The sequence below is a fragment of the Mus musculus genome, chromosome 17 (genome assembly GCF_000001635.26).
Source record: "Mus musculus strain C57BL/6J chromosome 17, GRCm38.p6 C57BL/6J".
Lineage (NCBI taxonomy): Eukaryota > Metazoa > Chordata > Mammalia > Rodentia > Muridae > Mus > Mus musculus.
This window is the reverse complement of record NC_000083.6, coordinates 55,584,568-55,649,205: the sequence shown is the minus strand read 5'-3', so window position 1 is coordinate 55,649,205 and position 64,638 is coordinate 55,584,568. Positions and strand designations below refer to the sequence as shown.

The 64,638-nt window shown below is 38.0% G+C and overlaps 1 protein-coding gene across 2 annotated transcripts; it reads left to right on the top strand.

Moving 5' to 3' along the window:
- The first annotated feature begins 24,470 nt into the window (after window positions 1-24,470).
- Window positions 24,471-56,877, top strand: Vmn2r118 (vomeronasal 2, receptor 118). Of its 2 annotated transcripts, none has more exons than XM_017317550.2 (6): window positions 24,471-24,733; window positions 37,516-37,804; window positions 38,194-39,000; window positions 40,563-40,790; window positions 41,095-41,218; window positions 55,961-56,877. In XM_017317550.2, exons 1-6 carry the CDS (start codon window positions 24,534-24,536, stop codon window positions 56,863-56,865), a joined length of 2,553 nt encoding a protein of 850 aa, XP_017173039.1. In that variant the 5' UTR covers window positions 24,471-24,533; the 3' UTR covers window positions 56,866-56,877. The 2 variants fall into 2 exon arrangements, with proteins under 2 accessions (XP_017173039.1, NP_001098052.1); NM_001104582.1 differs by having other exon boundaries at window positions 24,534-24,733; window positions 37,516-37,813; window positions 55,961-56,865.
- The last annotated feature ends 7,761 nt before the right edge of the window (window positions 56,878-64,638 follow it).

Sequence of the window (64,638 nt, the reverse complement as noted above, 5' to 3'; positions counted from 1 at the left end):
AGAAAGTAGAGTCAGTCTCTCTCTCTCTCTCTCTCTCTCTCTCTCTCTCTCTCTCTCTCTCTCTCTCTCTCTCTCTCTCTCACACACACACACACACACACACACAATGGTGTCACAAACCTGGCCTGTGAGACAGCAAAGGAACTTGTGGAATGTGGGGTAACACTGTAAGGGGTCATTTAAATAGCACCCATGTTGTTGAAATTATTTAATCCCAATCCAGGGTTTCTACCTGGCCTTAGATCATTTAGTTTCTGGATAAAATACACACCACTTTTATATTTCCAATAAGCTTTACACAGAACAAGAGCTGAGTCTATCCTGTATGTGTTAGAATCTACTTTCCTATTGATAACCCTGAATTATTACTTTGTTTCATTTGGGCTGCTCTTAACTCCAATTGCTCTTAACTAGCCACGAGGGCCATGTTCTCTTGACTCCCTAACCATTGTCTCCTTCCTGCTCCTGTGCCTTCTTCTCCTGCATCTTGTCGCTCTGGTTCTCTGACCCCAAGCCTGGGAAACCTAATCCCTAACTGTGTCCCTTCTGTCCAGCTGTTAGCTGTTGCCATCTTTATTTATGAATCAGAAATAATTTGGAGACAAGGTCTACATGAGGACTATCTTTTCTCTGGGACCACCTGGGCCTGGGGGTCCACTTACCATTTCAATAGATAACAAAAGACCAAACCTCAACATATCCACTTTCCAATTTTTTATAATGAAGCTTTTTCCAAGATACTACTTTTTTCCCTCAATTTTTATTAGGTATTTACTTCATTTACATATCAAATGCTATCCCGAAAGTCCCCTATTCCCTCCCCCCACCCACTCCCACTTCTTGGCCCTGGTGTTTCCCCTGTATTGAGGCATATAAAGTTTGCAAGACCAAGGGGCCTCTCTTCCCAATGATGGCCAAGTAGGCCATCTTCTGCTACATATGCAGCTAGAGACATGAGCTCTGGGGGTACTGGGTAATTCATATTGTTGTTCCACCTATAGGGTTGCAGACCCCTTTAGCTCCTTGGGTACTTTCTGTAGCTCCTCCATTGAGGGCCCTGTGTTTCGTTCAATAGCTGACTGTGAGCATCCACTTCTGTGTTTGCCAGGCACTGGCATAGCTTCACAAGAGACAGCTATATCAGGGTCCAAGATGCTACTTGAATAAATGAATTCAAATTGAACTAAAGGCATTGAATCTTTTCACTGAGACTACTTTTCTGTTATCTCCTTCTCCACTCTGTTCCCCAGATCCTGCCTTCATTGACCACTGCAACAATGAGCCCTTAATAGAACATAGCCTTAACAGTTTTTCTTCCTTTTACATCATTACTGCTTCCTCCTCAGCCATGTTCCCTGGGCTTTCAAAGGTATGGTATTACTGTCTCACTGAGGGCTGAGACTCCAACAGTCATTTAGTATCTTGGGAAATGTTCTCTATTTACTGTAATTCTATGGAAAAAGCGGTTTCTCTGACCAAGGCTGAGTAGCATTTATCTGTGGATTCATATACAGCAATTTAGGAAGCAGTTTAATGCTTTATACTTCAAGTTTTCAGTTTACAACTTTGAGGTTCAGAAAGCAGTTTGATCCACAGATGCATTGTCTCTTTATGCTATTTAGGGCTTATTTTTAACAACTCTTTTATCCCCCAATATAGCAAAGTAGGTGAAATGTAAATACAGATGATATCATTGGGGCTAAACAGGTTCTTATTTGTCAACTGAATGGCACTCTCAGTTTCAATCCTGCAAAGGTATCACACCTGTCACCGAACATTGATGACTGCTGCTTTGGCAACTTGTTTGAAGGAACAGTTAAAGGGAGTTTATGGCTCTTTACAAAGGAGAGAAGATTTGAACCACTTACTGATGAACATACAGGCTTTGAAATTCACCTACCAATCCATTTCTGGGCACATTGTTATATATTGATAGGTGATCAGGCAGGACTCACCAATCATTCAAGGCCATAGCCAGTATCGAGCTTATTTTTCCTGTTCTGTGGAGGAAATGTCTTGATTCTTTCACATGAATATCCATATCCTGTGCACCTTTCTAGCCTGTGCCACCCATGTCCATGATTTACATGGACCCAGTTGACACCACCTTCAAATTCTATGAACAAACCACTCCCATATTTGTGAAGTCATCAATGAGACTAGAGGAATGGAGGAATAGTCCCTAAAGGTGCTAACAGATTTGGGGAGTCCTGGCGTCTTTACCAGGTGATGCTAGGGAAGTTGAAGTCCTTTGTTTCTTGGGGTTCTTAGTAAAATAATTTAAAACTGGACTCAACCCAAAGCTCAAGGAAAATTTTATTATGTACAAAGAATTATCAGGGGAGGCAAGCTGTAAATCTCTGTAGCTGTGTGGAAGAGAAGTGGAGAAAATTAAACCACATGACTTAAGCATCTAACAAGCCACATGTCAGGAAGACAACATTAGAGGAAATGTGAAGCAAAAATCTTGGGGAAAACATGCTTAGAAAAAGAGAAGAAAAATATTTTTCTATGTAATTTCAGAAAAATTGGGCATAATTAGAAAGCAGCATAGAATCTATAACAGACTGCACTATAAAGTGGGAATTTGGAGAAAGAATTCTAAGTATATTATGTCATAAAAAATAATTATTTTGGTCATCTCTTTAGCATAGCTCATGGTAGGCCCATGTTTCTTGGGTTAGGCCTAAAATCCTGAGGGTGGTTCATCATCTAGAAGACTCCCTGTCAGAAGTAGAATGTTATATCTCCATCCATGCTAGAGACACTATTCTCTTGACCAGGAGTTTTTTTTTTTTTCCTTAATGCGTCTTTATTGCTACTGTAGCATAGGGATATATGTTGTGATATGAAAGAAATTTTTGGATTAGTATCCGTCCATCCATATGTTTAACTTTTATTTATGTTCTCCTTTGACAATTTTATACGTTTGTGAAGTGCATTCTTACTTTCATGCTCACCCTTTTCTATCTTTCTCCCATTACTGTCAACCCCATCCTCTTTGTAAGTCCCTTTAACACTTTGTATTATTCCTTGTGGACTAAATCACTTTAACCAGAGTTCCCAAAGTGATGATGGTCTAAGGCTATCCATTGAAGCTTGGTCAGCTACCTGTGAGTACACAATGACAATGAAACCCAATCCTCTGCAAGCTACCATTAACCCACTGATGAGCAGAGTAGAACATGGCCTCTGAATACCTCACTGATTCTTCGTTATTCTATAATAGACTTAAAAACATGCAACCTTTCAGCAGAAACATATGTTGCCATATACAAACTTAATTCTTAAGACCTATGCAATTGATAGAATATAAAAATATCACACTAATGTAACTATTTGCTACATGTTATAGAGTTTCATTCATAGATATTTTTGACTGCATGTGCCAAGACCCATCTCTGTTACTATAACTTATATTGTTAGTCTGTTTAAAGGACTTCAGTCATGCTGTCTTAAAATTACCCTATTGAGTTCATCTAATTAGATGATAGTTTCAACCTCCATATTTCCAGATTTGGTTATTGTTAGGAGCGGGTGTAGCGGCAGTCCCAAAGGCGCCAGGGACTGTAGCTAAGTCGTATGACTTGCACCTGACTTGCTCATATAAGCCACAAACATCTTGAGAGCTGCGCAGGTGCACCAGGATACCGGTGAATCCAGTTTGATGGAGATATGCCCCTGCTGCCCTGATTAGCTGAAGCTGCGTGCCTGGTGAGGCGGCGTGGCCTGCTGTGCGTGGATGAGAGTATAAAAGGAGTGAGAGGCCCAGGGTTCGGGGGAGATATAAACAAGAAGAATCAGGACTGAATAAACTGCTGTTAGAAGGACTGGTGGTCGTGTCGTTCTTGCTGGTCGAGAGCGGACGCGACAGGTTATATTATCTGGTCCTGAATGTGAAAAAAATAGAATATTTTCTGGGGTGACACATATCTACCTATACTATAATTCTCTTTGGAGGAGGGCTTGAACATGTGAGATAATAATTTTATAGGCCCTAAGCAGAAGTGCCAAGTTTGCTTTCAGACATTCTCTCTGGCCTGCTTATTGACATTGTCTTGAAATGATCAAGTCATAGACACATGTGCTTAGGTTTTAATATTTATCATTTATATTATTTTTAGCTAACACTTAGAAAGTTTTATGTGGTGTTTTTGACTCCGTTCTTTAAAACTATCATGTTATGTATTTGCACCACTTCAAATAGCGTCCCCACAGTTAGTAGATAAACACAGGCTTAGAAGTAGATCTGACCAGAAGTATTAATTCACCTGTGGTCTTATTATCTGTTTTATTTTATTGAATTATGACCTATGAGACCTGGGTATGAAGGTGATGGCTCTCAGTAATATTTTCTAACTTGTGTTTTTCACCTCAATTAAAGACCTTATATGTATAGCCCCTGGACAAAAAAGTTGTTCACATTCTTCAATTTGAGAGAAATAACATGTGCTGAAAGAAGTTGTGTGACTTTAGAGTGATCATCAAATCTTGAAAAATAGTACATACCTACGTATGCCCAAAGGAATGGTAAAAGTACACTTAGGCTTGATAACTCAGGCTCTATCTCCACCCTATTCATGCTCTGCAAAGACTTGTTCCCTTCCCAATTCTTCTTTGATGATTGTTAACACTTTCTGCAAAGATAGGGATGGAATGGTTATTGCTTTTTCACACTTTTTCTTAGCCTTTAGTGTGCTAGCCATGGTGAATTGACATATAATTTCTCATATAACATCAGCATTGATATCTGCCAGGAAATCACACAGATGTGCTCTTCATCTTTCATGTTATCCCTCACTATCTCTTCATAGGAATGAGTAGTGATTTATTTAGAAACTTAATATTGGATATTACCTCCATAAAATTGGAAAATATGATTCTATTGACATTTATCTTGGTTCCATATTTCATGTCTGAATTTTTACTTCCTTGTATCTCTATTCCAGCCTGGTTTGTTATGGATTTCCACACACTGCCTGAAGATGATTGGGTAGTGGTGGCTGGTAAAGGAGCCTCACATCTAGTAAGTAGAGTTCAATGATAATGGTTAGCACATTTAATTTAGGAAGTAGATGATTCTAAGTGAATTTTCATCCAGTGTAAAACAGTAGAATTGAAAGGTTTAGACAGTAAGTTCAACATTCTTGAAATATGATTTTATAACATTGGATTCTATGCACCTTTTGTTAGTAAGAGTGGACAATTGTACAGTATATTTTACTTGTGCAGTTAATTGTATACTTTGGTTAGTTATTGAGTGTGATAAGAGTTTTGGAGCTCCAGGCCACATTGGGCAGGAACTTGGCAGAGGGTCCCACGGTCCCCAGAGGACTCTCCACACAGCAGGCACCCTAGAACGCCCAGGATCTTAGGATCACAGGTGAGTGGAACGCAACATCTGTTCCAAAACAATTGTGAGGGGCCTGTGACAGCAGGAGTAAGGACAAAGGAGCCCTGCCTGACCAGTGGCTTGGGTTCCTTCTGGTCAGTGCTGGTATACCTTGGTTTTGAACACACCAGACAGCCCCAAGGTCCCCAAAGGATATACTACTTTCAGGTGCTGTAACATGCCCAGGATCTTAGGATTCCAGGATCCCAGGATCCCAGGATCCAGGAGCTTGGTCACACCAGGATCTCAGGGTCTCAGAGGAAGCTTGAATGCCAAGAACTCTGACACACCCAGAATCTCAGATTCACAGGATCCCGGAATCACAGGATCACAGAGAAAGCTGGACTCGAGTCCTGAATCAACCGGGATTACAGGAAGGATGGGCTCAAGTCAGATATATTGAGGGCAGAAAGCACTTGAGCTAATCAGATGGCAGGAAGCAAACATGAGAACAGAAACAACAGAAACCAAGGTTACTTGGCATCATCAGGACCAAACTCACCCACCATAGCAAATCCTGGATACACAATCACACCAGAAAAGCAAGATATGGATCTAAAGTCACTTGTCATGATGATGATGAAGGACTATAAGAAGGAAATAACTCCCTTAAAGAAATACAGGAGAACACATCCAATCAGGTGAAAGAGTTGAACAAAAACATCCAGGATCTAAAAATGGAAGTAGAAACAATAAAAAAAAAATCACAAAGGGAGAAAACTCTGAAAATAGAAAACCTAGAAAAGAAGTCACGACCCATAGATGCAAGCATAATCAACAGAATACAAGAGATAGAAGAGAATCTCAGGTGCAGAAGATACCATAGAAAACATTGACACAACAATCAAAGAAAATGCGTAATGCAAAAAGATCCTAACCCAAAACATCCTGGAAACCCAGGACACAATGAGAAGATCAAACATAAGGATAATAAGTATAGATGAGAAGGAAGAGTTCCTTTTTTTTTGTTTCTCTTATTTTTTTATTACGTATTTTCCTCAATTACATTTCAAATGCTATCCCAAAAGCCTCCCACACCCTCCCTCCCCCAACTCCCCTACCCACTCATTCCCATTTTTTGGCCCTGGTGTTCCCCTGTACTGGGGCATATAAAGTTTGCCTGTCCAGTGGGCCTCTCTTTCCAGTGATGGCTGACTAGGCCATCTTTTGATACATATGCAGCTTCCAAATTAAAGGGCCAGTAAATATCTCCAACAAAATTATAGAAGAAAACTTCCCCAACCTAAAGAAAGCAATGCTCATGAACATACAAAAAGCCTACAGAACTCCAAATTGTTTGGACCATAAAAGAAATTGCTCCAGTCTCATAATAATCAAAACACAAAATGCACAAAACAATATTAAAAGCAGTAAGGGAAAAAGGTCAAGTAACATATAAAGGCAGACCTATCAGAATTACACCAGACTTCTACCCAGAGACAAAGCCAGAAGATCCTGGGCAGATGTCATACAGACCCTAAGAGAACACAAATGCCAGCCCAGGCTGCTACACCCAGCAAAACTCTCAATTACTATAGATGGAGAAACTAAGGTATTCATGACAAAACCAAATTCACACATCTTTCCACACATCCAGCCCTTCAAGGGATAATAAAGGGAAAACTTCAACACAATGAGGGAAACTAAGCTCGAGAAAAAGAGGGAAGGAATCTTTCAACAAACCTAAAGAAGATAGCCACATGAACAGAAGTCTAACAACAAAAATAACAGGAAGCAACAATGACTTTTCCTTAATATCTCTTAATATCAGTGGACTCAATTCCCCAATAAAAAGATATAGATTACAGACTGCCTACATAAATAGGACCCAACATTTTGCTTCATACAGGAAACCAACCTCAGGGACAAAAACAGGCACTGTCTTAAAGTAAATGGCTGGAAAACAATTTTTTCAAGCAAATGGTCCCAAGAAACAAGCTGGGGTAGCCATTCTAATATTGAATAAAATCAACTTTCAACCTAAAGTTATCAAAAAATAAATAAATAAGGAGGGACATTTCATACTCATCAAAGGTAAAATTTACCAAGATGAACTCTCAATTCTGAACATCAATGCTCCAAACGCAAGGGCATCCACATTCATTACAGAAACTTTAGTAAAGCTCAAAACACACATTGCACCTCACACAATAATAGTGGGAGACTTCCAACACACCACTCTCATCAATGGACAGATCCTGGAAACCGAAAATAAACAGACACAGTGAAACTAACAGAAGTTATGAAATAAATGGATTTAACAGATATCTACAGAACATTTTATCCTAAAACAAAAGGATATACCTTCTCAGCACCTCATGGTACTGCCTACAAATATGACCATATAATCGGTCAACAAATTGTTCTTAGCAGATACAAATATATTGAAATAATGCCATGCAGTCTATCAGATAACCACGGACTAAGGCTGATCTTCAGTACCAACATAAATAATAGCCCACATACGTGGGGAAGTTGAACAACACTCTACTCAATGATAACTTGGTCAAGGAAGAAATAAAGAAATTAAAGACTTTTTAGAGTTTAATGGAAATGAAGCCACAACATACCCAAACTTATGGGACACAATGAAAGCAATCCTAAGAGGAAAACCTATAGCTCTGAGTGCCTCCAAAAAGAAGCTGGAGTGAGCATACTCTAGAAGCTTGACAGTACACCTAAAAGCTCTAGAACAAAAGGAAGCAAAGTCACCAAGGAGGAGTAGACAGCAGGAAATAATCAAATCAGGCTGAAATCAACCAAGTGGAAACAAAAAGAACTATTCAAAGAATCAACCAAACCAGGAGCTGGTCCTTTGAGAAAATCAACAAGATAGATAAACCCCTAGCCAGACTAACTAGAGGGCACAGGGACAGTATCCTAATTAACAAAATCAGTAATGAAAAGGGAAATATAACAACAAAATCTGAGGAAATAAAAAAAAAATCATCAGATCATAAAAAAGCCTATACTCAACAAAACTGGAAAACCTGGATGAAATGGACAATTTTCTAGACAGATACCAGGTACAGAGGATAAATCAGGATCAGATTAATGAATTAAACAGTCCCAGATCCCTTAAAGAAATAGAAACAGTCATTGATAGTCTCCCAATCAAAAAAAAGCCCAGGACCAGATGGGTTTAGTGCTGAGTTCTATCAGACCTTCAAAGAAGACCTAATTGCAGATCTCCTCAACCTATTCCACAAAATAGAAACAGAAGATACTCTACCCAATTCATTCTATGAAGCCACAATTACTCTTATACCTAAACCACACAAAGACCCAACAAATAAAGAGAACTGCAGACTGCTTTCCCTTATAAATATCAATACAAAAATACTCAATAAAATTCTCACAAACCGAATGCAAGAACTCATCATAATGATCATCCATCATGATCAAGTAGGTTTCATCCCAGGGATGCAGGGATGGTTTAATATACGGAAATCCATCAACATAATCCACTATATAAACAAACTCAAGACAAAAACCACATGATGATCTTGTTAGATGCTGTGAAAGCATTTGACAAAATCCAACATCCATTCATGATAAAAGTCAAAGGAAGATCAGGAATTCAAGGCCCATACCTAAACATGATAAAAGCAATATACAGCAAACCAGTAGCCAACATCAAACTAAATGGAAAGAAGCTGGAAGCAATCCCACTAAAATCAGGGACTAGGCAAGGCTGCCCACTTTCTCTCTAGCTATTCAATATAGTACTTGAAGTCTTAGCCAGAGCAATTCGACAACAAAAGGAGATCAAGGGGATACAAATTGTAAAGGAAGAAGTGAAATTATGACTATTTGTAGATGATATGATAATATGTATATATATATGTGATCTTAAAAATTCCACCAGGGAACTCCTAAACCTGATAAACAGCTTTAGTGCAGTAGCTGGATATAAAATTTACTCAAACAAATCAGTGGCCTTTCTCTACACAAAGGATAAACAGGCCGAGAAAGAAATTAGGGAAACAACACCCTTCACAATAGTCACAAATAATATAAAATACCTTGCTGTGACTCTAACTAAGGAAGTGAAAGATCTGCAGGATAAGAACTTCAAGTCTCTGAAGAAAGAAATTGAAGAAGATCTCAGAAGATAGAAAGATCTCCCATGCTCATGGATTGGCAGGATTAATATAGTCAAAATGGCTATATTGCTGAAAGCAATCTACAGATTCAGTGCAATGCCCATCAAAATTCCAAGTCAATTCTTCACAGAGTTAGAAAGTGCAATTTGCAAATTTATCTGGAATAACAAATATTCTAGATACCAAAAAGTATTCTCAACAATAAAAGAAACTGTGGTGGAATCACCATACCTGAATTCAAGCTGTACTGCAGAGCAATAGTGGTAAAATCTGCATGATACTGATACAGAGAAAGATAGGTAGACCGATGGAATAGAATTGAAGACCCAGAAATGAACCCACACACCTATGGTCACTTGATCTTTGACAAGGGAGCTAAAACCATCCAGTGGAAAAAAAGACAGCATTTTCAACAAATGGTACTGGCACAACTGGTGTTTATCATGTAGAAGAATTCTAATTGATTCATTCTTATCTCCATGTACTAAGCTCAAGTCTAAGTGGATCAAGGAACTCCACATAAAAACAGAGACAATGAAACTTATAGAAGAGAAAGTGGGGAAAAGCCTCAAAGATATGGGCACAAGGGAAAAATTCCTGAGCAGAACAGCAACAGCTTGTGCTTTAAGATCAAGAATCCACAAATGGGACCTCATAAAATTGCAAAGCTTCTGTAAAGCAACAAACTCTGTCAATCAGACAAAAAGGCCACCAACAGATTGGGAAAGATCTTTACCAATCCTAAATCTGATAGGGGACTAATATCCAATATATATAAAGAACTCAAGAAGATAGACCCCAGAAAATCATATAACCCTATTAAAAATGAGGTACAGAGCTAAACAAAGAATTCTCAACTGAGGAATACCAAATGGCTAAGAATCACCTGAAAAAGTGTTCAACATCCTTATTCATCAGGGAAATGAAAATCAAAACCACCATGAGATTCCACCTCACACTAGTCACAATGGTTAAGATAAAAAATTCAGGTGACAGCAGATGCTGGGGAGGCTGTGGAGAAAGGGGGACACTTCTCCATTGTTGGTGGGATTGCAAACTGGTACAAGCACTCTGGAAATCAGTCTGCCAGTTCTTCAAAACATTGGACATAGTACTACTGGAAGATCCAGCAATTCCTCTCCTGGGCATATACCCAGAAGATGATCCTATTTGTAATAAGGACACATGCTCTACTATGTTCATAGCAGCCATATTTTTATTAGCCAGAAGCTGGAAAGAACCCAGATGTCCCTCAACAGAGGAATGGATACAGAAAATGTGGTACATTTACACAATGGAGTCCTACTCAGCAATTAAACACTACGAATTAATGAAATTCTTAGGCAAATGGATGCATCTGGATGATGTCATCCTGAGTGAGGTAACCCAATCACAAAAGAACACACATGGTATGCACTCACTGATAAGCAGATATTAGCCCAGAAACTTAGAATATCCAAGATACAATTTGCAAAACACATGAAACTCAAGAAGGAAGACCAAAGTGTGGATACTTTGCTCCTTCTTAGAATGGAGAACAAAATACTTATGGAAGGAGTTACAGAGACAAAGTTCGGAGCTAGGACAAAAGGAAAGACCATCCAGAGATTGTCCCACCCAGGGATCCATCCCATATACAACCACCAAACCCAGACACTATTGCATATGCCAGAAAGATTTTGCTGATATGACCCTGATATAGCTGTCTCTTGTGAGGCTATCCCAGTGCCTGGCAAGTACAGAAGTGGATGCTCATAGTCATCTATTGGATGGAACACATGGGTCCCAATGGAGGAGCTAGAGAAAGTACCCAAGGAGCTGAAGGGGTCTGCAAGCCTATAGGTGGAACAACAATATGAACTAACCAGTACCCCCAGAGCTTGTGTCTCTAGCTGCATATGTAGCAGAGGATGGCCTAGTCGGCCATCATTGGGAAGAGAAGCTCCTTGGTCTTGCAAACTTTATATGCCCAAGTACAGGGAAATGCCAGGGCCAAGAAGCGGGAGTGGGTGGGTAGGGGTGCAGGGCGGGAGTATAGTATAGGGGACTTTTGGGATAGCATTTGAAATGTAAATGAAGAAAATATTTAATAAAAATTGAAAAAAATCAAGACTAGAAACCCACTATAAATCCAGATATTCAATAAACCATGATAAAAATTTTAGAACAGAATATCTGAAATCACATAAAAATATGATACATCCTAAATAAAATAGATGTGGTAGAAGTTAATTCTAAGGAATTATTTTATTTCTTTAATTATAAATATAGACTTGTCTGTCATGACAATGGCTTCCAAAAACTCTGAAAAAAGACCATGAGACCAAACATTTTAAATCTTGAAGTTAAGACCACTGCTGAAATATACATTAAATGTATAGGTAAAATATCTGAGGAAATTGCTAATAACTCCTCAAATCTTGAAGTAGCGTGGAAGGGCTGTTAAAATCCCAAAGAAATGTGAGAAGTGTAAACAACCTATTCAGGCCCCGTTCGGTTATGAAGCTGAGTGAGTGGAACCAAAGAGGAAGGTCAACCTGCACACTAAGGAAGATGATAAGGGCTACTTCTATCAGAGCAGAATCAACGCACACAAGAAAAACATGGAATGATGTATTTTATATCATGCCTATTGCTATCAAGGAAATGTAAAAACTTAAATTATTATTTAAGCATATACTAATGAAATTCTCAAAAATGAAGCCATACTAAGGATATAGAAACAGACACTCATAAGGACTCAAGAGAGAATTTAAAATAATAAAAACAGGGAAAGATGAATATAAATAATGGAATATCAAATATTATCCACTTAATAAATCAAAAACACACGAAGAGAAATAGGGGGAATTGAAGCAAGGGCTCAAGTGTATTTTTTAATTGCTATTATTTATTTCTAAAATGCCCTTTGTTTAAAGAATGATACAGAATAATTCATTCTTCTGTTCCTTCAAGAAATATGTACAAAAGTTTAACATTTTTCTCACATTTTTATTAGATATTTTATTTACATTTCAAATGTTATACCCTTTCCTAGTTTCCCCTCTGAAAATCCCCTCCCCCTTACCCCTCTGCCTGCTCCCCAACCCATCCACTCCCATTCCTGGCCCTGGCATTCCCCTATACTGGGACATAGAACCTTCATAGGACCTAGGGCCTCTCCTCCCATTGATGACCGACTAATGTGGGAAGCCACATGTGCCGTTGCAGAGTGGCACTGGCTACTGCTGGCCACCATGCATAAGTTTGGACAAACAACCAATGTGTACATATGCAGTAAAGTTTTTTGCAAAGACACTGCCTGGCCCGGGCATGATAATGAGGCTTTGGGAGTATAACCAATCAGATGTGAGACATGCAAATGAGGTATGATAATGAGGCTCTGTGAGGTACAGAGAGAGAGAGAGTAGCCAATCAGATGAGGAACATGCAAATGAGGCTTAGTGCATAACCAATCCGGGTGTGAGACACGCCTCTCCTAGGCCTATATAAGCAGCACCAGTTCTGGGCTCGGGGTCTCTTTGCCTCTGCAATCAAGCTCTCCCAATAAACGTGTGCAGAAGGATCCTGTTGCAGCGTCGTTCTTGCTGGTCCAGTCCAGAGCGCGCAAGAGACTAGGCTATCCTCAGCTACATATGCAGCAAAAGGCATGAGTTCCACCATGTGTTTTCTTTGATTGGTGGTTTAGACCCATGGAACTCTGGGAGTACTGGTAAGTTCACATTGATATTCATCTTATGGGGCTGCAAACCCCTTCAGCTCCTTGACTACTTTCTTTAGCCTCTTCATTGGGAACCTGTGCTCAATCCAATGGATGACTGTGAGCATTCACTTCTGTATTGGCAAGGCACTGGCAGAGCCTCATGGGAGACAGCTATATCAGGCTCCTATCAGCAAGCTTTTGTTGGCATCTGCCATAGTGTCTGGGTTTGGTGGTTGTTTAAGGGATGGATCCCTAAGTGGGGCAGTTTCTGGATGGTCCTTCCTTCAGTCTCTGCTCTGAACTTTGTCTCTGTAACTCCTTCCATGAGTATTTTGTTCTGCCTTCTAAGAAGGATTCTGAGCTTCAGGGCTAATATCCACTTATCAGTGAGTGCATATCATGAGGTCTTTTGTGATTGGGTTACCTCACTTAGGATGATATCCTCCAGATGCATCCATTTGTCTAAAAATGTCATAAATTCATTGTTTTTGTAGTACTATGTAGTACTCCACTGTATAAATATACCACATTTTCTGTGTCCATTCCTATGTTGAGGGACATCTGGGTTCTTTCCAGCTTCTGACTATTATAAATAAAGCTGCTATGAACATAGTGAAGCATGTGTCCTTGTTACAAGTTGGAGCATTTTCTGGGAATATGCCCAGTAGCAGTTTTGCTGGATCTTCCGGTAGGACTATGTCCAATTTTCAGAGGAACCGCCAAACTGATTTGCAGAGGGGTTGTACCAGCTTGGAATCCCACCAGCAATGGAGGAGTGTTTCTCTTTCTCCACTTCCTTGCCAGCATCTACTGTCACCTGAGTTTTTGATCTTAGTCATTCTGACTGGTGTGAGGTGGAATCTCAGGGTTGTTTTGATTTGCATTTCCCTGATGACTAAGAACATTTTTTTAGGTGCATCTCACCCATGTGGTAATTCCTCAGTTGAGAATTATTTAGCTCTGTACCCCCTTTTTAATAGGGTTATTTGGTTTTATTGAGTCTAACTTCTTGAGTTCTTTATATATATATTAGAAATTAGTCCCCTATCAGATTTAGGATTGGTAAAGAGCTTTTCCCAATTTGTTGGCTGCCATTTTGTCTTATTGACAGTATCATTTGCCTTACAAAAGCATTGCAGTTTTATGAGGTCCAATTTGTTGATACTTGATCTTATACCACAAGTCATTGCTGTTCTGTTCAAGAATCTTTCCCCTGTGCCTATATCTTCCAGGGTCTTCCCCACTTTCTCCTCTAAAAGTTTCATTATCTCTGGTTTTATGTGGAGTTCCTTGATCCACTTAGACTTGAGCTTTGTACAAGGAGATAAGAATGAATCAACCCTTCCTTTACTTTGTTTCAGCTCCTTTGTGAAAGATCAAATGACCATAGGTATACGAGTACATTTATGGGTCTTCAGTTGCGATCCATCAATCTACCTTTCTATCTTTGAACCAGTACCATGCAGTTTTTATCACAATTGCTCTGTAGGCTTGAGGATCAGGATTGTGATTCCACCAGATGTTCTTTTATTGTTGAGAATACTTTTTGGTATCTAGAATATTTGTTATTCCAGATGAATTTGCAAATTGCACTTTCTAACTCTGTGAAGAATTGAATTGGAATTTTGATGGGCATTGCATTGAATCAGTAGATTGCTTTCAGCAATATAGCCATTTTGACTATATTAATCCTGCCAAAACATGAGCATGGGAGATCATCTGCAAATAGTGATAATTTCACTTCTTCCTTTACAATTTGTGTCCCCTTGATCTCCTTTTGTTGTCAAATTGCTCTGGCTAGGACTTCAAGTACTATATTGAATAGCTAGAGAGAAAGTGGGCAGCCTTGCTTAGTCCCTGATTTCAGTGGGATTACTTCCAGCTTCTTTCCATTTAGTTTGATTTTGGCTACTGGTTTGCTGTATATTGCTTTTAGTATGTTTAGGTATGGGCCTTGAATTCCTGATCTTCCCTTGACTTTTATCATGAATGGTTGTTGGATTTTGTCAAATACTTTCACAGCATCTAAGGAGATCATCATGTGGTTTTTGTCTTGAGTTTGTTTATATAATGGATTATGTTGATGGATTTCCATATATTAAACCATCCCTGCATCCCTGGGATGAAACCTACTTGATCATGATGGATGATCATTTTGAGGTGTTCTTGGATTCAGTTTGCGAGGATTTTACTGAGTATTTTTGCATCGATATTCATAGGGGAAATTGGTCTGCAGTTCTCTTTATTTGTTGGGTCTTTGTGTGGTTTAGGTATCAGAGTAATTGTAGCTTCATAAAATAAATTGGGTAGAGCACCTTCTGTTTCTATTTTGTGGAATAGTTTGAGGATAATTGGAATTAGGTCTTCTTTGAAGGTTTGATAGAATTCTGCACTAAACCCATCTGGTTCTCCGCTTTTTTTTTTTTTTTTTGGTTGGGAGATATTAATGAGTGTTTCTATTTCTTTAGGGGAAATGGGAATGTTTAGATCATTAGTCTGATCTTGCTTTAACTTTGGTACCTGGTATCTGCCTAGGAAATTGTCCATTTCATCCAGGTTTTCCAGTTTTAATGAGTATAGCTTTTTGTAGTAGGATCTGATGATGTTTTGGATTTCCTCAGGTTCTGTTGTTATGTCTCCTTTTTCATTTTTGATTTTGTTAATTAGGATACTTGTGCCCTCTTGTTGATTTTTTTTCAAAGAACCAGCTACTGGTTTGGTTAATTCTTTGTATAGTTCTTTTTGTTTCCACTTGGTTGATTTCAGCCCTGAGTTTGATTATTTCTTGCTGTCTATTCCTCTTGGGTGAATTTGCTACCTTTTGTTCTAGATCGTCTAGATGTGCTGTCAAGCTGCTAGTACATGCTCTCTCTAGTTTCTTTTTGGAGGCACTCAGAGGTATGAGTTTTCCTCTTAGGAATGCTTTCATTATGTCTATACGTTTTGGTAAGCTGTGGTTTCATTTTCATTAAACTCTAAAAAGTCTTTAATTTCTTTCTTTATTTCTTCCTTCACCAAGTTATCATTGAGTAAAGTGTTGTTCAGCTTCCACATGAATATTGGCTTTCTATTATTTATGTTATTGAAGATCAGCCCTAGTCTGTGGTGATCAGGTAGGATGCATGGGATAATTTCAATACTTTTGTATCTGTTGAGGCCTGTTTTGTGACCAATTATATGGTCAGTTTTGGATGAGGTACCATGAAGTGCTGAGAAGAAGGTGTATCCTTTTGTTTTAGGATAAAATGTTCTGTAGATATCTGTTGAATTCATTTGTTTCATAACTTCTGTTAGTTTCACTGTGTCCCTGTTTAGTTTCTGTTTCCATGATCTGTTCATTGATGAGAGTGGTGTGTTGAAGTCTCCCACTATTATCGTGTGAGGTGCAATGTGTGCTTTGAGCTTTACTAAAGTTTCTTTAATGAATGTGGCTGCCCTTGCATTTGGAGTATAGGTATTCAGAATTGAGAGTTCCTCTTGGAAGATTTTACCTTTGATGAGTGTGAATTGCCCCTCCTGTCTTTTTTGATAACTTTGGGTTGGAAGTCAATTTTATTCGATATTAGAATGGCTACTCCAGCTTGTTTCTTTGGTCCATTTGCTTGGAAAATTGTTTTCTAGCCTCTTACTCTGAGGTAGTGTCTGTCCTTTTCCCTGTGGTGGGTTTCCTGTAAGCAACAAAATGTTGGGTCCTGTTTGTGTAGCCAGCCTATTAGTCTATGTCTTTTTACTGGGGGATTGAGTCCATTGATGTTAAGAGAAATTAAAGAAAAGTAATTGTTGCTTCCTGCTATTTTTGTTGTTAAAATTGGGATTCTGTTCTTGTAGCTGTTCTTTTATAGGTTTGTTGAAGGATTACTTTCTTGCTTTTTCTAGGGTGTAGTTTTTGTCCTTGTGTTAGTGTTTTCCCTTTTTTATCCTTTGAAGGACTGGATTTATGGAAAGATATTGTGTGAATTTGGTTTTGTCATGGAATACTTTGGTTTTTCCATCTATGGTAATTGAGAGTTTGGCTGGGTATAGTAACCTGCGCTGGTATTTGTGTGTTCTCTCAGGGTCTGTATAACATTTGTCCAGGATTTTCTGGCTTTCATAGTCTCTGGTGAGAAGTCTGGTGTAATTCTAATAGGCCTGCCTTTATATGTTACTTGACCTTTTCCCCTTACTGCTTTCAACATTGTTTCTTTAGTGTATTTGTTTTTCTGATTATTATGTGTCGGGAGGAATTTCTTTTCTGGTCCAGTCTATTTGGAGTTCTGTAGGCTTCTTGTATGTTCATGGGCATCTCTTTCTTTAGGTTTGGGAAGTTTTCTTTTATAATTTTGTTGAAGATATTTACTTACCCTTTAAGTTGAAAATATTCATTCTCATCTACTCCAATTATCTGTAGGTTTAGTCTTGTCATTATCATGAAATCCTGGATTTCATGGATGTTTTGAGTTAGGATCTTTTTGCATTTTGCATTTTCTTTGATTGCTGTGCCCATGTTCTCTATGGAATCTTCTGCACCTGAGATTCTCCCTTCCATTTCTTGTATTCTGTTGCTGATGCTTGCATGTATGGTTCCTGATTTCTTTCCTAGGGTTTCTATCTCCAGAGTTGTTTCCTTTTGTGTTTTCTTTATTGTTTCTATAATTTTTAAATCTTGGATGGTTTTGTTCAATTCTATCTCATGTTTAGCAGTGTTTTCCTGTAATTCTTTAAGGGATTTTTGTGCTTCCTCTCTAAGGCCTTCTACCTGTTTAGCCGTATTCTCCTGTACATCTTTAAGTGAGTTATTAATTTCCTTCTTAAAATTCTCTACCAGCATCATCAGATATGATTTTAAGTCTGAATCTTGCTATTCGTGTGTATTGGGGTATCCAGGACTTGCAGTGGTGGGAATGCAGGGTTCTGATGATGGTGAGTGGTCTTGATTTCTGTTAGTAAGATTGTTACATTTACCTTTAGCCATCTGGTAATCTCTGGTGTTATTTGTTGTAGCTATCTCTGGCTGGAACTTGTTCCTTCTGTTATTCTGTTAGCCTCTGTCAGCACTCCTGGAGTGAACCTCTTTTCTGAGTCTCAGTGGTCATAGTACTCCCTGGAGGCCAACTTTCCTCTGGTGGGGAAAGTGTGTCTGGAGCTCAGTTCTGCTTCCTGGTTGAAGATGAAGGCCCAGAAGTGGCCCTGTCCCAGATGCTATGTTGCTTCTGCCAATTTATTTGCTTTTTCTTTAAAGTTTTCTACTTGCTTGATTATATTTTCTTGTATTTTTAAAGGGATTTATTCATTTCTTCTTTAGAAGTCTCTATCATGTTTAGAAGATTTGGTTTAATGTTGTGTTCTTGTGTTTTGGTTTTGCTAGGATATCTAGGGCTTGCTATTGTAGGGTAGCTATACACTGAAGGTGTCATATTATCCTCGCTATTATTGTGTCCTTTTGAGAGCCTTTGACCATTTGGATGGCTTTGGTCCCAGGTTTTTCCTGTTATAGTAGGTATTGGGAGGAGGTAACCTTGGTTGTCCTGATGTGGCAGGCCTCTAATGAGTATCCTTCTGCCGTATGGTTCTGGAACTACAGGTCTTTATGGGTCAGGAGCTGCAGGCCAGATGAAGGTATGTCAGGAGAATAGAGGTCCACCTGGCCTAGCAAGCTGGTCATAGTTTTTGCCTTGTCCCAGAGGACTCAGTGAGTAGTGAAGATGGGTGGGGGAAGAGAAGCTAACAGGTTTGTTTAGGGATCTGCATGTCTGATGATCGAGGTCAGAGAGGTCTGGGGAGAATTAGGGTGCAGAAGGGATAGCAGGCTTCTCAGACAAGCTTGATTTGCCCCTGAGGACTCAGCAAGCAAGGAAGATCAGTGGTGGATAGGGAAGTTTGACTTTATGGTTCAGGATCCTCAGGTCTGAGTATAGATTTTTGAAATATTCACTTATGATCTCACATTTCTTTGGTGCTTTTAGTAGTTCCTAGCCATTCACTTATTCTTCTGTTAATTTGGAAAATATCTCTCTATATTTCCTTTACAACAACAACAACAACAACTACTACTACTATTATTAATTTTCTTTCTTTCTTTTTGTTATTTGGGTCTGTTGTTCCTGTCTCTTTTTAAAGGCCTAGCAATTAGACACATTTAGTATTTTGTAATGTTTTCTTTGTTTCTCTCTGATTAATTTTAGCACTGCTTTTTATTATTTCTCAACATTCTCTGGATTTGGATTAGCTTGTTATTATTTCTCCATTTTTTGGACTTAAGTTAATTCATTTTTTTGTCTCTTTCTGAGTTTTTGATGTAGGCAATTAGGTCCCTAGACTTCCCTCGAAATGCTAAGATAGCCATAATTGTTATATTGATTTTATTTTCAGTTTGTTTATTTTATTTTGGTAAAATATTCATTATTGTTGGGCTGTTTTTATTTTTATACAATTTCAGGATTTTTTTCTTTATTTCTTCTTTGACCCATTTATCATTTAGTAGTGAGTTGTTTAAACTCCACAAATATTGTTCTTACAATATTTGCTTGATGGTCACTTAAAATTTAGTTCATTATGATCATGTAGGAAACTTGGAGACATTAGAACTCTTCTAAATTTTGTATAATTTGTTTTGTTTGCCATATGTCCTGTAAGCTATGTAGAGCCTAATGTGTCATCTCTGATGAAACTGTGTACAAAATGAATGAAAGCACTTAAATGAAGTCGTGTCCATTTGAAATAGCTTGAAAATAACAATGTAGAGTGCATCTACATGTAGATTAACAAGGACCATTGTGACAAGACTCCAAAAACTCAGGCAAAATTAGATAGACATAATAGATACTGCTAAATTAATTTAAATATTTTGTACATTGCAATGGAAATGAACAGCAGAGTCACTAGAAAGTCCCTAGAATAGGACAGAATAATTACAAGAAATTCATTTGACAAGAGATTGATATTTGGATGAGAAAGAATTGAAAAATTAAACACTTGAATTCACAGGCAAGTTGTCAGATGATTTGAAAAGCTAATGACTACACAATTCTCTAAAGAAGTTATACAAATGGCCAATAAATGTGTGAAAACATATTTAAGATCCTTAGCTAATTGGAAAATGCTAATGCTTTCTACACTGAGATTTCATATTACTAAGCAGAACAGCTGTTTTGAGAGAGAGTACTACAACAAATGATTTTAATGATGCACAGAATGTAAAAAGCCATAGGTTTTCTGGTGAGAATATGGAGTGTTTATATCACAGTGAAATCTACTTATATCTAAAAGTACAACTAGCAGCCAACTGGCCAATCTAATCAGTAACTGGGAAACATATCCAAGATATTAAAATTGACATCCTACAGACCTTCATGTAAATAAGAGTATGAATCAAACCATCCAAAAGACATGGATTCATCTTTAGTGCTCATTGTCAGGTAAATGCATAATGGATTTATAGCATATGTATGCATGAATATTTTATTCAGCCATAAAAAAGACTAAAATATGTCGTTTTCAGGAAGGTCGATAACACCAATTGTCTTTTAAAAAAATAAAGAAGGCTTATCAGGAAAATATTTACTCCAATTTGCAGATTGTAATATTTTCCACTATATATACATGCCATTGACAAAAGTAGGGTGTATATGGGAAGGAATATTCTAAACAGACTTGGGAATAGAAAACATATGAAGAAATAGTGGGTAAAAGAATAACTACCACATTTTCTCTTGTAGGTTAACATATATGGACTACTTGTGTGTATTCATATGTGCCTGTGTGTATGATTGTGTGTGTGTGTTCACATGTGCTTGTGTCTGTTAAGACATGGAAATAGAAGTTAGAAATGTGATTTTTTTTGGTAAGTACTTAAAACCAATGAAAAGATGAATGAATGTGGAAAACATATGCTTGTACAACTGTGTACAGTAGGAAATATGCAAAAGAACCCTTTTGGTATCTACTTTCTTTTAAAATGAAAAAATTAAATTACTATCTCAAAAGTAAGGAGAAAAAGTTAAAGAAATATTCAAAATTAATAAAAATCTCTAAGTTAAACATTTCTAAATATATGTAATACGAGTAACATTTTATAGAATGAGTATGTTGTCTGTATGTATTTATGTATATATAAATATATATATATATAAAAATAATTGATAAGTAAAGGTATCACAACTTTGAAACAGTAAGAGGGGTGAATATATAAAAGGGTTTCAAGGGAGGAGAGGGAAATGTAATTAGATTATACTCTCAAATATAATCAGATTATAATTTCAAAAAATAAAAAGTACTTTTAATATATGTAATTTTTCTTTCCTTATTACATGGGACAATTTGAATAGTATTGTTGAGAGTTCTTTGATGATCTAGTAGAATTTTGTCTAGTTAAGTGCATATTTGTGTTATAAAATTGGGGCTCAGAGCTACACAAAGAATTCTCACCTGAGGAATACCGAATGGCTGAGAAGCACCTGAAAAAATGTTCAACATCCTTAATCATCAGCAAAATGCAAATCAAAACAACCCTGAGATTCCACCTCACACCAGTCAGAATGGCCAAGATCAAAAATTCAGGTGACAGCAGATGGTGGCAGGGATGTGGAGAAAGAGGAACACTCCTCCATTGTTGGTGGGATTGCAAGCTTGTACAACCACTCTGGAAATCAGTCTTGTGATTCTTCAGAAAATTGGACATGGTACTACCGGAGGATCCCGCAATACCTCTCCTGGGCATATATCCAGAAAATGTTGCAACTGGTAAGAAGGACACATGCTCTACTATGTTCCTAGCAGCCTTATTTATAATAGCCAGAAGCTGGAAAGAACCTAGATGCCCCTCAACAGAGGAATGGATATAGAAAATGTGGTACATTTGCACAATGGAGCACTACTCAGCTATTAAAAAGAATGAATTTATGAAATTCCTAGGCAAATGGATGGACCTGGAGGGCATCATCCTGAGTGAGATAACCAAATCACAAAGGAACTCACACAATATGTACTCACTGATAAGTGGATATTAGCCCAGAAACTTAGAATACCCAAGATATAAGATGCAATTTGCTAAACACATGAAACTCAAGAAGAACGAAGACCAAAGTGTGGACACTTTGCCCCTTCTTAGAATTGGGAACAAAACACCCATGGAAGAAGTTACAGAGACACAGTTTGGAGCTGAGACGAAAGGATGGACCATCTAGAGACTGCCATACCTGGGGATCCATCCCATAATCAGCTTCCAAACGCTGACACCATTGCATACACTAGCAAGATTTTGCTGAAAGGACCCAGATATAGCTGTCTCTTGTGAGACTATGCTGGGGCCTAGCAAACACAGAAGTGGATGCTCACAGTCAGCTATTGGATGGATCACAGGGCCCCCAATGGAGGAGTTAGATAATGTAACCAAGGAGCTAAAGGGATCTGCAACCCTATAGGTGGAACAACAATATGAACTACCTGGTACCCCGGACTCATGCCTCTAGCTGCATGTGTAGCAGAAGATGGCCTAGTCGACCATCAGTGGAAAGAGAGGCCCATTGGTCGTGCAAACTTTATCTGCCTCAGTACAGGGGAACGCCAGTGCCAAGAAGTGGAAGTGGGTGAGTGGGGGAGCGGGTGGGGGACTTTGGGGATAACATTGGAAACGTAAATGAAATAAATACCTATTTAAAAAAAGAGTAGAAAAAAAGTAGAGATGATGACAGTTAGTGAGAAATGTTAGCTGAATTATGTAAAATATAAAATAATAGGGATTTTAATAAGGGAAAGCAGCGGTAGCATAGGTTTTTATTTACTATTATTGAAAATAGATTCTTTTGTCATACAGTACATTTATACAATTACAGTACAGTCATACAGTATAGTCATATAATTACAGTTTCCCCTCCCTACATTCCTCCTTGTTCCCTTCAACTTCTCTTCTCCCTCAAATTCATACTCCTCCCCCTGTTTCCTTTTTAGATAAGAGTAACTCTACAAGAGACAAACTGCAGCTAGGACTAAACAGGATACAAAAACTCATGACAAACAACCTTATGTTAAGGTTGGACAACACAGTCCAGGAGTAGGAAAACCATAACAAAAACATGCAAAGCAGGTAGAGACACACCTATTCTTACTCTTAGGAGTCACAGAAAAAAATGCACCACAATAATACTCCTAACATAGGAAAATGACCTAGTGCAAACCCTTGTGGGCCCTGTGCTTGTAGTTTCCATCCTTCTCTGTGAGCCCTGCTTAGTTAATTTTGTGGGCCTGTTTTCTTGGTGTGCTCTATCCCCCATGGAACCTATAGTCTTGGCTCTCCCACATTCATTGGATTCCCTGTTCAGTGTCTTTGGTGAAAGCAAATACTTTCTTTGAAAACAATAGTGGCAGTTTCAGAAAGTATACACTGTACTACACGTTCTGCACATTAGAATTCCAAATTCCTCCTTGGATGATGAATTTCTTCTTTTTTTAAACTCTGATTCTGTCTATCATAGGCATGTCTTTCTGCTTCTGTCTACTCACCTGAGGTTCTCCGAAGGAGATAAAATATAGAAGTGATTTCTAGAAAGAAATTGCTATAAATAACATAAACATTGAAGGAACTTAATGCTGTAGGTGAAGATATACATCAACAAAAACAGTAGGAATTGAGGAATGAGGGAGAATCCATGTTTTAGAGCTCCACATGAAGCTGTATGTATAATGATGGAGTACAAAAGACCAGATAATATTTGGTCATCATAATTTGACAAATGCATAGAATCGGCATGATAGTTGTTTCTCTCACTATTGGAAAGCACATTGAATGCTTGGCGATTCTGCACAAGGGTGTTGTTTTGAGTAGTTTAAATATGACACAGTGAATGCTCTGGAGTGGTCTGGTCTGGGTTTGCAATTTTACTCATACTTCTCTTAGAGAAGGAAGCATATCATGGCTCACGTGTCTGGAGATTTCTAGAGATTTCGATGCTTTTGTGAAATCTGCTCATTAATGAAATTGAATGTGGTCATACAAATGGCTTGTTAAGAAGGGTATTTTGCTCAAAAGGATCTCTCCTCTGAGGAACTCAAGCCAGGGCCTTGAATGAAATCATAGCACCCAAGGCAGCTGAAGATTTTTCTCATAACATGTTTTGAAAACTGTTTGTCACCTGGATGTCAAAAGCAGCTGTAGAACCTGAGGCCAGGGTATTTTCTATCCCTCTTGAGAGTTTGGTACAAACTGGAGAGAAAGAAACTGAGGGTTATTTGTGCCCTCTTCAGCCACAAGCATGATAAAAGCAGATATACATGCATAATTATACATATGACATGTTTGTTTGAGTAACATTGTTGGTTCTTGCACAACTCAGGCTTCAGAGTGACTGATACATGGATGATGTTCACTTCAATTTTTATAGTTTTGCTCCTGAAGCTCCCTCTTCTTCTGTGCAATTCAGCTGAGAACATGTGCTTCTGGAGAGTAAAACTCAATGAAAACTGCGATGGTGACTTGCCCCAGGACTGTGCTTTTCTCCTTTACACACAAGTGGACCCTGCACCAAAAGACTTTTTAAAGTATCTCTTTAAATCGTGGTGAGTTCCCCTTGCAATTCTTTGTTTTCTACCTCATGATTCTCATAGACACAGTGTCAGAGACTCTCTACATGGGTCAACCAACTTTTTCTTCTGAGCCAGAACTGTAGAACTTTGCCATAGTGTATTTGAGGATTTTTCTGAACACTAATTTTACATTCTTTAATGGCTCAGTCTCTATTTGTGTCTCTTTGTATTAGCTCTCTCTTACAATTATCTCAACTTAGAGACATAGTACTTTCAAAATAGATTCATTAAAGATCCTTGGTTCTTGAAACTTTCCACTTCATGGAGTCCAATCATCTTTGCAGAGATTCAGTTGAAACCAATGCAGTGAGCAAAGTACTAGGCGGTTGTAGAAAAGGGCTCATGTAAGTGTCTATTACTGCAACTCTTGCTGGTATACAGAGCCTAAATTCCATGCAAGAGGTCTGCTATATTCTTCTAGGGTCAATGTTTTACAAAGACCAAAACTACTCCTTCTATAGTTTGCACACCATCATTTTAAATGCATCACTTTTGGACCTGATATTAAGTACAGAAATAAAACCTCAGAAAGATAAGATATTTTTAGACTTTCTCTTTGTGAGGTACCTCACTATGAGGTATGATCTGTCCACAATTAGATGGGTAATTGTAACAGATTGTCTTTTCTCTTGATAGAAAACTAGATGGCACTGAAAACTTGGCTGATTTCTTTGCCTGACAAATCCTAGAAGGATGGGGTTAGTAATGAGGCAAATCGTTGACAGCAGCAATAAAGCATCTCACATTAGTTCCGCTTTACTCTTGTTGAGAATGCTTGCATCTTTTTTTTTTTTCCTGGTTTAAAGACATAGGGTCTTTATTATGAGCTCTCGAGCAAGGCCTCTTACCATCCCTGTCACAGTGGACCAGAGTGGGACACCCAAGTCTAGAGGTACAGGCTATTTATTGTAGTTACAGCAAGCTTGGGGAATTTTCATACAGGTCAGCAAGTTAATATTTTTAAATCTGCGTTTCTGGCTTAATCTGCAGGAATCAAACTCAGGGGAAAAAACTACCTGACAAACAGGATGGCTAAGTCATCTTTCTCTGCAGGATTTCTTAAGTTATCTCTATGTATCTTGACCCTGCTATTGTAGCCTGAGTGGCTGTTGCTAAGACGGTGGGTTGTCCTAGGATGCTTGCTCGAGAGGACTCAGTGGTTTTCTTCCTGGAATTGGAGTTTAGCTCCTGGTCTCACACAAAATGGAGTTTCTTCAAAAGCAGAGTTGGTTGGGCTTTACAATGTCCCCTTTCCTCTGGCTACTTAGGAGGCCCAATCATGGGGCTCCCAATGGGGTTAGGGGAATATTTTCAAGCTGTTCCTCTCCTCATTCAAGTGTTAGTTCTATACATTGGAATCTAAGTATGATGAGCTGTATTGTCTCTGAGAATGCTTGCATCTTAACATTGGTTTGCATGGTGTCTTGTGCTTACTTAAATTTTCTGACAGTGTTGTCACATTTACATATATTTTCAAACCTCACATATTTTTATGACCATGTGCATTATACTCACTTTAATACTGATTGTCGACAGCTAAAATTTATTCTGTCTTGAATTCATGTGTGTATTATTTGGACTTTCAGTTGTGGAAACTTCTAGTATCCATCTTTTGGTGGCTGTAAAAATTTCACATTAATGACATTCATTTTCAGTTTTAACAATATTATGCACAGCTTTTAGGAACTAATGCAGTATAGTTATGGAGAACCTTGTTTCCAACCATCAGTAAGCCATAGTAACATTGACTTTGGGCTCTCCTCTGCTATTCTTCATTCAGTTCTCTTTACATCAGGATAAAGAATCCCTCAGCTCTCATTTCTCTTCAGAACTGGGCACTGAAAAGGTTTTTTTGTGGTTGGAGAGCATGATTGGATTATGTGCCTTCCAAACCCAAGATGGCATATCCCCGCTGTGTGCTAGATTTATAAAGATTTCCTAGCTGTTTTTAAAAATCCTAAGATCATGAGAGGTAAATAAACTTAGAATAATGATAATATTCTCAAATATTTAAAACTATATTTGAGTTTCTACCAGCTAAAATGGGAAGTAAGTTGTAGTACTTGTAGTGATACCAAAACCAAAGCAAACAAACAAAAAATAAGATATATAAGCAGAAATGCCTTAGGCCCCCAAAAGTTTCAAAGTATCAGTTATGGACATTTTAGAATTTAAAATATCTACAAAGTTCTTACAAAGCCAGATAGTTCAAACTTAATCTTTCTGCTGTCTATTCTGTTATACAGCAATGTGTCACAATTTAGAAATCAGTATTTTTTTTGTATTGTGTATAGCTGCTATACATGGCCAGCATAGTAATATATCCCACTAATATTTGAATATCTTATTTTTTCTAATAGAATCTATTGTTGTGTTAAATAGTTAATGACAAAATTGAAAAACCTTTTTCAGATTTTGGAATATAATACATGTGGTTTTGTAGTCTGAGGAAGACATAAATATGAATTACTAAAATACATTTGTACCTGTCTACTCTTTGTTTTATTTGATATTGACATAGCATTGTCTTGTGTATTAAGTGTGTATAGTGATGTTATCACATATATATTTATATGAAGCAAGTAAGATAATTATTGAAACAATTATCATTTAGCTGTTCAAATTAGTTTTGAAATATGATTATTCACAAACACAAGCTATGGAAATAATCTTATGGAAAAATTTTCTGTCTTTTGAAGAATATATTTATATATATTTACATATACATGAAAGTATCATCTTCCATTTTCTACTATATGTACTACATATATTTATTTTTGAACTCTCAAATATATTGTAGTTAATTAGTAAGATATTGATATTATATTGTTCATACTGATGTATTATTTGTAATTCAGAACTGTTTTCACAAGCAGTTTAATCTTTTTATGATAATCACATAAATAAAACTATATAATTAAGTAATTGTCTTGCAGCTTTCATCTTAAGTTTTCATTATTTTCAATCAAATTGAGAAACACTGATTACTCTTCAATGATGATTTTAAGCATTCTTGCCTAAGCAAAACCTCTTCCTTAGACTTTACATAATTATACTTGAATATATTACTACAGTTTATAAAAATCTCTATTTTGGTTTGCTTTATTCCTATGAATTGACCAAATCTTTGACAACCACCTAATGTGTTATATTTATTTGACTATCATGCTCCTCTTTAGTGATATTTTCCATTCAGTTTTGTGAAAAGTAGCATTATCTGGACCTTTCAGGCTTTTGTGGTTTTCCTGATATTTAATTGCCTATTTACTTGTTTGAAATTTTCTAGGGAAGAGAATAAGAGCATTTGCAGAAGACAAGTGTCGTGGTTAGTGTTCTCTTGGGACAAAGAAAGACCACATTGGCAACTCTTAATAATAAAAATATACAATTAAGGTTGCTTTTCAGTTCAGAGGTTTAGACTATTATCATCATGGTGGAAAGCACGGTGGAATGTAGGCAAACATGGAGAGGTAGCAAAGATTTCTACATCTATACCGACAGGCATCAGGAAGAGACAGTGACACTGGGTCTGGCTAGAACTTGTGAAACCTCCAAGCATATCACCCATGACTCTCTTAATCCAACAAAGCCACACCTATTTAAACAAGGTCACACTTCCTAAGGTTGCCAACCCCTGAGGACCTATGGAGGCTATTTCATTCAAATCATCACTAGAAGCTTGTACATTTAGAGTTATAGATAGCCATGCACCAGCAACAATGCTTATGACATGTTTTTACATAGAGATTTATATCCACTACTTCCCTGCTGTTTGTTTTAATGCACAATTCAAAAAAGCTATATACCCTAATGTGAAATGATATAATATTTAAATATATTCTAATTGAGATAGAATTATGTCACTTACTCTGGCCCTTTCCTGCATCCAGATCATCTTGTCATTTTATAAGTCGATATACTCTTTTTCTTTGACTATTATTGCTATATTATTATTATATACATATATATGCACACACATATGAACACAACATGTTGTGTTTATATATGTTATTTGTGTGCATATAGCTTAATGGCTGGCCACTCTGCATTGGAACAGCAGTAAGAAACTCATCCTGTGATGAGTTGCTTCACGGAGTGGCAATATAATTTCAGTCAAATTATCTGTCACCTTTTGAATCTGGATAAATTAGGACTAACTTACCCAGTATTTTTTAGAATGATGGACAAGTTAATTTCCTCCATGGGTACCAGTAGAAAAGTTGATGATGATTTTATAAATATTTTTCTACATGTAAATTAATTCATCTTTCTTTTTTCTTCTTTTAAGACAAAAACATTTATAAATGACAGGAATATTAGCATTTTCATACCAATCCAACAAATCCATAGATTTCCATGAGAATGAATTAATAATTAATTACTGTTAATATTTAAAATATGGCTATTTAAATATTTGAATTATTTAAAGTGTTTAAACTGATTATGTTCTTATTTATTTTTTTCTGACACTACCTTTTTAATGTATAAGAACAGTAATTTGTGTTGTAATTTTTATCTTGCAAGTTTATATTTTGGTGAGATCCTAATGATTTGTGTCTATAGCATGGTATGGTAAGGCAATTTAAGTGATTTATGGCTAATACGCATGTTGTCAATGTCCACCCTTGTCTAATTGCGCTGGCTAGCATGATAATACTGTGGTGTGAACACTGTTTTCTTTTATCTGATCTCACAGGAAACAATTTCAACCTTCCTTTCTTTAGCATAATGTCAGCTATGAGTTTGTGATATATGGCCTACAGCATGTTGAGATACTTTCCCTTTGGGGATAATTCATAGAAGCATTTTTTAATTATGAAAAGGTCTTTAATTTTATAAGTTTAATGATTTTTGCATATATTGATATGATTAAAACATGTTTGTCTTTTATTGTGTTAAAATAGCATATTGCTTTTGCTATTTGTATTGAGCTATCCTTTCTTCCCTAAGATATACTAACAGCTATTCAATGGGACTTAAGGACTGTTCAGTAGAAGATATTCTTTAGGTATTATTATATAGCTTTAGTAGCATGTGAATCTCAACTTTGAAATACAGGGTTTAAATATTCTCTTTTATTACATTTTAAAGGATTTTCAAGATGATAAGGTTAATTCTTTAAATATTTGGAACGACTCAGTAGTGAACTCACCAACTCCTGTTCTATTTTATAATAGAAAGTTATAATTATCAGCCCAATGTCTGTTTTCCAGTCAGTTCAGATTTTATTACTTCATATTTGAAATCTATAAAATGTAACATCTTCTAGATTTTATAATTTGTTGATATATTATCTATGTAATTTATAATACTGTTAAGATCTTTTATTTCTGTGATATCTGTTATTTATCCTGTTCAATGTTTTTTTTAAATTTGAGAAACATCTTTTATCCTTTTAAAAAATCTTTTATTTATTTATTTATTTATTATTTAAGCTTTTAAGAAAGATGGTTTTAATTTTTAAAAGTAATTTATGTTTGACTTTATAATTGTATCATTTACCTCTTCCTTTTCTTCTCTCCTAACCTTTCATGTAGCCCTATTCTCTTTAAAATTTATGGATCTCTCTCTCTCTCTCTTTCCCTTTGTGATTACTTTATTGTTTCTATTCCATTTTTAGATCCTTGATGGTTTTGTTCAATTCCTTCACCTGTTTGGTTGTGTTTTCCTGTAGTTCTTTAAGGGATTTTTGTGTTTTTTTACTTTAATAGCTTCTAGCTATTTAACTGTGTTTTTCTGTATTTCTTTAAAGGAGTTACCTGTGTCCTTTTTTTCCCCCAAACATATGTGGAACATACGTGCTCCCCACTTTTTTATTGGATATTTTCTTTATATACATTTCAAATGCATTCCTGAAAGTTCCCTATACCCTCCCACCGCCTTTTTTTCCTACCTACCCACTCCCGCTTCTTGGCCCTGGCATTCCCATGTACTGGGGCATATAAAGTTTGCAATACCAAGGGGCCTCTCTTCTCAGTGATGGCAGACTAGGCCAATTTCTGCTACATATGCAGCTAGAGACACGAGCTCTGGGGGTACCGGTTAGTTCATATTGTTGTTCCACCTATAGGCTTGCAGACCCCTTCAGCTCCTTGGGTGCTTTCTCTAGCTTCTCCAGTGGGGGCCCTGTGCTCCATCTTATAGATGACTGTGAGCATCCACTTCTGTACTTGCCAGGCACTGGCAGAGCCTCATATGAGACAGCTATAACAGGGTCCCTTCAGCAAAATCTTTCTGGCATATGCTATAGTGTCTGGGTTTGGTGGCTGATTATGGGATGGATCCCTTGGTGGGGTAGTCTCTGGATAGTCCATCCTTTCCTCTTAGCTCCAAACTTTGTCTCTGTAACTCCTTTTATGGGTATTTTGTTCCCTATTCTAAGGAGGAATGGAGTATCCACCCATTGGTCTACCTTATTCTTGATTTCTTGTGTTTTGCAAACTGTATCTTGGGTATTATATGGTTCTGGGCTAATATACACTTATCAGTGAGTGCATATCTAATGACTTCTTTTCTGATTGGGTTACCTCACTAAGGATGATATCCTCCAGATACATCCATTAGTCCTAGAATTTCATAAATCCATTGTTTTAAATTGCTGAGTAGTACTCCATTGTGTAAATGTACCACATTTTCTTTATCCATTCTACTGTTGAGGGGCATCTGGGTTCTTTCCAGCTTCTGGCTATTATAAATAAGGCTGCTATGAACATAGTGGAGCATGTGTCCTTCTTACCAGTTGGGGCATCTTCTGGATATATGCCCAGGAGAGGTATTGCTGGATCCTCCGGTAGTACTATGTCCAATTTTCTGAGGAACCGCCAGACGGATTTCCAGAGTGGTTGTACAAGCCTGCAATCCCACCAACAATGGAGGAGTGTTCCTCTTTCTCCACATCCACGCCAGCATCTGCTGTCACCTGAATTTTTGATCTTAGCCATTCTGACTGGTGTGAGGTGGAATCTCAGGGTTGTTTTGATTTGCATTTCTCTGATGATTAAGGATGTTGAACATTTTTTCAGGTGCTTCTCAGCCATTCGGTATTCCTCAGTTGAGAATTCTTTGTTTAGCTCTAAACTCCATTTTTTAATGGGGTTATTTGAATTTCTGGAGTCCAGCTTCTTGAGCTCTTTGTATATATTGGATATTAGTCTCCTATCAGATTTAGGATTGGTAAAAATCCTTTCCCAATTTGTTGGTGGCCTTTTTGTCTTATTGACAGTATCTTTCGCCCTACAAAAGCTTTGCAATTTTATGAGGTCCCATTTGTTGATTCTTGATCTTACAGCACAAGCCATTGCTGTTCTGTTTAGGAATTTTCCCCTGTGCCCATATCTTCGAGGCTTTCCCCCATTTTCTCCTCTATTAATTTCAGCGTCTCTGGTCTCACGAGGAGGTCTTTGATCCACTTAGACTTGAGCTTTGTAGAAGGAGATAAGAATGGATCAATTTGCATTCTTCTACAGGATAAACGCGAGTTGTGCCAGCACCATTTGTTGAAAATGCTGTCTTTTTTCCACCAGATAGTTTTAGCTCCCTTGTCAAAGATCAAGTGACCATAGGTGTGTGGATTAATTTCTGGGTCTTCAATTCTATCCCATTGATCTACCTATCAGTCACTGTACCTGTACCATGCAGTTTTTTTAAAATCACAATTGCTCTGTAGTATACCTTAATATCAGGCATGGTGATTCAACCAGAGGCTCTTTTATTATTGAGAATAGTTTTTGCTATCCTAGGTTTTTTGTTATTCCAGATGAATTTGCAAATTGCCCTTTATATTTCAATGAAGAATTGAGTTGGAATTTTGATGGGGATTATATTGAATCTGTAGATTGCTTTTGGCAAGATAGCCATTTTTTACTATATTAATCCTGTCAATCCATGAGCATGGGAGATCTTTCCATCTTCTGAGATCTTCTTCAATTTCTTTCTTCAGAAACTTGAAGTTCTTATCATACAGATCTTTCACTTCCTTAGTTAGAGTCACACCAAGATATTTTATATTATTTGTGACTATTGTGAAGGGTGTTGTTTCCCTAATTTCTTTCTCAGTCCATTTATCATTTGTGTAGAGAAAGGCCATTGATTCATTTGAGTTAATTTTATATCCAGCTACCGCACTGAAGTTATGTATCAGGTTTAGGTGTTCTCTGGTGGAAGTTTTGGGGTCACTTATATATACTATCATATCATCTGCAAATAGTGATATTTTGACTTCTTCCTTTCCAATTTGTATCCCCTTAATGTCCCTTTGGTGTCGAATAGCTCCGGCTCGAACTTCAAGTACTATATTGAATAGGTAGGGAGAAAGTGTGCAGTCTTGTCTAGTCCCTGATTTTAGTGGGATTGTTTCGAATTTCTCTCCATTTAGTTTTATGTTGGCTACTGGTTTGCTGTATATTGCTTTTATTATGTTTAGGTATGGGCCTTGAATTCCTGATCTTTCTAAAACTTTGATCATGAATGGGTGTTGGATTTTGTCAAATGCTTTTTCTGCATCTAACGAGATGATCATGTGGTTTTTGTCTTTGAGTTTGTTTATATAGTGGATTATGTTGATGGATTTCCGTATATTAAACCATCTCTGCATCCCTGAGATGAATCCTACTTGGTCATGATGGATGATCATTTTGATGTGTTCTTGGATTCGGTCTTTGAGGATTTAATTGAGTATTTTTGCATCGATATTAATAAGGGAAATTGGTCTGAAGTTCTCTTTCTTTGTTGGTTCTTTGTGTGGTTTAGGTATAAGAGTAATTGTGGCTTCATAGAATGAATTGGGTAGAGTACCTTCTGTTTCTATTTTGTGAAATAGTTTGAGAAGAGTTGGAATTATGTCTTCTTTGAAGGTATGATAGAACTCTGTACTAAACCCATCTGGTCCTGGGCTTTTTTTGGTTGGGAGACTATTGATGACTGCTTCTATTTCTTTAGTGGAAATGGGACTCTTTAGATTGTTAATCTGATCCTGATTTAACTTTGGTACCTGGTATCTGTCTAGGAAGTTGTCCATTTCATCCAGGTTTTCTAGTTTTGTTGAATACAGCCTTTTGTAGTAGGATCTAATGATGTTTTGGATTTCCTCAGGTTTTGTTGTTATGTCTCCTTTTTCATTTTTGATTTTGTTAACTAGGATACTGTCCATGTGCCCTCTAGTTAATCTGGCTAAGGCTTTATCTATCTTGTTGATTTTCTCAAAGAACCAGCTCCTGGTTTGGTTGATTCTTTGAATAGTTCTTGTTTCCACTTGGTTGATTTCAGCCCTGAGTTTGATTATTTCCTGCCATCTACTCCTCTTGAGTGAATTTACTTCCTTTTGTTCTAGAGCTTCTAGATGTGTCATCAAGCTGCTAGTGTATGCTCTCTCTAGTTTCTTTTTAGAGGCACCCAGGGCTATCAGTTTTCATCTTAGGACTGCCTTCATTGTGTCCCTTAAGTTTGGGTATGTTGTGGCTTCATTTTCATTAAGCTCTAAAAAGTCTTTAATTTCTTTATTTCATCCTTGACCAAGGAGTCACTGAGTAGAGTTTTGTTCAGTTTCTACCTGAATGTTGGCTTTCTATTATTTATGTTGTTATTGACGATCAGCCTTAGTCTGTGGTGATCAGATAGGATGCATGGGATAATTTCAATATTTTTGTACCTGTTGAGGCCTGTTTTGTGACCAGTTATACAGTCAATTTTGGAGGAGGTACCATATGGCACTGAGAAGAAGGTATATCCTTTTGTTTTAGGATAAAATGTTCTGTAGATATCAATTAAATCCATTTGTTTCATAACTTCTGTTAGTGTCTATGTGTCTCTGTTTAGTTTCTGTTTCCAGGATCTGTCCATTGGTGAGAGTGGGGTGTTGCAGTCTTCCACTATTATTGTGTGAGGTGCAATGTGTGCTTTGAGCTTTACTAAAGTTTCTTTAATGAATGTGGCTTCCCTTGTATTTGGAGCATAGATATTTAGAATTGAGAGTTCATCTTGGTAGATTTTACTTTTGATGAGTATGAAGTGAGTCTCCTTGTCTTTTTTGATTACTTTGTGTTGGAAATCAATTTTATTCGATATTAGAATGGCTACTCCAGTTGTTTCTTCAGTCCATTTGCTTGGAAAATTGTTTTCCAGCCTTTCACTCGGAGGTAGTGTCTGTCCTTTTCCCTGTGGTGGGTTTCCTGTAAGCAACAAAATGTTGGGTCCTGTTTGTGTAGCCAGTCCATTAATCTATGTCTTTTCACTGGGGGATTGAGTCCATTGATGTTAAGAGAAATTAAAGAAAAGTAATTGTTGCTTCCTGCTATTTTTGTTGTTAAAATTGGGATTCTGTTCTTGTAGCTGTTCTTTTATAGGTTTGTTGAAGGATTACTTTCTTGCTTTTTCTAGGGTGTAGTTTCTGTCCTTGTGTTGGTGTTTTTCCTTTTTTTATCCTTTGAAGGGCTGGATTCGTGGAAAGATATTGTGTGAATTTGGTTTTATCATGGAATACTTTGGTTTCTCCATCTATGGTAATTGAGAGTTTGGCTGGGTATAGTAGCCTGGGCTGGCATTTATGTTCTCTTAGTGTCTGTATAACATCTGTCCAGGATCTTCTGGCTTTCATAGTCTCTGGTGAAAAATCTGGTGTAATTCTGATAGGCTTTCCTTTATATGTTACTTGACCTTTTTCCCTTACTGCTTTTAATATTCTATCTTTATTTAGTGCATTTGTTGTTCTGATTATTATGTGTCGGGAGGAATTTCTTTTCTGGTCCAGTCTATTTGGAGTTCTGTAGGCTTCTTGTATGTTCATGGGCATGTCTTTTTTTAGGTTTGGGAAGTTTTCTTCTATAGTTTTGTTGAAAATATTTGCTGGCCCTTTAAGGTGAGAATCTTCATTCTCATCTACTCCTATTATCTGTAGGTTTGGTCTTCTCATTGTGTCCTGGATTTCCTGGATGTTTTGAGTTAGAATCTTTTTGCATTTTGCATTTTCTTTGATTGTTGTGCCCATGTTCTCTATGGAATCTTCTGCACCTGAGATTCTCTCTTCCATCTCTTGTATTCTGTTGTTGATGCTCACATCTATCGTTCCAGATTTCTTTCCTAGGGTTTCCATCTCCAGAGTTGTCTCACTTTGGGTTTTCTTTATTGTTTCTCCTTCCCTTTTTAGGTCCTGGATGGTTTTGTTCAATTCCCTCACCTGTTTGGTTGTGTTTTCCTGTATTTCTTTAAGGACTTCTACCTCGTTTGCAGTGTTCTCCTGTATTTCTTTAAGTGAGTTATTAAAGCCCTTCTTGATGTTCTCTACCAGCATCATGAGATATGATTTTAAATCCGAGTCTTGCTTTTCTGGGGTGTTGGGGTATCCAGGACTGGCTGAGTTGGGAGTGCTGGGTTCTGATGATGTTGAGTGGTCTTGGTTTCTGTTAGTAAGATTCTTATGTTTGCCTTTTGCCATCTGGTAATCTATAGAGTTAGTTGTTATAGTTGTCTCTGGTTGGAACTTGTTCCTCCTGTGATTCTGTTAGCCTCTGTCAGCAGACCTGGGAGTCTAGATCTCTCCTGAGTCTCAGTGGTCAGAGTACTCTTAGCACCAAGCTTTCCTCTTGTAGGAAAGGTGCACAGATATCTGGCGTTTGGACCCGCCTCCTGGCTGAAGATAAAGGCCCAAAACAGGGCTTGCCCCAGAAGCTGTGTCGCTTCTGCCTGTCCCAGAAGCTGTGTTGCTTCTGTAGTCCGCACTCTCACCTGCGCAGACTACTCTCTGAGGGATCTGGGACCCAAGATGACTCCCCCACCTGCCTTATGTCCTTCTTAAATTTCTCTATCATCGTCATGTGAAATGATTTTAGATCCTAATCTTGCTTTTCTGGTGTGATGGTATATCTATGTCTTGCTATGGTGGGAGAATTGGGTTCTGATGATGCTAAGTAACCTTGGTTTCTGTTGCTTATGTTTGTATGCTTGCCTCTCTCCATCTGAATATCTCTAGTGCTACCTCACCTCGCTATATCTGACTGGAGCCTGTAGAATTATAGCACCATACACTGCCCATGAGCTCAAACATTCACCTGCCTCTTGTTTCCCTTGTGCTAGAACTATTGTAATGTGTCATTATGCCTGTCTTATCTTAAATAATGAAAATTTATATTTTACAATGGACCAAAAATAATGAAGTATTGTGAACTAGTTTGATAAGTATCATTAGCTGAGATATTTATCATTCAACATTCTATGGATGCAATTAGAAATGATTAGAAGAACAAGAATAAATACACAAGAAGGGCAAAGTAGGATGGTAATTTGCCCTCTATAAGAATGAGTTTAAAAGATCTTTGTGGCCAACTGTTGCAACCTTATATAAACTATATTCATCACCTACATCACTGCCTTTGGTGCAGTGAGCTGTGAGAGAAGCCAACAAACTTCATAGTTATTCAAGTGTTTTTCTTGATAATGGCAATTCTACAATTAAGTTAGGAGTAGTCTGATAAGAGAGCCATTTCAGGTTCACAGAGGCATATACATCTTTTGCTTGTTCCTTATAGAACATGAATGATATCAACTGGATTTTATGAAAAAACCTAATTTAAGGACTGCTTATGAATTTGAAGATTCTTATGGATCTGTAATGATCTCAAGTTTACTGGACTTTCAAAAACAGTAAAGGCCTTCAAATAGGAATTTAAGTGGAATAACATTAAGTTTACAACATTTAATCAATTTAATCAGAAAATATGCCTGTTGGGTACTACACTCATAATTATCATAATTTCCTATTTCAGTTTGCCTTCCAAAATACACCAGTATCTTCTGTCACTGTATTTTGCAATGGAGGAGATAAACAGTAACCCCTACCTTTTACCCAATGTGTCTCTGGGAATTGAGTATTTTAAAGGCAAATGCAATGGTTATTTATCATTATTTACTAATCTAAATATAATGACAAAGTATTATCACACTTTTCCTAATTACATCTGTGATCCCGGTGCATGTGAAATAGCACTTACAGGTCCACTGTGGATATCATCTGCACAAGTGGCAACAATTCTTCAGCTCAAGTTCATCCCACAGGTAAGACAGGTTTTGTCTGTTTGTTTGTTTTTGTGGAAGCATTTGGAAACTGCCTGTTAACTTCCATTATCAAAGAGATTGTGTATTGTAGGTTTATACTCCTTGCTCTATGTTTTTCAAAGGGTTAATAATCAGAGCCTTGATGTAGTTTCAAGAATTATTTATAATAGAAAAAAGAGAGAGAGAGCTATAGGAAATAGAAATGTCTAGAAGGCTTAAGTTGAACTCTACATTTCCAGAGGATTATGGGTAGTTAAGTAATACTTTAGACATGAACTGCAAATATTTTTCTTCCCACCACTTCCAACGCCTAAATACAATTAACAACTTAGACTGACCTTGACAGCAACCCTCTTCCTCATGTGGCTTTCTTGTTCTGCTTCCTTTAGATTACCTATGGACCATTCTACCCTCTCCTGAGTGACCAGAGCAAGTTTCCTAATCTGCATCAGATTGCCCCCAAAAACAGATTCCTGCCTGAAGCCATAGTATCCTTGCTGTTCCATTTCAGCTGGATATGGGTAGGACTAGTCATCCAAGATGATGACCAAGGTATTCAATTTCTCTTAGATATAAAAGAAGAAATGCAAAGAAATGGAGTCTGTTTAGCCTTTGTGAATGTGATTCCACAGAACATGCATTTATTTACAACAAGGGCTGAGAAATATTACAATCAAATAATTACATCTTCAGCAAATGTTGTTATACTTTATGGAGAACTGAATACTGCTTTAGAAGTGAGCTTTAAACATTGGAAATATTTAGGCACACAGAAAATCTGGTTCACCACCTCACAATGGGATGCCATCACAAGGGAGAAAGACTTCAGCCTTACTTCATTTTATGGGACTCTCACTATTTCACAATATCATGGAGATGTTTCAACTTTAAATAATTTTTTTCAGGGAGCGAATCTTTCTAAGGACACACATTATTTTTCTTCTGAAAGACTTGGGTGGATGTACTTTAACTGTTCAATATTAAAATCTAACTGTAAAACACCAAACCAGTGCACATCCAGCAACTTATTGGAATGGTTACCACGGCACAGTTTTGACATGGCCATGAATGATGAGAGTTACAATATATACAATGCTATATATGCTGTGGCTCATGCTCTCCATGAAATGGTCCTTCAAAAAATAGATTTTCAGCAACTGGAAAATGTGACCCAACTAATGCAGGAGTGCGTGCAGGTAAAGGTCTTCCATTAGCAGCTATTGGAACTCTCAAAATGACCCATGTTTTAAAAATATTTTTTATTGAAACAATTATACTATTCTCCTACTCTGTCCTCTGCTAGACAATAAGTTCATTTCTTGAGTCTATAACCTCTTTTATTTCTTTATTATTGTTATACATGTGTATATTCAAATGCATAAATACAATTTATTCAGTCTATTCTTGTTGTTTGAATATATATGGTATAATAAGACAAACAATGTACTTTTTATTAATCATTTTATTGGTTTATATTTCAAATGATATTCCCCCCTTCCAAGTTACCTCTCCAACTCCCCCATCTCATTCTCCCTCTCCTTCTCCCCCTCCCCCTTTGCCTTTATGAGGGTGTTTCTCCACCCATTCATTCACTCCTGCCTCACTGCCCTAGCATCCTCTTATGCTGGGTCATAAAGCCTCCACAGGACCAAGGGCCTCATCTCCCATTATCAGATAAGGCCATCCTCTGCTTCATATGTATCTGGAGCCATAGATTCCTCCATGTATACTCTTTGGTTTATGGTTTAGTTCCCGGGAGCTCAGGGGGTTCCATTTAATTGATATTGTTCTTCGTATGGGATTGCAATCCCCTTCTGTTCCTTCAGTCCTTCCCATAGCTCTTACACTGGGGTCTCCAAGCTCAATCCAGTGGTTGGCATGTGTGTTGTTCAGGAGCTGGTACAACATCTCAGAAATAGCTATACCAGGTTCCTGTCCGCAAGTGCTTCTTCATCATTAATAGTGCAGGGGTTTGATCTGTAGATGAGATGAGTCCCTAGATGAGTCAGTCTCTGGATGGCCTTTCCTTCAGTCTCTGTTACATTTTTTTGTTCATGTCTTTTCTTTAGACAGGAACATTTTTGGGTTAAAAATTTTGAGATGGATGGGTGACCCTATCCCTCAACTGAGGGCAATGCCTATTTTCTGGAGGTGATCTGTACAGGTTGTATTTCCCCTTTGTTGGGTATTTCTGCTAAAGTCATCCCAGTTGGGTCCTGGGAGCCTCTTGCTTCTTTGGAGTCAGGGACTTTCTAGAGTCTACCCCTAGTTCCCCAACCCCACTGCCACATGTTTCTATTCAACTTCCTGACCCTATGTACTTCTCTGCTGTCTCTTCCAATACCTGATCCTGTCTTCACTTTTCCCCTCCCTCTCCCCTCTCCCTCCCAAGTCCCTCCTACTTTCTGAAGAAAGAAATCTAAGAAAACCTCAGAAGATGGAAAGATCTCCCATGCTCATGGATTGGCAGGATTCACATAGTAAAAATGGCCATCTTACCAAAATCAATCTACTGACTCAGTGCAATACCCATCAAAATTCCAACACAGCTCAGCATGTAAAAGAAGGCTAATTTGATCTACTCTTATCTCCTCATAATTGCATTTTAAAAATTGCCTATATGACTTCATTTACTTGATAAGATACCCCAACAATGTTGGATGGTGAGAGAAATCTCAAAACTAAAAGGCTCTCCCTGTAATACATTTTCTGATTTAGTGAATTTATATTTGTTTTTACTAATGCTTCATCTCTTTAGATCCATGCATTCTTGGAAAACATGCAGTTTTTGAATCCTATTGGAGATGTAGTGATCATTAATCAGCAAGCAAAAACAGATGCAGAGTATGAGATCTATATGATTTGGAATTTTCCACAAGGGCTTGGAGTGAAGGTGAAAATAGGACGATTTTATTCATATTTCCTACATGATCAAAAATTGTACTTATATGAGGACATGATCCAATGGGCCTCAGGATATAGCCAGGTGAGTTTGGCCCAACTTAATGTTTTACAAGTAGATACAAACCATTGTAATATTGTTGTATACATTTTTTCTCACAGTAATTATAAGCTCCTCTTCTGAATTCTTGAATACTTTGAAAGACTGACATTTTTTTCATTGTCTACTTTTTGTAGAATTGAATGTATATGATAAGCAATTGCACTAAATTCAATTTGTTCATTAAATTTGTTTCACAATATTCTGCCAGTTGCATAATATGTACTGAACAGTATGGTTAAAAAGCTAGTATGTACTATCTGATAACAATGCATATGGTGCTCCACAGATACCACCTTCTGTATGCAGTGTGAGCTGTGCTCCTGGATTTAAGAAATTCTACCTAGAAGAAAAACCATCCTGCTGTTTTGATTGTTCTCCTTGCCCTGAAAATGAGATTTCAAATGCCACAGGTAATTGCAAACTGTAGGGGAAAAGCCTATAGAATCTTTGTCTCTTCCCCCAACTTCCTCCACATCAAGACCTTGAAAGTAACTGGAAGGTAAATGAAGTGTTGGGAGTGACCCTGTTTGAATGTTAACTGCCTTGTTAGCCATGTTTAGTTGAGATTTCTGTGGGAAAAAGTTGAGGCTTCTGTGGGAAAGTACTACCCCCAGTTAAGAACAAATAGCTATAGATCTTGTGGACAGGTACCTCACATTCTGTTCTGTTTCTCCTGCTGAACTTTTTACCTAGGCAATATCCTGCTTTTGGGAACAGGTGCGTTATCCCAGAAACAAAGCAATTCTGTGTCATCCCCCTCCCCATACCCTGCTTCTGTGGGCATAAAACCTGCCTGAGAATAATAAAAATCTGACAGCTTGATCAATCAGACTTGCTGTTTGACCTTGTGTTTCTCGCCCTTCATTCTCTCCACAGGTGGTTCCCCAGACCCTGTTCGACTGTCCCGTGGGCGGGACAATGAAGAGACAAAATACCTATTACTTAACATAATATATCATTTCATATAATCAGTACTATTTTAAAAATATTATAATGTGTAGTATCCTTCATGTGTGTGGAACACAGATGTCTTGAGATGAATGTGTTGTTTCAACTGAATGTGCAACTGTATATATGTTCACAAGTATGGGCGTAACATTTGATATTCCCTGTCTCTCTTACTTATTCCAGTGTTTTCAGAGTCCCCAAGAGAGACAGAACTGTTAGAAAGAGTAAAATGTGAAAGGGAATTTTTACTCTATTGCATGCTAAGATTTGGGTAGTCTAACCATGGTTGGTCTCATAGTCAGGAGGCAGAGGATGTATAGTTACTTGATTCATGAGTCTGGGTGCCTCAAAGGTCATAGGTATTCTAAGCAAAACAGTACCCTTTATTTCATATGGCAAGTCCACACAATATGAATTCTGATGTCTTCTAAAATGGGAGCAGCAATCTCAGTAGTCACAAGCAAAAAAATGACCTGGATACAAATGGTGTTCAAGGCAGATGAGTTTGACATTTTCTGCAACACCTCTGTGAGAGAGTGCAGATGTGTGCTATGACCCCTTGGGATACTCAGGAATATATATATATATATATATATATATATATATATATATATATATATATATATATATTATACTTGTAGTTGGAACTATTGTCTTCAATCTTTTACTATAAACAGTTTCTTAACTAAGCTGCCTCACTGGCCCTTCTCTATTTTCTAATCCAAGTATTTTCAGTCATTATACAAGTACTGCATGGATTATTCTCCATTTGAAGAAGTATGCCTTAACGTATTATATTTCTTGGGAATTTTACTCATGTTAGCATGCACAAATATGTTTAATATTCTCTTTGCATGATGCACACAGTTGAGATTGATTGTTGAATCTCCTATATCTTAGTTCCTCACAAGAATTCTTATGGGCAGATCATTCTCAGAGATGCTGCTTTCAACTTAAGCAACATGCACTTTGTACTCCCAAGTGTATCCCACCACAGCATACTATCAAAGAACAGGTTGTAGTTTCTGTTGCCCACTAGTTCACAGGTGAGTTAGGAGGGGTTTTATATAGAAATGTGTACATGTGTGCTGTAAGGTCTTCACAGAAAAGTCCCTGATCATATTGTCAATGCTGAAGACCACTTCTGAGGGACGTCCTTTCCAGTTCTGAGCAGTTTCTTCACTTTGTCGGGAAGTTAGCTTCGCTTTCAATGTATATAGCTGACATGTAAGGTAGCATTCTCTTCTCAGTTGTAGGATGATATCCTGTGCTTTTCTCACTTTGGATTTTTCATTCTCCAAAACCAAAACTAACAACCCGTTGTTATCTTGGTAATAGTTCAGCACTGTAGAAGTGCTAGTGGGTACTTGACTCAGTGCAAAAATAAAGAACTTGCTCTTGCCAATCTCCACCAAGTTTTCATTCCTTTTTTTCTTTCATTTGCTTCTTAATGTCTTCAAGAGTATCTTGAAAGGACCTTTTCTGACACCTTTCCTTAACCATGTGTTTCAAAAGAAGCAATAATTTTGATTTTTCAGCTTAGAAATATTAATAGTCAGGTGTTGTAGAATAATCCAAGTTACTAAAAAGGCTAAGGCAGGGAATCATAGATTTAAACTTGGGCTACATAGTGAAATTCATCTCCAGTTCCACAGCCTGTACCTCTCTGTACCTCGACCACTCAGGTCCTGACGAGCTGAGACAGCCTCCTGCTCCACAGCGCAGCCTGCAGCTACCACAGCCACATTTGAAATATATATTTCTTTTCTTTTGCTCTTTTATTTTATCTATTTGCATTTAAAATGTTTTCCCCTTCCTGGTCTGCCCTCCTTAATCCCCCCCCTCACATCCTCCCTCCCATGTGCCTCTATGAGGGTACTCCTCCACCAACCCACCTACTCCTGCCTCATTGCTCTAGCATGCCCCTATACTGGGGCATCGAGCCTCAACAGGGCCAAGGGTCTACCCTCCCATTGATGCCAGTTAAGGCAAACCTCTACTACATATGTAGCTGGAGCCAGGATTCCTACATGTATACTCTTTGGTTTGTGGTTTAGTCTCTGGGAGCTCTGAGGGGTCTGGTTAGTTGATACTGTTGTTTATTCTGTGGAGTTACAATCTCCTTTAGCTCCTTCATTCCTTTCCCTAATTCTTCCATAGGGGTCCCCGTGCTCTGTCTGATGGTTGCCTGTATCTGCATCTGTATTAGTCAGGTGCTAGCAGAGTCTCTTAGGAGACAGTTATACCAGGCTCCTATTAGCACACACACTTCTTGACATCAGCAATAGTGTGAGGGTTTGGTGTTTGCTTATGCGATGGAACCCTATGAGGGGCAGCTTCTGGATGGCCTTTCCTTCAGTCTTTGCTCCATTTTTTTTGTCCTTGTGTTTCCTTTAGACAGAAATAATTTGGTGATTAAAATTTGGAGATGGGTGAGTGGTCCCATCATTCAAGTGGAACCATGCCTATCTTCTGGTTGTGGTCTCTACAGGTTCTAACTCCCTTCTGTTTGGTATTTCAGCTAATGTCATCCTGACTGGGTCCTGGGATCCTCTTGCTTCCCTGATGTCCAGGACTTTCTAGTGGCTCTCCCCAGTTCCCCACTGCCCATTGCTACATGTATCTATTCCCTTCCTTGATACTCTGGACTTCTCTGCTATCTCTTCCAATAGCTGATCCTGCCCCCTTCCCCCTCCCACTTCTCTCTCCCTACAAGGTCTCTCCCTCCCTCTACTTTCTGTGATTATTTTGTTCTCCTTTTAGGTAGAACTTCAGAGACTTGAAGTTCTTGTCTACAGATCTTTCACTTGTGTGGTTAGAGTCACACCAAGATATTTTATATTATTTGTGACTATTGTGAAAGGTGTTGTTTCCCTAATTTTTTCTCAGCCGTTTTATCCTTTGAGTAGAGTAAGTCTATTGGTCGAGTTAATTTTACATCCAGTCATGTTGCTGGAATTGATTATCAGCTATAGAAATTTTCTGATGGAACATTTAGGGTTGCTTATGTATACTATTATATCATTCGCAAATATTGATATCTTGACTTCTTTCTTTCCAATTTGTATCCCCTTGACCTCTTTTTGTTGTCTAATTGCTCTGGCTAAAACTTTGAGTACTATATTGAATGGATATGGAGAGAGTGGGCAGCCTTGTCTACTCCCTGATTTTAGTGAGAGTGTTTCAAGTTTCCCTCCAGGTAGAGTGCAGGCAGTTTTATCTTATTCATGATTTTAGTGGGATTGCTTCAAGAATCTCTCCATTTAATTTGATATTGGCTATTTGCTGTATATTGATTTTATTATGTTTATGTATGTGCCTACACTTAACATGAAGGGATAGTCTATTTTGTCAAATGCTTTTTCAGAACCTAATGAGAAAACCATGTTCTTTTTCTTTGAGTTTGTTTATATACTGAACTACATTGATGGATTTCAGAATACTGAACCATCCATGTATCCATGGGATGATGCCTACTTGATCATGATGAATGATCATTTTGATGTATTCTTTGATTCTGTTTGTGAAAATTCTATTGAGTATTTTTTATATCAAAATTCATAAGGATAATTGGTCTGAAGTTTTCTTTCTTTGTTCAGTCTTTCTATGGTTTAGGTATCAGCATAACTGTGACTAGATAGAATGAACTAAGTAGTGTTCCTTCTGCTTTTATTTTGTGGAATCATTTGAGAAATATTGGTATTAGGTCTTCTTTGAAGATGTGATAAAGTTCTGCACTTAAACCACCTGGCTCTGGCTCTGGGCTCCTCTTTTTTTTTTTTTTTTTTTTTTGGTTGGGAGACTGTTAATGACTGCTTCCATTTCCTTAGGGATTATGGGACTGCTTATATGGTTTATGTGATCATGATTTAACTTTGTACCTGGTGTCTTGTCTAAAAAAATCATTCATTTCATCTAGATTTTCCCATTTGGTTGAGTATAGGCTTTTGTAGTAGGATCTGATTAAAAAAATTTTTTTTAATTTCCTCAGTTTCTGTTGTGATGTCTCTCTTTTCATTTCTGATTTTGTTAATTTGAATACTGTCTTTATGCTCTCTAGTTAGGTCAGCTACAGGTTGATTTATCTTGTTGATTTTTCTGAATAAACTGGTTCCTAGTTTTCTTGATACTTTGTAAAGTTCTCTTTGTTTCTACCTGGTTGATTTCAGCCCTGAATTTGATTATTTCCTGATGTCTACTATTCTTGTGTCTATTTGTTTCTTTTTGTTCAAGAGCTTTCATATGTGCTGTTATAATGCTAGTGAGTGATATCTCCAAATTTCTTTACAGAGGTACTCAGAACTTTGAGTTTTCCTCTTAGCACTGCTTTTATGGTGTCCCATAAGTTTGGGTATGCTGTGCCTTCATTTTTCTTAAATTCTAAAAAGTCTTTAATTTCATCTGATGGGAGGAATTTCTTTCCTGGCCCAATCTGTTTGGTTTTCTGTAGGCTTCTTGTATATTTAGGGGCATCTCTTTCTTTAGGTTAGGGAAGTTTTCTTTCATAATCATGTTGAAGATTTTAACTGGCCCTCTGAGTTTGGAATCTTCATTCTCTTCTGTACCTATTATTCTTAGGTTTGGTCTTTCCATTGCATCCTGGATTTCTTGGATGTTTTGAGTTAGGAGCCTTTTGCATTTTGCATTTTCTTTGACTGTTGTGTCAATGTCTTCTATGATATCTTCTTCTCCTGAGATTCTGTCTTATCCCTTGTATTCTATTGCTTATCTTGCATCTGTGACTCCTGCTCTCTTTCCTAGGTTTTCCATCTCCATGGTTCTCTCCTTTTGTGATTTTTTTTATTGTTTCTATTTCCATTTTTAAATCCTATATGGCTTTGTTCAATTCCTTCATCTTTTTTTTTTTTTTTTTTTTAAAGATTTATTTATTTATTATATGTAAGTACACTGTAGCTGTCTTCAGACACTCCAGAAGAGGGAGTCAGATCTCGTTACGGATGGTTGTGAGCCACCATGTGGTTGCTGGGATTTGAACTCCTGACCTTCGGAAGAGCAGTCGGGTGCTCTTACCCACTGAGCCATCTCACCAGCCCCCAATTCCTTCATCTTTTGATTTTGTTTTTCTGTATTTCTTTAAAGGATATGTATTTCCTCTTCAATGGCTTCTACCTGTCTACCTTTGTTATCCTATATTTCTTTTTTTTTCCATTTTTTAATTAGGTATTAGGCTCATTTACATTTCCAATGCTATACCAAAAGTCCCCCATACCCACCCACCCCCACTCCCCTACCCACCCACTCCCCCCTTTTGGCCCTGGCGTTCCCCTGTACTGGGGCATATAAAGTTTGCAAGTCCAATGGGCCTCTCTTTCCAGTGATGGCCGACTAGGCCATCTTTTGATACATATGCAGCTAGAGTCAAGATCTCGGGGGTACTGCTTAGTTCATATTGTTGTTCCACCTATAGGGTTGCAGTTCCCTTTAGTTCCTTGGGTGCTTTCTCTAGTTCCTCCATTGGGGGCCCTGTGGTCCATCCAATAGCTGACTGTGAGCATCCACTTCTGTGTTTGCTAGGCCCCGGCATAGTCTCACAAAAGACAGCTATATCTGGGTCCTTTCAGCAAAATCTTGCTAGTGTATGCAATGGTGTCAGCGTTTGGAAGCTGATCATGGGATGGATCTCTGGATATGGCAATCACTAGATGGTCCATCCTTTCGTCACACTTCCAAATTTTGTCTCTGTAACTCCTTCCATGGATGTTTTGTTTCCTATTCTAAGAAGGGGCAAAGTGTCCACACTTTGGTCTTCATTCTCTTGAGTTTAATGTTTTTAGCAAATTATATCTTATATCTTGGGTATCTTAAGTTTTTGGGCTAATATCCACTTAACAATGAGTACATATTGTGAGAGTTCTTTGTGATTGGGTTACCTCACTCAGGATGATGCCCTCCAGGTCCATCCATTTGGCTAGGAATTTCATAAATTCATTCTTTTTAATAGCTGAGTAGTACTCCATTGTGTAAATGTACCACATTTTCTGTATCCATTCCTCTGTTGAGGGGCATCTGGGTTCTTTCCAGCTTCTGGCTATTATAAATAAGGCTGCTATGAACATAGTAGAGCATGTGTCCTTCTTACCGGTTGCAACATCTTCTGGATATATGCCCAGGAGAGGTATTGCTGGATCCTCCGGTAGTACTATGTCCAATTTTCTGAGGAACCGCCAGACTGATTTCCAGAGTGGTTGTACAAGCCTGCAATCCCACCAACAATGGAGGAGTGTTCCTCTTTCTCCACATCCACGCCAGCATCTGCTGTCACCTGAATTTTTCATCTTAGCCATTCTGACTGGTGTGAGGTGGAATCTCAGGGTTGTTTTGATTTGCATTTCCCAGATGATTAAGGATGTTGAACATTTTTTCAGGTGCTTCTCTGCCATTCGGTATTCCTCGGGTGAGAAATCTTTGTTCAGTTCTGAGCCCCATTTTTTAATGGGGTTATTTGATTTTATGGAGTCTACCTGCTTTGAGTTCTTTATATATACTGGTATTAGTCCCCTATCCGATTTGGGATAGGTAAAGATCCTTTCCCAATCTGTTGGTGGTCTTTTTGTCTTATTGACGGTGTCTTTTGCCTTGCAGAAGCTTTGCAATTTTATGAGGTCCCATTTATCGATTCACGATCTTACAGTACAAGCCATTGCTGTTCTATTCAGGAACTTTTCCCCTGTACCCATATCTTCGAGGCTTTTCCCTAATTTCTACTCTATAAGTTTCAGTGTCTCTGGTTTTATGTGGAGATCCTTAATCCACTTAGATTTGACCTTAGTACAAGGAGATAGTACTGGATCAATTAGAAATCTTCTACATGATAACAGCCAGTTGTGCCAGCACCATTTGTTGAAAATGCTGTCTTTTTTCCACTGGATGGTTTTAGCTCCCTTGTCAAAGATCAAGTGACCATAGGTGTGTGGGTTCATCTCTGGGTCTTCAATTCTGTTCCATTGGTCTACTTGCCTGTCACTATATCAGTACCATGCAGTTTTTATCACAATTGCTCTGTAGTACATCTTTAGGTCGGGCATGGTGATTCCACCAGAGGTTCTTTTATCCTTGAGAAGAGTTTTTGCTATCCTAGGTTTTTTGTTATTCCAGATGAGTCTGCCGATTGCCCTTTCTAATTCGTTGAAGAATTGAGTTGGAATTTTGATGGGGATTGCATTGATCTGTAGATTGCTTTTGGCAAGATAGCCATTTTTACTATATTGATCCTGCCGATCCATGAGCATGGGAGATCTTTCCATCTTCTGAGATCTTCTTTAATTTCTTTCTTCAGTGACTTGAAGTTCTTGTCATACATATCTTTCATTTCCTTAGTTAGAGTCACGCCTAGGTATTTTATATTATTTGTGGCTATTGAGAAGGGTGTTGTTTCCCTAATTTCTTTCTCAGCCTGTTTGTCCTTTGTGTAGAGAAAGGCCATTGACATGTTTTTTTTTTTTTTTGTTTTGTTTTTTTTTTTTTTTTTACTTTTCAGTAGCTTTGGGATTTTATTTTATTTTTTATTTTTTTTCTTTCCATTTTTTATTAGCTCATTTACATTTCCAATGCTATACCAAAAGTCCCCCATACCCACCCACCCCCACTCCCCTACCCACTCCCCATTTTTGGCCCTGGCGTTCCCCTGTACTGGGGCATATAAAGTTTGCGTGTCCAATGGGCCTCTCTTTCCAGTGATGGCCGACTAGGCCATCTTTTGATACATATGCAGCTAGAGTCAAGAGCTCCGGGGTACTGGTTAGTTCATAATGTTGTTCCACCTATAGGGTTGCAGATCCCTTTAGCTCCTTGGGTACTTTCTCTAGCTCCTCCATTGGGAGCCCTATGATCCATCCATTAGCTGACTGTGAGCATCCACTTTTGTGTTTGCTAGGCCCCGGCATAGTCTCACAAGAGACAGCTACATCTGGGTCCTTTCAATAAAATCTTGCTAGTGTATGCAATGGTGTCAGCGTTTGGATGCTGATTATGGGGTGGATCCCTGGATATGGCAGTCTCTACATGGACCATCCTTTCATCTCAGCTCCAAACTTTGTCTCTGTAACTCCTTCCATGGGTGTTTTGTTCCCAAATCTAAGGAGGGGCATAGTGTCCACACTTCAGTCTTCATTTTTCTTGAGTTTCATGTGTTTAGGAAATTGTATCTTATATCTTGGGTATCCTAGGTTTTGGGCTAATATCCACTTATCAGTGAGTACATATTGTGTGAGTTCCTTTGTGAATGTGTTACCTCACTCAGGATGGTGCCCTCCAGGTCCATCCATTTGGCTAGGAATTTCATAAATTCATTCTTTTTAATAGCTGAGTAGTACTCCATTGTGTAGATGTACCACATTTTCTGTATCCATTCCTCTGTTGAGGGGCATCTGGGTTCTTTCCAGCTTCTGGCTATTATAAATAAGGCTGCTATGAACATAGTAGAGCATGTGTCCTTCTTACCGGTTGCAACATCTTCTGGATATATGCACAGGAGAGGTATTGCTGGATCCTCCGGTAGTACTATGTCCAATTTTCTGAGGAACCGCCAGACTGATTTCCAGAGTGGTTGTACAAGCCTGCACTCCCACCAACAATGGAGGAGTGTTCCTCTTTCTCCACATCCACGCCAGCATCTGCTGTCACCTGAATTTTTGATCTTAGCCATTCTGACTGGTGTGAGGTGGAATCTCAGGGTTGTTTTGATTTGCATTTCCCTGATGATTAAGGATGTTGAACAGTTTTTCAGGTGCTTCTCTGCCATTTGGTATTCCTCAGGTGAGAATTCTTTGTTCAGTTCTGAGCCCCATTTTTTAATGGGGTTATTTGATTTTCTGAAGTCCACCTTCTTGAGTTCTTTATATACGTTGGATATTAGTCCCCTATCTGATTTAGGATAGGTAAAGATCCTTTCCCAATCTGTTGGTGGTCTTTTTGTCTTATTGACGGTGTCTTTTGCCTTGCAGAAACTTTGGAGTTTCATTAGGTCCCATTTGTCAATTCTTGATCTTACAGCACAAGCCATTGCTGTTCTGTTCAGGAATTTTTCCCCTGTGCCCATATCTTCAAGGCTTTTCCCCACTTTCTCCTCTATAGGTTTCAGTGTCTCTGGTTTTATGTGAAGTTCCTTGATCCACTTAGATTTGACCTTAGTACAAGGAGATAAGTATGGATCGATTCGCATTCTTCTACATGATAACAACCAGTTGTGCCAGCACCAATTGTTGAAAATGCTGTCTTGGATGTTTTGAGTTAGGATCTTTTTGCATTTTTCATTTTCTTTGATTGTTGTGCCGATGTTCTCTATGGAATCTTCTGCACCTGAGATTCTCTTTTCCATCTCTTGTATTCTGTTGCTGATGCTGGCATCTATGGTTCCAGATTTCTTTCTTAGGGTTTCTATCTCCAGCGTTGCCTCACTTTGGGTTTTCTTTATTGTGTCTACTTCCCTTTTTAGGTCTAGTATGGTTTTGTTCATTTCTATCACCTGTTTCGATGTGTTTTCCTGTTTTTCTAGCGAGAATTTTATTGAGGATTTTTGCATCGATATTCATAAGAGAAATTGGTCTGAAGTTCTCTATCTTTGTTGGATCTTTCTGTGGTTTAGGTATCAGAGTAATAGTGGCTTCATAAAATGAGTTGGGTAGAGTACCTTCTACTTCTATTTTGTGAAATAGTTTGTGCAGAACTGGAATTAGATCTTCTTTGAAGCTCTGATAGAACTCTGCACTAAACCCGTCTGGTCCTGGGCTTTTTTTGGCTGGGAGACTATTAATAACTGCTTCTATTTCTTTAGGTGATATGGGACTGTTTAGATGGTCAACTTGATCCTGATTCAACTTTGGTACCTGGTATCTGTCCAGAAATTTGTCCATTTCGTCCAGGTTTTCCAGTTTTGTTGAGTATAGCCTTTTGTAGAAGGATCTGATGGTGTTTTGGATTTCTTCAGGATCTGTTGTTATGTCTCCCTTTTCATTTCTGATTTTGTTAATTAGAATGCTTTCCCTGTGCCCTCTAGTGAGTCTGGCTAAGGGTTTGTCTATCTTGTTGATTTTCTCAAAGAACCAGCTCCTCGATTGGTTGATTCTCTGAATAGTTCTTCTTGTTTCAACTTGGTTGATTTCACCCCTGAGTTTGATTATTTCCTGCCATCTACTCCTCTTGGGTGAATTTGCTTCCTTTTGTTCTACAGCTTTTATGTGTGTTGTCAAGCTGCTAATGTATGCTCTCTCTAGTTTCTTTTTGGAGGCACTCAGAGCTATGAGTTTTCCTCTTAGAAATTCTTTCATTGTGTCTCATAAGTTTGGGTATGAAGTGGCTTCATTTTCATTGAACCCTAAGAAGTCCTTAATTTCTTTCTTTATTCCTTCCTTGATCAAGGTATCATTGAGAAGAGTGTTGTTCAGTTTCCACGTGAATGTTGGCTTTCTATTATTTATTTTCTTATTGAAGATCAGCCTTAGTCCATGGTGATCTGATAGGATACATGGGACAATTTCAATATTTTTGAATTTGTTGAGGCCTGTTTTGTGACTTATTATGTGGTCAATTTTGGAGAATGTACCATGAGGTGCTGAGAAGAAGGTATATCCTTTTGTTTTAGAATAAAATGTCTGTAGATATCTGTCAGATCCATTTGTTTCATAACTTCTGTTAGTTTCACTGTGTCCCTGTTTAGTTTCTGTTTCCATGATCTGAAAGTGGTGTGTTGAAGTCTCCCACTTTTACTGTGTGAGGTGCAATGTGTGCTTTGAGATTTACTAAAGTGTCTTTAATGAATGTGGCTGCCCTTGTATTGGGAGCATAGATATTCAGAATTGATAGTACCTCTTGGAGGATTTTACCTTTGATGAGAATGAAGTTCCCATCCTTGTCTTTTTTGATGACTTTGGGTTGGAAGTCAATCTTATCAGATATTAGGATGGCTACTCCAGCTTGTTTCTTCATACCATTTGCTTGGAAAATTGTTTTCCAGCCTTTCATTCTGAGGTAGTGTCTATCTTTTTCTCTGAGATGAGTTTCCTGTAAGCAGCAAAATGTTGGGTCTTGTTTGTGTAGCCAGTTTGTTAGTCTATGTCTTTTTAATGGGGAGTTGAGACCATTGATATTAAGAGATATTAAGGAAAAGTAATTGTTGCTTCCTGTTATTTTTGTTGTTAAAGTTGGCATTCTGTTCTTGTGGCTGTCTTCTTTTAGGTTTGTTGAGGGATTACCTTCATTTTTTTTTTTCTAGGGCATTGTTCCCGTTCTTGTACTGTTTTTTTTTCTTCTGTTATTATCCTTTGAAGGGCTGGATTCGTGGAGAGATAATGTGTGAATTTGGTTTTGTTGTGGAATACTTTGGTTTCTCCATCTATGATAATTGAGAGTTTGGTTGGGTATAGTAGCCTGGGCTGGAATTTGTGTTCTCTTAGTGTCTGTATAACATCTGTCCAGGCTCTTCTGGCTTTCATAGTCTCTGGTGAAAAATCTGGTGTAATTCTGATAGGCTTTCCTTTATATGTTACTTGACCTTTTTCCCTTACTGCTTTTAGTATTCTATCTTTATTTAGTGCATTTGTTGTTCTGATTATTATGTGTCCGGAGGAATTTCTTTTCTGGTCCAGTCTATTTGGAGTTCTGTAGGCTTCTTGTATGTTCATGGGCATCTCTTTCTTTAGATTTGGGAAGTTTTCTTCAATAATTTTGTTGAAGATGTTTGCTGGTCCTTTGAGTTGAAAATCTTCATTCTCATCCACTCCTATTATCTGTAGGTTTGGTCTTCTCATTGTGTCCTGGATTTCCTGGATATTTTGAGTTAGGATTTTTTTGCATTTTCCATTTTCTTTGATTGTTGTGCCGATGTTCTCTATGGAATCTTCTGCACCTGAGATTCTCTCTTCCATCTCTTGTATTCTGTTGTTGATGCTCGAATCTATGGTTCCAGATTTCTTTCCTAGGGTTTCTATCTCCAGTGTTGCCTCACTTTGAGTTTACTTTATTGTTTCTACTTCCCTTTTTAGGTCTAGTATGGTTTTGTTCATTTCCATCACCTGTTTGTATGTTTTTTCCTCTTTTTCTGTAAGGACTTCTACCTGTTTGATTGTGTTTTCCTGTTTTTCTCTAAGGACTTGTAACTCTTTAGCAGTGTTCTCCTGTATTTCTTTAAGTGAGTTATTAAAGTCCTTCTTGATGTCCTCTACCATCATCATGAGATATGCTTTTAAATCTGGGACTAGGTTTTTTGGTGTGTTGGGGTGCCCTGGACTGGGTGAAGTGGGAGTGCTGGGTTCTGATGATGGTGAGTCGTCTTGGTTCCTGTTAGTAAGATTCCTACGTTTACCTTTCGCCATCTGGTAATCTCTGGAGTTAGTTGTTATAGTTGACTCTGTTTAGAGATTGTTCTTCTGGTGATTCTGTTACCGTCTCTCAGCAGACCTGGGAGACAGATTCTCTCCTCTGAGTTTCAGTGCTCAGAGCACTCTCTGCTGGCAAGCTTTCTTACAGGGAAGGTGCGCAGATATCTTGTGTTTGGACCTCCTCCTGGCCGAAGAAGAAGTCCCAAAACAGGACCTTTCTCAGAAGCTGTGTTGCTTTGGCAGTTCCCAGAAGCTGTCAGCTTCTGTGGTGCAGACTCTCACCTGAGGAGACTAAATTCCTAAGTTCGGTGGAGTCCCGGAACCAAGGTGGCACCCGCTGCTTCTGAGGCTGAGGCCTTCCGAGCTAGGGGGACACCTGTCCTCTGGTCTGGACGGTGGCCTGCTGTCTGTGGCCCGCAAAGGGTGCTGCCTCAGTGGCTCTGTGCCTCCGCCTGTCCCAGAAGCTGTCTGGTTCTGTGGTGCACCCTCTCACCTGTTCAGACTAATTTCCTAAGTTCGGTGGAGTCCCGGAACCAAGGTGGCGCCCGCTGCTCCTGAGGCTGAGGCCTTCCGAGCCAGGCGGACACCTGTCCTCTGGTCCGGATGGTGGCAGGCTGTCTGTGGCCCGCAAAGGGTGCTACCTCAGCAGCTCTGTGCCTCCACCTGTCCCAGAAGCTGTCCGGTTCTGTCTCCTATATTTCTTTAAAGAAGTTATTTTTGTCCTCCTTAAAGTTCTCCCTCTTCTTTATATGTTGGGATTTTAGATCAGACTCTTGCTTTTCAGGTGTATTGGGTATGCAGGACTTAGGGTGAGAGTCCTGATATTGCTGCATAGCATTGGTCTCTGGTGCTTATGTTCTTGTGCTTACCTCTTGCCATCTAGTTATCTCTGATGTTAATTGCCCTTGTTGTCTCCAACTGAAGCCTATCCTTCCTATGAGCCTGGTTATGTTGGGCCTACTTGGGTCAGGCTGTCTCTGGGTATGAGAGGTGGTCTGGAGAGCCTGATCCGAGACCCTTAAAGGTTCCTAGTTAGGGCAGGTATTGTGGTTGGGGTTGGGGACTCACCTGTGAACCTGAGTCTGTGAAAATTTCTCAGAGGGTCAAGTTGATTATGGATGTGAATTAAGGTTGAGGGTTGGAGCACAGGATCTACTCCCAGGAGCAGGTGCCAACTTTTAGAAAAATATGTTTATGGTAGGGGAAGAAGTCCTGTATCTTCTGTTCTCCAGGGGTTCTAGTTATGCCAGGTATTGTGGCAGGGTTGGGGGACTCACCTGTGAGCCTGGGGATATCAGAAATCCTGAATGTCAAGTTGTCTCTGGGTATGGTGTAGGAACTGGACCACAGGATCTGTTCTTCCATGCAGATGTGAACTGGAAGACGAGACTAGAGTTCTTAAATAAATAAATAAAGGTTGAGAAATAGACTATAGGTCTTAAATATATAAATAAATAAAGTTGGAAAATATAGTACAGATATAAACAGCGAATTCTAGTTTGAGGAATTTCCAATGTCAGAAAAACACTTAAAGAAATCCTCAATATTCTTTGCCATCAAGTAAGTATATATGAAAACTATTTTGAACTTCCATTTTATCTGTTGGAATGGCATAGATCAATAATGAATGTGAGAGTTCATGTTGGAGAGATTGTAGAATGAGTAGAACACTCTTCCATTACTGGTGAGTACTTAATGGCTCTCCTGTCACTGTAAATATAATAGAAAATGGTTTCAATACATGGTGTCCATTGATTTGCTGTGCATCAGCAAAAAAGCAACTTTTGGTAACATCTGAAAATTTTATTTAAGGATTACATGAAAAACAGAATAAAAGAAGTAACACTGAAAAATTTTTTTCCACCTCAGATCTAACACAATGTGTGAAGTGTCCAGATGGTCAATATGCCAACATAGAGAGAAATCACTGCTTCCCAAAGGTTGTGACATATCTGGCTTATGCAGACCCATTAGGGATTGTATTGGCTTGCATGGCCTTATTTTTATCCATGTTGTCAGTTCTTGTTCTAGGAATCTTTGTGAAAAACCAATACACTCCCATTGTGAAAGCTAATAACCGCACTCTCAGCTACATCCTGCTCATTTCTCTCACACTTTGTTTTCTCTGCTCATTGTTCTTCATCGGACATCCTAGCACAGCCAGATGTCTCCTGCAGCAGATCACTTTTGGAATTCTGTTCACTGTGGCCGTGTCTGCGGTCTTGGCTAAAACAATTACTGTACTTCTGGCCTTTAGCATTACTATTCCAGGAAGAAGAGTTAAATGGCTTCTGCTATTTGGGACACACAAAGTCATCATTCCAATCTGTTCCCTTTTTCAACTAATTATCTGTGGATTCTGGTTGGGACTATCTCCTCCTTTTGTAGAGAGAGATACTCACACTGAACATGGCCACATCATCATTATGTGCAACAAGGGCTCACTTATAGCCTTCTACTCTGTGCTGGGATACCTTGGCTGTCTGGCACTAGCAAGCTTCATTATGGCTTTCTTGGTTAGAAATCTGCCTGACACTTTCAATGAAGCCAAGTTCCTAACATTCAGCATGCTTGTGTTTTGCAGTGTTTGGGTCACCTTCCTCCCTGTCCACCACAGCACCAAAGGGAAGGCCATGGTGGCTGTGGAGGTATTCTCCATCTTGGCCTCGAGTGCAGGGCTTCTAGGTTGCATCTTTATCCCCAAGTGCTATATTATTGTGTTAAGACCAGATAGAAATTTTATACAAAGGTCAAAGGGTAAAAATCATTCCTGACATCTTAAAGTTTCAATCCCATGTATAATACTACCACAAAGCCTGATGACAACACTTCATTACTCTAACCTACAAATAATACAATTCAATATACTATTTATTTCTATACACAATTACATTATATTTGTTCTTTAATGCTTTGGGTTTTTCTTTTAGTAATATTAAGAATATTGTATTCTCTGTTTTATGTTTTTCTTTACCCACATTTTATGTTAATTTATAGCTTTATATATACACATTCTATGAGTTAATTTATATATGTGATTTGCTTCTGGGTAGATCCTAAGTTATATTTTTAAAATAAATGTTAAGAATGTAATTGAAATTTATCTTGAGTCTGTTTGGGAGAAATAGTGGAAAGTTGAGTATTGATTATTGTTGATTGCTGAATGAAAATTAAAGATGAATATATACTGAGAGAAAAACGTTTTCCACATCATACTGCTTAAAAAAAGCTTTTACTCCTGGGTAATAATGAAACTCTCCTGTACAAGTGGAATGTCTGTGGACTTATGAGGCATTTGGGCAATTTTGTTAGAAGTTAGAAGTGGTTAGAAGTTGGAAGCAAAAGTATTGAACAATGAAAGATGACCTAGAAAAGACTCAAACATTCAGGTGTTTAATAACATACCCATTTTTGTAGTTTCAGAAATCTATTGAGTGTAGCACAGAATGTATAACAGACTACACACATTATACATATATTATTTAAAAACTTTGAAATTTTATGAAAAGACAAAACATTGAAAAATTAAAACAGAAAATAGAAAAGGGATGTATTGTTAACAATTTATTTCATTTACAGTCAGGAGCTATCTAGGAAAGGCTAAAGGTATCCAAGTACTTTTACTGGAGACAGACTGCAGAATTGCATGGCTATGATGGGTAAACTCAGAATTGCAGGGTTTTCAGTGATCTTATCTCAGTATTGCTTCTTGTAATGGTTATGTCTTCCCTGCTATCATTACATAGTTTAATGATTTCTGGGCACTAGCCAACCCTATTGGGCAGATTTTTTGCAGATCAATGAAGATTGGTTTATTTTGCAGACTACTCTTCTAGTAATACTATGTAGACAAATCAATGATTTCATAATTAGTAATAATGATTCTATAGTATTCATAAATCTATAAAAATAATTTTGAACCCCTTTATAGTATGAAGTCTTCAACTACATTTCTATAAACCTTCATGATTCACAAACTAATTGCACTAGGATAAGAAAGTAGGCTTGGAGTAAATTCACTATCAGGGAGAACATTCCCTCTAGGTTAGCTGTGAAACCATTATCTGATAACTAGACGTCATAAAATGGGAATGGACAATTTATTGTAGGTGCATGTTCATATGTATAAAACTTCAAAGCTAGTGATAAACAAGTCAGAGGATTTACCTCTTGATAAAGCCATGCTAATTTATGACATAGGATTATGGTTTTAAGCTTTCAATTTGTTGTAACTCTCATTTTATTACTTGAATTATTATTGTCTTAAACTTGCTATGAATTTATGGAATGCAAAGATATTTGGAAGACCATGTGGTCAATTCTTTGGAGAAAGTATAAGAACTAAGAATAGCAGGAAAAAGCTTTCTGACATGAAGTCTCCTTTCTTATATAGGAGCTTCTTTTTACTTTCATATTTTTCTTACTTTTAGCAATAAAGAGTAGAAGCATTTTCTTTCTCAGAGCAATAAATGTTGGAGATACTTTTTCATTCAGAATGAGGGCATATTTTCTGCCTGTGGAGCCTTCTGCCCTGTCCATCAAATGGATACATGAATATGTAAGTACAGGTATGTATATGAAACTATGTATGTACACTTGTGGAATTGATGGCAAAGGTGGTCAGGCCTGACATATGTCCAGTGTGTGTGTGTGTGTGTGTGTGTGTGTGTGTGTGTGTGTGTGTGTGTGTGTGTGAATGTTTGTGTTTATGTGCGTATTACCTGTGTAAAATATATTAATTTTTTGCCTTTCTTTTCTCTCTGGTTCATGAAGAGTTAACCAGTCCAAGCTTCTTGTCTGGCTAGCTATTGGTCCTGGAGACAAAAAAGAAGGGAGTTCTAACAATTAACTATTTTTTCTAATCTTCTGATAACAATAGTTTTTGGCCTTAGAATAGAAAAAGAGTTATAGACAGAAGAATTGCTAAAGATAAATAAACTTTGGCCTTGCCACTGACCCCATACCCCTCTCTGTCTTCCTCAAAGTCCTGGACTGTAGCATGGCTCCTGGCATTTTACTTCATCCACATTTCTATGGAATCTAGATCATCACAATTTTGTGTATCTATTATACTACTTCTATGTTGCTAGTTAAATGTTATAACAATTGTAACATAAGATTCACATATATTTATATACATATAATATAACTACTTATGTGATTTGTGATATGTTATTTTGAGACACACACATAAATCTCACAATAACATCTTTCCTGTCATTCATCATGAATTCTATGAGTATATGTCATTAGTTTCTAAACAGTTATGTAGAAGAGCTTTCCTTCTAGCTGGGAGAATACTGAGATGGTGTTGTCACTGAGAACTGTTCCATAATGTGCATCTATAATCTACCTCTCCTTTCACTGGGACTTTATTCCCACCGTTTATCTTTCTAAACTGTGCCTCCACATCATGATACTTTGTATGGTAAACTTAGGTATTCCAGGCACCAAGCACGGCCAGTGAAGTACCATACTGATAACTGGACTCCATAATACTAATGAATGGGCCAGATAAGAAAAAAAAACATTTAAATGTAAGTTGTTCTATCAGACATGAAAATAAGCAATAAGTTTACTTCAAGAAAATTTACTCCTTCTGGTCTGACTGGGCCTGTGCCCTGAGGAGACTTTGGACGCTGGCTCTGCACCCAGTCCCACAACACCCAGAGGAAGCTTGACTCCCAGGTTCTCTAACATGCCCAGGATCACAGATGAGGAGGCTATGACATCTGCCCCAACACCTGGAGTAATTGGGTGCCCTAGGATCCAGGGACACCAGAACTCCCACCCAAACAGTGTCTTGGGTTCCTCCTGATCTGAACCTGTACCTGGAGCAGACTTGGGGTGCTGTCTCTGTACCTACTTTAAAAACACCCAGTTTGTTGGCTGGGCGTGGTGGCGCACACCTTTAATCCCAGCATTCGGGAGGCAGAGGCAGGCGGATTTCTGAGTTCAAGGCCAGCCTGATCTATAGAGTGAGTTCCAGGACAGCCAGGGCTATACGGAGAAACCCTGTCTCAAAAACTTTAATAAATTAAAACAAAAAACAAAAAACAAACAAACAAAAACACCCAGAGGGAGCCCAACTCTCAGGTGCTATGAAACACCCAGGATCACAGGATCACAGAGGAAGTTCAACTCCCATGAGATTGGACACACCCAGGAACACTGAAACTTGACACATTCAAGATCACAGCTGAGGGCACAACATCTTTCCCAACATCCAGTGTAACTGGGACCCCAACAGGAACCAGGGAAACACAAACCCCAGCTCAGCCAAAGGCATTGGTTCCTTCTAGCTGGCACCTGTGCCAGAAGCAACCCAGAGCTCTGGCTCCCCACCACCCCTGCAACACTCTGAGACACAACAGGATCTCAAGTGCTTGGCCCCACCAGAATTTTGGGATCCCAGAGGCAGCTTGACACCCGGAAGCTCTGATAAACAAAGAATCTCAGGATAACAGGATCACAGAGACAGCTGGACTTTGAGGAGTTCTGACATAACCAGGATCACAGGAGGGATAGGCTACAATCAGAGTCAGCAAGGGCAGGTAGCACGAGAGATAATCAGATGGCAAGAGGCAAGCATAAGAACATAAGCAAGAGAAACCAAGGCTACTTGGCATCATGATAACCCAGTTCTCCCACCAGCAAGTCCTGGATTCCCCATTACATTGGAAATGCAAGATTTGGATTTAAAATCACATCTGATGATGATGATGATGATGATGATGATGATGGAGGAGGACTTTAAGAAGGACATAAAAATACTTCTTTAAAGAAATACAGGAGAACACAGGTAAACAGAATCTGTTAAAGATGAAATGCAAAAATCTCTTAAAGAATTACGGGAAAACACAACCAAACAAGGTGAAGGAATTGCACAAAATCATCTAGTATTGAAAATGGAAATAGAAACATTAAAGAAATCACAAAGGGATACAAAACCTTGAAAGAGATCAGGAGTCAGATGCAAGCATCACCAACAGAATACAAAAGATAGAAAAGAGAATCTCAGGTGCATAACATACCATAGAAAACATTGAGACAACAGTCAAAGAAAATGCAAAATACATAAAGTTTCTGACCCAAAATATCCAGGAAATCAAGGACACAACGAGAAGACCAAATCTAAGGATAATAGGTATAGGAGAGAGATAAGATTCCCAACTTAAAGGGCCAGTAAATATCTTCAACAAAATTGTAGAAGAAAACTTTCCTAACCTAAAGAAAGAGATGCCCATGAACATATAAGAAGCCTACAGAACTCCAAATAGACTGGACCAGAAAAGAAATTCCCCCTGACACATAATAATCAGAATAACAAATGTACTACATAAAGATAGAATATTAAAAGCAGTAAGGGAAAACGTTCAAGTAACATATAAAGGCAGAACTATCAAAATTACACCAGACTACTCAACAGAGAAACTAAAAGCCAGAAAATCCTGAACAGATATTATATAGACCCTACCCAGCAAAACTCTCAATTACCATATATGGAAAAAACAAGATATTTCATGATAAAACCAAATTTATACAATATCTTACCACCCATCCAGCCCTACAAAGGATAATAGATGGAAAACTCCAAAAAAAGTGGGAAACTACACCCTAGAAAAAGCAAAAAAGTAATCTTTCGACAAGCCCAAAAGAAGATAGCCATACAAACATAATTCCACCACTAACAAAAATAACAGGAAGCAACAATCAATTTTCCTTAATATCTATGGATTCAATTCCCCAATAAAAAGACATAGACTAACATACTGGTTGTGTAAAAAGAACCCAATATTTGCTGCATACAGGAAACCCACCTCAGTGACAAGACAGCCACTACCTCAGAGTAAAAGGCTGGAAAACAATTTTTCAAGCAAATGGCCCTAAGAAACAAGTTGGAGTAGTCATTCCAATTTCTAATAAAATCGACTTTCAATCAAAAGTTATAAAAAAAATGAGCAAGGGCACTCATCAAAGGAAAAAACTACCAAGATGAACTCTCAATTCTGAACATCTATGCTCCAAAAGCAAGGGCACCCACACTCATATAAGAAACTTTACTAAAACTCAAAGCACACATTGCACCTCACACAGTAATAGAGGGAGATTTCAACACCCCACTCTCATCAATGTATAGATCATGGAAACAGAAACTAAACAGAGCCACAGTGAAACTAACAGAAGTTATGAACCAAATAGATTTAACAGATATCTAGGGAATATTTCATCATAATACAAAAGAATATACCTTCTTCTCAGCACCTCATGGTACCTTCTCTAAAACTGATCATATAATCAGTCACAAAACAGGCCTCAACAGATAAAGAAGATTGAAATAATCCCATGCATCCTATCAGATCACCGGACTAAGACTGTTCTTCAATAACAACAACAACAGCAAAAAAAAAAAAAAAAAAAAAAAAAAAAAGGAAAAGGCCACACACACATGGAAGCTAAGCAATGCTCTACTCAATAACAACTTGGTTAAGGAAGAAATAAAGAAAGAAATTAAAGACTTTTTAGAATTAAATGAAAATGAAGGTACAATATACCAAAATTTATGGGTCACAATGAAAGCTGTCCTAAGAGGAAAACTAATAGGTATAGGTGCTTCCAAAAAGAAACTGGAGAAAGCATACACTAGCATCTTGACAGCACACACAAAAGCTGAGGAACAAAAAGAATCAAATACACCCAAGAGGAGTAGATGACAGGAAATAATCAAACTCAGGGCTGAAAACAACCAAGTAGAAACAAAACGAACTATACGGAGAATCAACAAAACTAGGAGCTGGTTCTTTGAGAAAATCAACAAGATAAACCCTTAGCCAGACTAACCAGAGGGCACAGAGACAGTATCCAAATTAGAAAAATTTAAAATGAAAAGGGAGACATAACGGAAACTGAGGAAATTCAAAACATCATCAGATTCTACTACACAAGCCTATACTCAAGAAAACTGGAAAATATGGATGAAATGGACAATTTTCTAGACAGATACCATGTACCAAAGTTAAATCAGGATCAGATAAACCATCTAAACAGTTCCATAATCCCTAAAGAAACAATACCAGTCGTTAGAAAGTCTCCAAACCAAAAGAAAGCCCAGGACCAGATGTATTTAGTACAGAATTCTATCAGACCTTCACAGAAGACCTAATACCAATACTCTTCAAGCTGTTCCACAAAATAGGAACTGAAGGAATACTACCTAATTCATTCTATGAAGCCACAATTATGCTTACACCTAAACCACACAAGGACCTAACAAAGAAAGAAAACTTCAGACCAATTTCCCTTATGAATATTGATACAAACTTACTCAATAAAATCCTCAAAAACTGAATCCAAGAACACATCAAAACAATCATCCATCATGATCAAATAGGCCTCATCCAAGGAATGCAGGGAAGGATCAATAGATGGAAATCCATCAAAGTAATCCACTAAACAAACTCAAAGAAAAAAATGACATTATTATCTCATTAGATGTTGAGAAAGCATTTGGCAAATTTAAACACTCCTTTATTTTAAAAGTCTTGGAGAGATCAGGAATTCATTGCCCATACCTAAACATAGTAAAAGCAATATACAGAAAACAAGTAGACAACATCAAACTAAATGGAGAGAAACTTGAAGCAATCCCACTAAAATCAGGGACTAGACAAGGCTGCCCACTTTCTCCCTACCTTTTCAGTATAGTTCTAAAAGTCCTAGCCAGAGCAATTAGACAACAAAAGAAGGTCAAAGGGATACAAATGGGAAAGGAAGAATTCAAAATATCACTATTTGCAGATGATATGGTGGTATCTTTAAATGACCCCCAAAATGCCACCTAATAATTCCTAAACCTGATAAATAACTTCAGGAATATAAAATTAACTCAAACAAATCAGCAGTACTTTTTCTCTACTCAAAGGATCCACAGGCTGAGAAAGAAATTAGGGAAATGACACCCTTCACAGTAATCACAAATAATATTACATGTCATAGTGTGACTTTAACCAAGCAAGTGAAAGTTCTATATGAGAATTTCAAGTCTCTGAAGAAAAAATTGAGGAAGATCTTAGAAGATGGAAAGATCTCCCATACAAATGGATTGGCAGGATTAATACAGTAAAAATGAGCATCTTCCTGAAAGTGTTTTACTGATTCAATGCAATTCCCATCAAAATTCCAACTCAGTTCTTCATAGTGTTAGAAAGAGCAATTCTCAAATCCATCTGGAATAAGAAAAAAAACCAGCATAGTGAAAATTATTCTCAACAATAAAGGAACTTCTGGGGTAATCAGCATTCCAGACCTCAAGCTGCACTACAGAGAAATAGTGATAAAATCTGAATGGTATTGTTGGAGTGACAGGCAGGTAGATCAATAGAATAGCATTCAAGACCAAGAAATGAACCCACAAACCTATGGTCACTTGATCTTTGACAAAGGAGCTAAAACCATCCAGTGGAAAAAAAGACAGCATTTTCAACAAAGGGTGCTGGCTCAATTGGCGGTTAGCATGTAGAAGAATGCGAATTGATCTATTCTTATCT

Excerpts from the sequence above, each read along its gene's own strand:
- Vmn2r118 (NM_001104582.1), top strand. The coding sequence starts at position 24,534 with ATGATGTTCACTTCAATTTTTATAGTTTTGCTCCTGAAGCTCCCTCTT. Across the intron at positions 39,001-40,562 it reads TAATGCAGGAGTGCGTGCAG|ATCCATGCATTCTTGGAAAA; the intron begins GTAAAGGTCTTC and ends TCATCTCTTTAG. Across the intron at positions 41,219-55,960 it reads TGAGATTTCAAATGCCACAG|ATCTAACACAATGTGTGAAG; the intron begins GTAATTGCAAAC and ends TTTCCACCTCAG.